Below are 67,242 nucleotides of genomic sequence, written 5' to 3'. Positions count from 1 at the left end.
CTCTTCCTCCCCCCTCTCCTCCTGAGTGGCGACACACCACTTTGCCTTCTGTCGCCTGCTGCAGCCTTTTTTCTCCTCACACAGCGTCCGAATGAACGAGAGCTGCTCGGCCGACGAGAGACAAAACAACTACAACAACAAAATAAAAAAAGCACATCGGCCTCGTCGCCTCGTCGTCGGCTTCTTGTTTCTGTGTCCGGAGGAGAAGAAGTCGGTTGTTTCTTTTTAGTTTCTCATTTCAAAGGAGCATGTGTGTGTCGTACTGAACTGAACTGGACTTCAGTGCCTCTGAACGAGTTACGCTGTTTTTGTTTTGTTTTGTCTCCAGCACATGTGAAGGTCTTGTTTTGTTTTGTTTTGTTTTGTTTGTTTTGTTTGTTTTACAAGTCATAGAAGATTATTTCCATGTTTCACTCCTTCTGTTGTTTTTACCACATGAATAATTCCTCGTTTCACTCTGTTTCTTTTGTTTGTTTGTTTGTTTTTGTTTTTTTTACCCGTTTGAGTCACGACTGAGCTGCTCAGAAAACTCTGCACATGTTCATCACCGCTGCTGTGAGCACACGGGACGTCAGAAGAGATGTTGAACACAATGTTTTTCTAATAAAGAGTATTCACAACAACTGTGTGGATCATGAACACCTCGTTATTTTAGATTATTTTCAAAGCACGTCATTTTTTTTTCCAGATGTCAACAGAACTATTAAAGAGGAACTATGCAGGATTTTTACTTTAACTATGCTATAAAACAGCTTTGGAGTCATTGTGATGGTTAAATAAACGACTTGTAACTTGTTACGGTAACACTTTATAATAAATACACACTATTATGCATTAGTTAAGCATTAATAAATACTGTATTCATTATTTATAACACATGAATAGTCATTATTATGTATTTTATAAACAGTTAACAAAGTTTTACTCATCATTGATAAGCACTAACTGTATTTATAAACTACATACTAATGAGTATTCATGCGTTGTCAATGAAGAATTCAGTATTTATTAATGCTTAATAGTGTGTACTTATTATAAAGTGTTAAACTTGTTACGTACCGAGTCCAGTCTGCTCTATTAATAATCATACACTTTATAGGCATTAAGAATAAGAGTTATTGATATAGATGATATAAATGGTCCATTAATCCATCAATGAAAACATAAAATCACAAAAATACAAACAAATCTCATTGAATAAACATGTATACATACATACATTTATTTATGTTGTAGTTTAATAATGAGAAATACCTAGACTCTATTTTAAAGAGTGTATAAATAAGCAGTTCATCTATCAATCAATTGATTTCTGTCTAACTTTGGCCTTCAGCGTTGATAAAATCTCATCTGCTCAGCTGTACAGGTGATAACAGCTTGATGCGCTGAGACAGTTTCGTCTTTAGGTTTTACCTGCAGAAAGTTTAAAACGAGAAGCTCAATAACAGATTGATTAGAAAAAAGGAAGAAGAAACTGAACTTTTAAGTTCTTTCATTTATTCATGAAGTAAAAATGTATTTATAAATGTTTCATTGAGGGTTTTAAGCATCTTTTCCATAACTATAACTATAAGTGATGAGTTTTATGCTGTTTGTGTCGATCCATTGTTAAAAAATAAGTTTTTCTCTTTTTAACTTCCATATTTTATCATTGTAAAACTCTTAATTCCTGCATCAGTCACCACAACATCCATAGATAACAGTTAATCCAATCACTGTTATCAGGAGGTAGACTACTTACATGTATCTTGACTGAAACAATTCCTATTTAAAGTCCCACTTCAAGTTAGAAATTAACTAAATATTTAATTACTTTTCCTCTGGTCGTCCATATTCTGACAGTGTGTAATGATCAGAGAGCGCTCGAACAGGCGGCTCGGCTCAGAGACGAGTGACTCAGCGTTTGTGCTGCATCACATCCTGCTGCTGGACGCCGTGTGTGTGTGTGTGTGTGTGTGTGTGTGTGTGTGTGTCAGCTGGTGCAGCGTAACACACTCTGCACTGCTCTGTCACGACATCATGACCCAACACTCCTCCTCCTGAGAGTCTGACAACTTTACACTGTGACCTTCAACCATGTCAGAGTGGAGAGTGTGTTAGATAGATAGATAGATAGATAGATAGATAGATAGATAGATAGATAGATAGATAGATAGATAGATAGATAGATAGATAGATAGATAGTAGATAGATAGATAGATAGATAGATAGATAGATAGATAGATAGATAGATAGATAGATAGATAGATAGATAGATAGTAGATAGATAGATAGATAGATAGATAGATAGATAGATAGATAGATAGATAGATAGATAGAGGTTACGCTCAGGGAAATTGATCTTATTCTGCTTCTGTTGTAGAAATGTGACCATGTCTGAAGCAGAAGCTGTAAAAGTCGGGAGTGTGATCTCAGTGGGAACTCATCAGGACGCACAAACTGAGAAAGTTTTTCATTTTCAGCTTCTTTTTTTTACTGCAGCTTTTTTGGCAACAGATAAAAAGATTTGAAACGTTTGAAAGCTGGAAACGACCCGCCGCCTCAGATCTATGGAGAGCAGAGATTAAATATAAATACACTGCTGCTGCTGCTGCTGCTGCTGCTGCTGCTGCTGCTGCTGCTCGTGTGTTAAAGCGACTTCTTGGACCAGGAATCTAAACCACAAGACTCTGTGTTATATTAAATATCTATTAGAGTAAAACAAAGACGTCTCTCTCTCTCTGTCAGGATGAGCAGGGGGCATCAGAGCGCTGCTGACCTCCATTCATTCAGCTCTGTGGTTTAATAAGAGGAAGATAACAGCGATGCCAACGTCTCCCTCCCTCCCTTCCTCCCTCCTTTCTTCCTTCTTCTTTCCTTCCTTCCGTCTTTCTTCCTTTCCAGCGGCTGGATGGCAACATCATATAAAAATACCAGCGGGCTGCGGTGATTGGCTGCAGGAGCAGATCAGGTGTGAAGTCATGGACGACAGGAGAGAGAGAGAGAGAAATGTTTCACTGTAAGACTGTTAATCTCATTTATTTCTGGTGTTTATTGATAAACTATCACTATTCTCCATATCACGTATCTTATTGTTTATTATTCTATACACATAATTCTTTATTTTATTTTATTTTTCTTACGTTTTATCCCAGTTTATTGTTGTTTTGTTTCATTGAGTCTTTATGCTCTGCCATCATAGTCTGTGACATTCATGCCAATAAAGCAAATTTGAATTTGAGAGAAAGAAAAAGAGATAAGAGACAGAGAAATAAATAAAGAGAAAGAGAGAAATGAAGAGATAGAGAGAAAGAGAGAGTAAATAAATGTATATACTTTCTGGGATTAAAATTTCATGTAAAACCGCTGATGCGTGTTCCTGTCAGGGGCAGTTTTTCAGCAAGCAGTCTCTGTATTTACCTCTAAAACAACTCTGTCTGGTAACGTTCTGTTATTATCTCATAGCGTGGTGAATGTGCAGGTCACAACTTGTCCACCAGAGCGTTTTGGAGTTGTTGGATTGTGTATTTGATGAGTTTGATGAGGGAAACCAAGAAATCCCATTAGCCTCCGTAGCGTAGCTCTGAGCAGCTCATGGCTCTGCTCCGCCGCTCTAAAAATAGCTTGCACCTTTAAATAAAGGTAACGAACCTACTGCTGTGACTATAGGGATTATGGCAATGGGCCGATTTGCCAAAATGTTGAACTATCCCTTTAAATGTATGTATGCCAACAGAGCAAATTTGAATTTGAGAGAGAGAGAGAAAGAAACGGAGAAAGAGGGAAGGAGAGACATAGAGAAACCAAGAGTCGAGCAGCGTTGACAGAAACAAATAGTTTTATTTTAAAAATATTTCACTGCTGATACATACAATACACTCATCATACTCATATATATTTGCATAAAGTATACTCTTAACATGATAATATTTAAAGATTTGATACATTATTGTCAGGTGGGAGGGGGGAGGAGGGAGGGAGGGGCAAGAGAGAGGGAGGGGGAGGGGAGAGGGGGAGAGAGACACTTTATTGTAGTGTGTAGCGTAAAAACATTGAAACAGAAAAACCACTAGAACAGATACACAGGGAGGAGGAGGAGGAGGGGGAGGAGAGGGGGGAGGGGGGGGGGGGGTCGCCAGCTGCTGCCTCATGAGGAAGAGGAGGAGGAGGAAGAGGAAGAGGAGGGGGGAGGGGGGGTTTATGTTAACAGACCGACTGTGTGTGTGTGTGTGAGGGGGGAGAGGGAAGAGGAGGGAGGGGGATTCTGCCCTTATGGAGGAAGAGTGAGTGTTGGAGCTGCGTTAACCCCGTCTGTGCCTCGCGTCTGCTGTTACACCATCATCATCATCACCATCATCATCATCATACAGGAAGTCGCTCAACAACATGTTTTCCTTCAAGTCGTCCAAACAAAAGGTGTAAAAGACGCAAAACAACGACGACAACCAACCGTCTCAGTTTTTTTAGCCCCTGTGTTGTAATAACAGTCACAACTGAAACGTTTAACAGTCAATTCAGTTTTTTATTTTTTTTTTATTCTTATGTATCAATCTGTTTTATCAGGGCTGGGAGGATGTGTATCGTAGCGATCAGATTTGACTGACAGACGACAAATAATCTGATCAACTGTCGCCAGATTCAGAAATACAAAACATTTTTTTCATCTTTTCTTTTACAGTTTCTGTGTTGAACAACACGAATGAACAACGTAGCCTACAATTAAGAAAAATCGTTGCAACTTAGAGGGGGAAAAAAAAGAAAAAAAAAAACAAATATTAAAAGTAAAGTTTCAATATCAGCAGCCAATCAGAAACCTGTAACTCGATCAGTGTTTCAGTTTGATCAGGGGCTGAAAACCAAAACACAGTGAATGAACTCGTCTCTGTGACTCAAACGTAACGATAAAAACAGACGAGGCACAAACCGGGGTTCATTTAAAACAACTATAACTGCAGGAGTGTGTGTGTGTGTGACACATAAACACACGGGGAATTAATTTTGAGTATAATTAAAGAAATCTAATTAAGTATTCTTTGTTTCCGAGTACGTTTCAACACTTCTGTACATCTCACTTCACTTTTTTTCTTTTCCTGCTTTTATTATTTCAATATTTATTGTTTTTTTTAATAATATAAGTTTCCAATTAATTAACCTTCACATCATCAACGAACGCTGTGAAAATCTAGACAAAATGATCATTTCCAATATGTTCTTAAATATTTCACACAATATTAAAAAAAAAAAAAAAAAAGGTCTAAATTTCTCAGGTTGTATTACTTTTATACTTTTTTTTGTTGTTGTTGCTATCAGCTGTGGGAAAAAATAAAACATTTTGTTATAGGAACGTTTTGTTTTTCGCCACATTAAATTTTCTTCGGGATGAAGAGTTTGTGTCCAGGATATTCTTCATCATTATTATCATTATTATAATAATATCAGAAAAAAAATGAGGAGTGAAATGCAGGTTTTCATTCAGACGCTCGACAGTTTCATCACATCTGTTTCATTAAGTGCTGATTCAAATTTAACATTGTAGGATTTTTAAAAACCTACATGAAGTCAGTTTTTCACTCAGGTTTTTTTAAATTTTTTTTTTAACCTCTCATCAAGTTAGAGGGACTCAACACTTTTTCATTTATAATTTGTTCCATTTTATTTAATTCTGGGGATTAAATTTAAGCCCAGAAACTGACATCAGGCTTCTGCCACTTATGTATTTAGTTATTTATTTTTTAAATATTCATATATTTGCAAAAAAAAAAGGCGAAGAAGAACTGCGAGCTCAGAGAACTGATCCAGAGTCAGTTTAGTGACAGTTTAACTGTGTCTTTAAGTGCTTTGAAGTGTGCAGCTTGGAAGATGAGCAGGTTTTCAACCACCAGGTGGTTTATGGGTAACGTGATGCTGTTGTAGGCCTGTCAGAGTGTGTGTGTGTGTGTGTGTGTGTGTGTGTGTGTGTGTGTAGCTGTAGAGAGCAGTGTGAGGAGTCCACCTCGGTCAAATGGCAGTGAAAACATCGGTTCCTCCTGGAGGAGCAGCAGTCACCGACACCGAGCTGCTGCTGCTGCTGCCGCCGCCGCCACTAGATCCTCGTTAACCTCCTTTCCTCCATTAATGTAATAATTCATATAATCTGCTGCAGCCGTGTGACGACCATCGGGTTCAAACCGGCTTCAACCGGCAGAACGGACAGTGGAGAACAAAGAAGATCACAGGACCAGAGCCGAGCCGCTCTCTGCTGTGGTAGTGATACACAGGATTAAACAGTATAAACTTTAGTAAACAGTCTATACTGACAGGAAATGTTGTTGTACATCAATTAAAACTGATTCCAGATCAGTTTTTTTCTGTTTCCATCAGCTCTGAGCTGTGGATGTTTGGTTTCCTCCACACAAACAACCGTTAGAAAAGCAACGGTTACCGATAGATCATTGTTTATCCACATGTGGCTCTTCTTATCATCAGAATTTAAACTGTTTGGTCAAATAGAGATTTAGAAAAATCCGGAAAAGTTGAATAAAGTTGAATTATTTCTCCTGAGAGCAGGAAGTCGGTCAGCTCAGTCTGGACCTGTGAACGTCTCTGTGTCGTGAATCGCTCGGCTGCAACGAGCAGAGCTTTTTACTTATTTGATCAGTTTTGGTTGAAATCAATAAATTATTGTGTTTTCAACTCAGGAAAGACACTGAATCTGTTCTTCTGGGAGAACAGAATGATAATATGATGATAATAATAATAATATTTCAGTCAATATGAACTTCAGAGCGGTTTGGAGAAAAGGTTGTTAACGTCCATGTGAGTTGAGGAAAACAGCAGCTTGGTGACTTCTCCAAAAGAGGACGTTGTGATTATTCAAATGAACTAAAATACACCTGCATGTGGGATTTCTGAGAGTCCAGACGACCTCCTCCTCCTCCTCCTCCTCCTCTTCTTCCTCCTCCTGCTGCTGCTGCTGCGTCTTCATCTCCCGTCGTTGGAGATGAGTGTTTTTTTAAAAAACAACGAACAGCCGGAGACTCAAACGCACAGTTTTGCACAGAGCTGTGGAGCGGAGCGGAGCGGCTGCTTCCGTCCGTCCGTCCGTCCGCGCTCCACCTGCGCCGCACTTCAACTTCAAGTGTCCTGCGGGAGTTTTTGTCCTGCTGTGTCGTCGTGGCGGCGGCGGTCGGTCGGTCGGTCGGTCGGTCGACGGCGGCTCTGGGTCGTCTGTCTGTGACTGGGCCCAGAACCACTGTTAGACAGAGATCAGTCCCTGTGAGCAGAACAACGTTAGCACCGCAGACCTACGTACAAAACAAAAAAAATAATAATACCAACAACTAACGACTCCGTTTGCTGGACTGTTTTTTCTTTTTTTTTCCTTAAAAGAGTAAATGGTCTGTCACCGTGGCAATGTTAGAGAAGCCCTCGTCTACAGAACAACCGACGCTGCAAACACACGATCATCTCAACTCGATTTCTGTTTCGTTAGTTTGTGTTTTTTAAATAATAAAAGGATCGTCCTTCCTTCCTTCCTTCCTTCCTTCCTGCCCCGATGAGACACAGGTCCACCTACAGGGAATGATGAGTCAAAGCAGTAGGAGTGAGATCTGAGCCATCCGGACTGAACCGCACTGAACAACATGAAGAAGATGAAGAAGATGATGAAGTAGTAGATGAAGTAGAAGAAGCAGCAGCGTCTCCTCCTGTGTGAGTGTCAGTTCCAAGCGGGTTCAGATGAGCGTCGTTTGCAGCGTCGTCGTCGTCGTCGTGTGCAGAGGGGCAGGAAACATGGCAGCCAGAGTCCGGCCGCAGACTGAACTCTCTCCGTCAGTGGCTCTGGTGCTAAGAGGAAGTCTCTCTCTCTCTCTCTCTCTGTCTGTTTTCTCTCTGTCCTTCTCTCTGTCCTTTTCTCTATGTGTCTCTCTCTCTCTCTCTCTCTCTCTGTGTGTGTGTTCGGAGCCTCCTCACAAAGGCCAGGGCAGGTCGCTGAAGTCCACGGGGCCGCCCAGGCCGGCGTCCGCCTCCAGCAGCGACATGATGACGGCCATGGCCGCCTCGTCGTTGCTGGGGCTGCTGGAGCCGGGCTCGTCCATGATGTCGATGCTCAGGTGGGAGTTGTCGCCTGAGCGGAGGAAAGAAGGAGAAGACGGTCAGAAAAACAACGAATACTGTAACACCAGGGTAAATACAGGAATCTTGAAGTTAATTCTAATACCTTTTTAAGACTTTTTCAATACCTTCTCAATATTTAGTTTGTGATAAAGACTATAGACCACTATGATACAACAGAATTCAAAATAGGCTAGGATAATAAATCAAAGGCCAAGTTTATCCAAAAAAAACCCCCAAAAAACATTGCTCCACTCTCAAAAAACAAAAACATGTACCAGTTCATCCTTGTTTTTTAATAAAATGAATAAATTCACACACTTTTACAATGTTTTTTTAGGACTCAAACTCTTGGACAGCTAATTCAGAAAAAATACCTTAAAAATGTAAGACTTTATAAAGCCGTGAAAAGACTTTTTAATACTTTTGAAGGGTCTTAATTTTCCCAAAATTGATTGATCACCTTTTAATACTTTTCAAGAACACAACAAACAAATAAACAAACAAAAACAAAAAGCAAATAGAAAATCTAATAACAAAGTGTGTTTGGTGTTTGGACTCACTCATGATGGACTGGTTGGAGTACGGGTAGCCGACAGAATCGGGGCCGGGGATGATCCCTGTGCTCGGCAGATCAGGTGTCCCTCCGTTCTGAATCTACCAGGTCACACACACACACACACACACACACACACACACACACAAAAACACACACATATATATCAGTTTACTGTGACAACAGATCAGTTTCAACCTGAACTGAAAATGTCAGTCTTTGATCATCTTTGTTTGTTGGACACAAAGGATCATGGGGGGGAAAAAAAACATCACAAACATATCCTCAACATCATTATTTTAATATTAATACTAATAAATACTTTATATATGTTATGTTATATATAATGTTGTTATGGATATTGATTTACAATTATTTCAATTATTATTATTATTATTATCTATTTTAAATTATAAACATAAATAAGACGGTATACGTTAATTGGTAAAAATATATACAGTATATATGTGTGAATTTGGGAAACAACAACAGTTGTTAATTGAAAGAAGATCTAAAATGCGATATTCAAATTGCAAGAGTTGCAATTTTTAATAAAGATAAAATAAATGTGTGATTGATGAGGCCAAAAAAACATATTCACCACACAATAAAGGGAACGTGCAGATCACATCATTGTTTTTATTTTTGTTTTTTTCTGAGAAATAGTGATTAAAACTTTTTAAAACACTAAAATCCTGAGTTATTTGATTTTATCTGTCAAAATAATGACAACATGATTGATTTATTTTTTGCAGTGTAATTAGAAAAATGGTTCAACTGAGGCTGCGAGGCCTTAAACCACTGATGCACTGAAGAAGAGACGAGTCACTGTTGTTGACCCAGTTTAAGACACAGATCAGTTTTATACGAAGATTCACGTCCTCAGACAAAGAAAATAAACTTTCAAAGCGTTGATTCTTTTCTTTTTTTTTATTTTACTGATAAAGAGAAACGTACAAATCCTCCGTTTCCTCTGAGACTTAATGATCATCCTGTTAACAAAGAGACTCTTTCACCGGTTTCATTCTTCACTCATGTGACCTGAATCGTCCTGTTTAGACTTTCTGTCTATTTTCCATCTGAAACTACAACTGCAGCAGAAACGTATTAACCTACTTATTAATGTAACACTTTGTAGAAGAAGCTTCGAGTCCATTTAATGATCTAAGTCTAAGAGTTTAAAATGACAAACCATCATCACTAATAACGTTTTACAGTGTTGAGTCATGTCCATTATGTTATGTTAAAATCTTCCCATTAATTATGTAGCATGTTTAAGCAACATTTAAAACTGAATTAGAGCTTTTGAAGTACAAATTCAGTTCTGGGACAAATGCAGGTGCAGCATGTAGCAAGTAAATGTACTGAGAAATGAGTCATTTTATAAGTTTATTCATCGTTTCCCCTTTAAATCTGGTCACGTCTGACACTGGCTCATCAGAAACTTAATTAAAAACGATAAAAGAGCTCAAACTGAACAGAATCTGAGGTAGAAGCAGAACTTTTTTTACCCACAATATGATCCAGACACGTCTTAAAAGTGCATAAAAATGTGCACTGTTTTAATGATAATATACGATTCTCTTTTGTCAATAAAATAAACATTTTTGGTAGTTTGGCACATAACTATAACCTTACTCTATTTAAAAACATGGGTTTGGCCATAAAATAAACAAATATTTGGTAGTATTACGTGTGTGTTGCATTCACCAGGCCATTGCCTTAATAAGAATGTATTCTTAGCAATTCTTGCCTAGTAAAATAAAGGTTTACTACTACATGGTCTGCTCTACGGTAGGAATTTCTTAATTATGGTTTGTGTATGGTGCTTTTTCTCATTATTTCCCTGCGCGTGTGTGTGTGTGTTACCTTTTTGCCCCCTGGGGAGCAGGTGTCAGGCGGAGGGGTGCTGGTGATGTTCAGAGGGCTGGAGCCACAGCTGGAGGGGGAGGAGCCTCGAATCCTGACGGAAACAGAGAAACAGATGGTTGTGATGACGACGTTATGTAAAAAAAAAAAAAAAATCCTCTTCATATTCAGATTCAACGTTTCAGACCTGAAACCTGAAACCTGAAACCTGAAAGCTGCTCTGAGTCACAGAGTTTCTACATCCAGACCCGAGGAGGACGAGTGACCTACATGCGTCACACGTTTTTTTTGCACATCGGTTTCTAAAAATTTGTCAGCGTTGCCATGACAATAGGAAGATATTATAATGTATTCGTGGACAGACACACAACCGGTGTAAATGTTTTGGCAGCACGGCGGCGATGTGAGTCACCAGTTTAGCCTGGATTCAGAAACTGTGAACACATCGTCCTACTTCACACTGCTCTTCTGCACCGTGTTGCCTTCACTGACCAGAATAAAGCATTGAACATGTTTGAAATACAGATGTTTTGGTCTCTTCTCACCTCTGGATCTCCATCACTTCTTCTGCGATCATGCGTCCGATCTTGCCGGCTCCTGCTCTCGTGCCGCCGGGAATGCCGGGCACCGTCTGCAGCGCCCGCCGCCCGCCACCTAAAACACATCACACAGCAGCCAATCAGGAGGAGAAGCAGGTTTTCATTCACGGTGAAGAATAAAAACTGATTCACAGCAGGAGACAGACGGACGGACGGACGGACGACTAGTGTGGTACTCGAGAGCGATTTCAAGGTCTCGGTCTCGGTCGAGCTGGATTCGGGGGTTTTCTCAAGACCGCAGCTGCAGTGACATCTAGTTTTTTACTTTATTTTTACCGCAAATGTCTCATATAATTAAATAGTTTTACAAACGTATCTGCTCGGTGTTATAAAATAACAACGCTACTTTTTTTCAGTAACGAATAATCAAAAAAGTTACTGTTTCCCCCGTTACAACGCCGTAACCGTTACTGACAATAAAATGCACCGTTACTTTATTCAAGAAGTCCCGTCACAAAATCATAATGAAGTCCTGTCACAAAATCATAATACACCCGTTAAAGGGTAGTACGCTATATAGACTTTTTTTTTTCAGTACATTAACTAGTCGGAAAAAAGCTGTTTATCTGGAACTAACCGACTTACTCAGTATTCCTCCACGCAGAGCCTTTTTGAGCATTTAGTTTTTTAAAAAGTAACGCAATAGCTCCTTTTCCTGGTAATTAGTTACTTTTATAATATAGTAATTCAGTTACTGCCTCACTTACTTTTGGGGGAAAGTAACTAGTAACTAAAACTAATCACTTTTTTAAAGTAACGAGCCCAACACTAGTTGCACCAGTGTCAACAGACGGAGGAGACTTCAGCAGGTTCTGTGCTGTTGTGTTATTCTGTTCAATCCAAACTTTGTTTCTATTAAATATGGTTTAGATTTTATATAAAATTATCTTTTATTAGACTTTTTAGCTGAGGAATAATGCAAATATCAAGCCACATTCATCTGCAGCACTGAGAGTTTGGTCTTGACTCGGTCTCGATCCCCTCAAAGTCTTAATCTTGACTCTGTCTCTCGGGTTAAGTGGTCTCGAGTCTCTCGACTACAACACTATGAACAACGGCGGCTGTCTCTTTCTTATTCCTGACATAAATCATCTAAACTTGAAGCGGGATGAAGACGATTTACCCTCTGAGGTGAGAACGCTGTCCATACTCTGTGGTGAGACGGCAGATTGAGGGTAGTCTGATCCTTCCATCATAGGACACCTGGGAAATAGAACGACACATTCCCAAGATTAAACGTCAATCAAAATAAATCACTCTCACAGGTGTGTGTGTGTATTGTGTGTGTGTGTTTGTGTTACTTACGAAACAACCGTGTTGGTGGAGACGATGTACTCCACCTCCTTGGTCCAGGGGTTCATGAAGCTAAACCATCGGCTCCTCAGCGTGATGAAGGAGCCGTCTTTGATCTTGAATTTGTAACAGTTGGTGTTGATCTTCTCTCTCATCTGCAGCACTGAGCACGAGAACGAAGAAAAGGGACACAATCGATAAGTAAAAAGAAAAAAAACACAACTCTGTGTTTCTTCCTGCAGGTGTGTGTGTGTGTGTGTGTGTGGACAGGTACCTTGTCTGTGACACTCTGCCAGGTGGTTGATGTCGTCCTGGTGGAAATACTCGTAGAAGGAGGTTCCCAGCAGCTCCTGGGGCAGGTAGGCGAGGATGGCTGTGGCTCTGCACACACACACAGACACACACACACAGGTTGTGTTTAGCTGCAATAAGTGGTCAATGTAATGATCCGCAGCAAAAACAAGTGCTGTTTCCTAAAGCCAGTTCTTATTAGACATTGTTTAATATCAATGAGTAACATTAGACATATAAACAGAATAACAAAAACACTTCAATATTTACATCACAATATCTATATGCACATATCCTTGTCTACTTATTTTTGCTGCAAAGGAAGTTCAACAAATATTCACTCTTTGGTAAAAACAGAACATATTTCTCATCACAGTAAACATGTGGAGCCATTAAAGCTCTGTATATAATGTCAGGACTCATTACTGGACTTTTTATTGCTTTGTATTTATTATTTAGTGTTCCTTATGCTTTTTTTTTTATTATTGCTGCAGTTCTGGACATTTCGCCATCATGGGACTAATAAAGTATTATCATCAGACAAACACCGGCCATTCAAAGTGTATTTGCTTTATATAAATAACATGCGATACACAAAATACTGTAGTAAAAAATACCAGAGTGTTATATTAATAAATTAATAATCATGAGATCTAAAACTAAAACTGGATCTGATCTGTTATTAGTTTCTGGTTCTCGGCAGAAACCCTACGCCGGCAGGCACAGATTAAAGTCATCGGTTAACTGAAGTGTCACAGATCTGAGCTGCTGCCTGGAAACACCTCGTCTCTTAGAAACTTAAATTAAGTCTGTGAGAATTAAAAGCAGAGACTGTGAAGCTATAAAATAAAACATTACAAATATACATCTGAGTAAAGAAAGAAAATTGAATCAATTCCTCAACACAGAAGAGATTATAAAATTACACTGAAGGTGTGAAATCTAAAAAAAAAACTAAAAAAAACTGTGAAGGAAGTTTTCTATGTTGAGATTAGATAGATAGATAGATAGATAGATAGATAGATAGATAGATAGATAGATAGATAGATAGATAGATAGATAGATAGATAGATAGATAGATAGATAGATAGATAGATAGATAGATAGATAGATAGATAGATAGATAGATAGATAGATAGATAGATAGATAGATAGATAGATAGATGATTTATTCGTCACATACAACAACACAAGATCACTGCAGTGAAATTACATGTGCAACACTCCGGTGACACACACTGTTACATACTGTTACATAATGTAACTAAATACACGCACTTAACAACAACAACAACAACATTAAGTTAAAGTTAAAGAAGCAGCTTGTTAAACACACACAGACACACAGAGTGCTGCGCCTCACCTCTGGTCGACGAAGACGAACTTGCCATCGATGGCGTGTCTGGAGACGTACTCGGTGGGCTTCACCCGGATGTCTGCCAGGCTGGGCTGGGGGAAGATGTGCGGGTGGAGGCGGCCGATGGCCACCAGGCAGCTCAGGTTGCAGCCCTCGTTGTCGGGCTCGTTGTCCTCGTCCAGGCCCATCTTGGTGGGAGGCCAGCTCTTCAGGTAGCCCGTGCTGTGGATGGTGCAGAAGCTCTTACGGTCCGCTGTGACGAGGGAAGGAGAGAGAGAGAGAGAGAGAGGAAGGGAGGGGGGAGTTAGAAATGATGATTGGCAGCAACTCAGCGGGTCGGCGGAAACGGCGTTACAGCTCAGCGGACTGAATCTGACAGGGATTGATTTATGTCATAACATGACATGACACATTTTTCTATTTTTGGGCAAAAACGAATTCATACATAATCTTTATATAACGTGTACAGTCACGGCCCAAAAATACCGGCACCTCTGCACTTCTTTTTTTACAGATAACGCCCCGATTTCTCGCCGGAAAATCACTTCAGCTACAAATGTTTTGGTTTTTAAAAGTGTATTTCTTTGGTTTGCAACGGAACGACACATGAAAACTGTGGGAAAAATAGTTGGCACCTTTTTAAAACTGAGAGAAATCACTGGATTTCAAGCATGTGATGCTCCTTTAACTCACCTGTGACAATTGACAGGGGCTGGCAATGTAGCAATCACATACATTGTTTGAGTTCTGTGTGTAAAATGTAAGATTTTTAATTTTTTTCCACAGTTTTTGTGTGTGTGGTTTCACTGCAAACCAAAGAAATACACTTCTGAACACCAAAACATTTGTAGTTGCAGTGTTATTCAGGGAAAAATTGGGGCACCATCTGAAAAAAAAGTGCATGGTCATGATTAAATAACCTCCTCTTCTCATCAACAGAAACAGGAAGTCAGGGCTAAATCAGCTAAATAACAATTAATTATTCAGTTATTGAACTGAATTTCATTTGGACGAAGGAGCTTTCAGTAGTTTTAGTGTCATTTCAACACCTGCAGACGTAGAGTTTAAAGGCTTCTCCGCACCGTGACCCTGAATGACGGCGCCTGAACACGTCACTGTAGCTGCCTTAAAAAAAAAAGAAAAAACTCTCTGAGAACCTGATGTAATCTGCAACAAAGAGCGAGTAAGAGTTCAGAAAGACATCCCAGCTGGCTTTTGTCGGCCATATTCAGGACAGAAGGGAGCGGAGAGGGGAGAGGGGAGAGGGGAGGGTGGGGGGCTCACTGGTCCTTAAAACTGGGGCTCTTTTATAACCGTGTCCACAGGGAAACATGTTGTGTGACTACAAACTGCTGCTTCTGCTGCCGTCGAGGACCTGAATATTTAATCTGCTGAATCCATCACTGCTGCTGCTGCTGCACATTCTGGCTCCAACGCTCTCACACTTGACCCGTTTTTTTGCTTTTGGTAAAAATGAAGTCCGACACCTTGTTTTTTTTGCACAGTGAGGAGTTTGTTGAACAGATGTGGACCACAGAAGTGAAACCTAATGAGACCTGGTTGTCGTAGTGTTAATATCAAACGCACCAACCAACCAACCCAACATCAGAGTACTGTAGATGTTTTGGTTTTCATCGTCAGTTCGATGCTAAGCTGCATCATGAACTGTGTTAGAGAAAAGGCAGCAAACTCAACAAGCAATCAGCGTAAGCGGATTAGATATGAATGCAAAAAACATGTGGTAACCATGGTAACGCCGCCCGGTGCACATCATCAGCACCTGAGCGTTGGGGATTTTATTTTCCCCAACCCCGTCTCTTATCAATCTGAGAAGAATCCTCCAACAACACCATGTGTTATAGCAAAAGCTTTTTATTTCCAGTTGTCTGCACCTTTATCTTCATTAGTATTATCAATAAGTCATCAATTATCAGATGTTTGAGACCAACGTCACACACAGTTGTCTTAAAACACACCTTTTGTTCTTAACCTTTGAGATGCTGACTTTTTCCTTTTGTTTTATTTGGTTTTACTGATCTCTTTTCTGTTTATGTTACTCATGTCTTTATTTATTCCTTTGCACAGCTTTTTGTCGTTTTTAAGTGCTTTATAAATAAAGTTGGTGCGGTACAATGTTATGCATTAAAATTTTACCGCATGCACTGATCATGAAGTGCTGTGTGATCTGTTACTCTCTCTATAATCCTTGCTTCAGCATCACAGATCATTGAGGCATCCGGCAGCTAAAAGGTTAACAGCATCGTCCCGACATCTTCCATTAATCTCTGGTATAAAGATGCCGCTCAAGTGTGAAGGTTCATTCAACATCTCTGTGTGCTGCGTTACTACTGTGTGTGAGAATTTGTGTGTCGACCTGGTTGGAACAACAAAGGTTACTGTAGGTAAAATCATTGACTTAAAGAGGCCAACTTCCTCGCTTGTGTAACTCAGGCACTCTCATGCTAACTCAGCTGTGATTCCTCCTTCTAATACGGATGTGCCTCTGTAAGAGGAACACCAGGAAACCAGGGCTTGTGCTTTTATGATAAAAGACTGAACAGAGTGAAAAAAAAAGTTAAAGTGGGAGTAAAAAGAGCTCAAAGAGGAAAAACTGATGGGGAGCTGCTTTGAACGGCACAGAGCTGCTTCTTCAGCGGTCGCTCTGGGAAACAAAGCTTTGCATTTTTCAGTGGGAGAGGATTTGACTGACATTTATTATTTGAGGGCGATCCCATTAGTTGAGAGGAAGAAGAAAGAGGTGGAGGAAAGAGAAAAAGAGAGAAAGAGAGAGAAAATGTGTGTTATTGCTGCACCTTTTTTCTTGGAGCAGGTGGAGGGAAAGTCTTTATCTTCTACTTTGACAGACGGCCGGTTGCACTTCATTCGGCAGAAGAACGACCGTCTGGCTCCAGAACAGAGTCTGGATGGACCGGGGGTGATGTCTGTCTTCACAGGAAGACCAGCTGCAAAACACACACACACACACCAGACACAAACACAACACAGTCATTACATTTCATTTCCAGCGCAGAAGCTTTTAAACCATTATTTCTTCTGTCTGGGAGAAAAACATTTGGGAGCTACAGTCTAATAATCCCCACATCAGTCAGACACTCCCGTGGTGAAATTCAATTCTGCTCCGTCTCCGTGTCTCAGGCTTTTGATTTGCTTTTAGTAATATTCAATACTTGCAGATTTCCATCTCCACTTTGTTCAACTCGTTTTGCACAAATCACTAAACGAAAGCCGAGTGATGTAACTCGGAGGAAACACACGTCAGGTTTAAAGGGATAGTTCAACATTTTGGCAAATTGGCCCATTGCCATAATTGCTATAGTCATGGCAGTAGGTTCGTTACCTTTAATTGTAGGTGTAAGCTATTTTTAGTACAGCGGAGCGCAGCAGCAGGCTGCTCAGAGCTACGCTATGGAGGCTAAGGGAATTTCTTGGTTTCCCTCATTAAACTCATCAAATACAAAATCCCAAAACTCCACAGCGCTTTTGTAGACAAGTTGTGAGCTGCACAACCACCACGCTATGAGATAATGACGGAACGATACGAAACGGAGCCGTTTTCGAGGTAAATACATACAAAACCGCTGATGCGCGTTGCGTTCAGGGACAGTTTTTCAGCAAGCAGTCTCCGTATTTACCCTGTATTTACCTCGAAAACGGCTCCGTTTCGTATCGTTCCATCATTATCTCATAGCGTGGTGGTTGTGCAGGTCACAACTTGTCTACAAAAGCGCTGTGGAGTTTTGGGATGTTGAATTTGATGAGTTTAATGAGGGAAACCAAGAAATTCCCTTAGCCTCCATAGCGTAGCTCTGAGCAGCCAGCTGCTGCGCTCCGTCGTACTGAAAGTAGCTTACACCTACAATTAAAGGTAATGAACCTACTGCTATGACTATAGCGATTATGGCAATGGGCCAATTTGCCAAAATGTTGAACTATCCCTTTAATAATATTCTGTGATGCGTTTAATAACGTCTCAGTTACTGGATCTTTACCTTCCGCAGACGTAAAGCTGCAGCAGCGGCTGAGCTAAAGAGGTTTGATCGGTTTTAAAGCGACTCAGCGGAAACAACAGACAGATAAAGAGAGAGAGAGACGACCTTGTGCTGAAATTGACACTTTGCGAGGCCTCGAGGAGGAAAAAAAACAACAAACAAGAGATAAAGATTCTGCAGAAACAGAGTGACAGCAGCTTGTGTGTTTGGGTTTTCTCACTTTTAGCATCGATGAGCCGCTCCCGTGGGGCCGTGTCGGAGGAGGACAGCTGCTCTTTGACCTTGGCGATGTCCTTTGGGTGAAGGTAGTCGAACAGGCTCTGGCCTATCAGGTCGTTCTAGACGCACAGAGAGTGAGAGGGGAGGGAGAAGTGAGGAAAACGCTGCAGACGGTTATAAACAGTAAAGTAAACAGCTGACTAAGTTTTACCTCCGCACACAAATTCGAGCAACATTTAATTCTTCAAATCTGCACTGAGGTGAGTTTTATTTAAATCATTTTCTGTGGAGGTGTTTCTGGGGAAGTAGGAGGCAATTTAAAACTTTAAATCTGCGACTGAACAGCTGAGACAGGCAGAAGCTCCAGCTCAGGTAGAAAAAAAAAGAGAAAAAGTTGAATTAAATAGTTTTTTTGCAGAAACACAAAGTCGACACTGTGAGCTACTGTACAACTGTGATACAACACAGGAAGTATGTCAAAATACGTCTTTAACTGATCTTGAATTCATCAAATACATTAAATCATAAAAGCAGGTGTCTGTCGTGTACCTGGCTGTAGTTGAGGATTTTGTAGACGGATTCAGAAACAAAGAGAATTTTCCCACGATCACACCCAACCACAAACAGGAAACCATCAGCAGCCTGCACCAGAAAAACACAGGAATTAAAATGAGGATTTTCAAAATAAAATAATGGCTCACTAATATCAATAAAAACACAAAACAATTCAACTCTATGATATTTAGTTTGAACAGAAAAGACGTCCAGCGTCGACCACTCACCCTTAGTATCAAGTGCTTCAGTTCATCGTCTGAGAGGAAGGAGGGTTTATAGTTGGCCTCTGTGTACGGGTTGGCTGCACCTGCAACAACAGTAAACACACCACTCAGATCTGCAGGCAGCAGCTGGATGCAAGTGACCAAAACTCAGTATTGCTGTGTCATTCTTCATGTAATTGAACCTCTTATTATCCATATATGGCCATTAGGTTTGGTGATCAATACCAAATAAATCACTGAAATCTCCTCTTTTCATTATTAGTACTCTTCAACGCTTTTTAACTCTGCAAACATGGTGCACACTCTCTGTTCTCCATCAAGACACAACTAAAATATATTCTGCTGCATTATTGCAGATCCCCTGTTAACTGGCATCGCCTCATGGTTATTTGAATTAATAATTAATCCACTAGCTATTTTCCTAATCAGTCATTTTGCCAATAAAATCCCATTGCATACGAGACAAAATGTGTTATTAAAAATACATATATATTCAGTTTAGACACAGAAACGCAGGCAACTGAAGCTAGAGCCAAACTAATCATATACTAACAAACTGATGAAGCTTTTTTTCAGATCAAATCTGTGAAAATCTGAGTTTTATTTGTCCATTTATCATCTAACACACCTCCTAAAACACTTATGGCTCTGTTGCGTATTAACTTCAACCAATCACTATCTATGTTTGTTATGTATTAAACCCAAATGATCCTTTACTAGTATTTTCTAACGCCACCAAACATTCAGTATGTTCTGTACTGATCCCCACCTCTGAGTGTCTTCATGTGCTGGACAGCCATGCGCAGCACCGTCAGCTTGTCCAGCTTGCGGGACATGGCGTTACAGGTGGGCACCAGTGACGCCAGCTCGTCGATGAAGCTGTTCATCTTGTCCCTGCGACGCTTCTCGATCTGGCTGTGAGCCTCTCTGTGTGGCAGCAAAAACAAAACAAAACAAAACAAAAACACACATGAGCAGACAGCAGATGTTTTTTTTTTTCTTCCTCAGTCTCCACAGAGCTGGCGTTAATCCAGAGTAAATATCTACAACAGTCACTTTAGCTGTGTTTTTACCTGCTCTAGAAGAAACTGGATCCTAAAAATGCGGAAATGCAAAGAACTTGGATTCTTTCAGGTAGATAATCCAGCATCTCCTGGTTTTATCTGACATGATATAATAAATCTAATGCTGAGAAAAAACTGCATCCTTCAGGACGGTAAAAATCACATCTATCCAACTCTCAACCTGGCTGCAGCTGCACACAGGAAGTGGATATTCTTTCCATGCTAAATAAAAGGGAGCCTGTCGTGAGCCATTAGATGAACTTTAACAGCTGCTCAGTTCCACATAATGCTCGAATCTATACACTTCAATGTATAAAGTTTCTTATTATCGACATACACAAAGCTCCCTCTGTCCCCAATCAGACAGAGTGACATTTAATTCATGTAAGGGAGATTAGAAAGCAGGGAGCAGGAGGAGGAGAGAGGAGAGGGGAGAGGGGAGAGGGGAGGAGGAGGGTGACACAGAAAGAGAGAGAGTGAGAGAAAGAGAATAAGAGGGAGAGGTGTTTTTATACCTGGCATTTTTAATCCGGCCCTGTTGGTCACTGTAAAGACAAACAGAGAAAACATTAGAGAGAGGGAAAACCGGCAAAAATGATTCAGAGAGGAAAATAAACGTCAGAGGTTGTGAGGTTGAAATGAATGTGGCTGCAGAGACGGAGGGAGGGAGAGAGGAAAGGAGGGAGTGAGGGAGGGAGGGAGGGAGGGAGGGAGTGGGGCCGCGGCCAACATTACAGGTTCTGTAACCAACCTCATTTATTGGTTTAACAGCATCAAAGCTTATGCAACGAGGCCTCGGCTCCGGGGGTTTGTATCTGACTGTACAATCTAATGACTGATGTAATACGAAATATGACGCGCTCACGATTAAAAAAAAAAGAAAAAAAGGATTCACATTCTTTCCCCATTTGGACACTTATGCAACATGTAACACTGAGCTGAATTCACACCTGACCCACTGGCACAGACTGATGAAATCTGGAGCAGTATGATTTTCCGATTAAAAGTAAGAATGATCTTACAGAGTATTTATGTATTTATAGCACTAGGGCTTGTGTTTGTGCTCCGTCTCCTCCATTTGTCCACTTTCTTTTAGATTCAGAAACTTAAATCTCTTCTAGTATTTGACCTAATTATATACAGCTTTAGTTTTATTCACTTCAGTTTATAGATATTAAAGTTTCACTCAGCAGCAGCAGCATCTTTTTTCTGATAACTCAGATGCATTCATGAACATTTCTGTATCTGGAAAATCAAACTTTACCAGTTCACTGTGATTTTTTTTTGCCTTTGGCTTCTTCAGGTTCACTCTGGGAGTTTTGTTCATTGTTTCTCTATTTGTATTATAAACACTGCTTGCTCTCTTTTCCATGAGGTTACTTCATACAAGCTTCACTGCTAACGTTCTTAAAACTCAAGTCATTTGATGTATTTTCAAAGCTTGAAGTGTTGTTTTAGAGCAGATGAAGTCATACATAGCAGCATCAGTGTTAATGAGACGCAGGAGACAGGAAATCTGACCACAGGTGTCAACATGTTGGTGTCAGACAGTCATGGCATGACATAAATTAAAAGGGAATTAAGTTAAACACAAAAACAAATAAAGAAGAAGAGGAAGATTTTTTTTCCCCCCATCATGCACTTTGAGATAAAAGAAAACGAGGAGGATTTCTATGTCAAGAATAAACTTGACATTTAGAGATTAAAGTCGACCTTTTGAGTTGATATCAAACGGTGTGTTCGAGTGCCTCTACAGACAGATATAGATGTAGAGATGAACAAGTGACACTGTAGCTACTTCAGTGGCGTCTTTTATCAGTAAAACAAACAAACAAACTAATTCTTCCCGTTCTGGCTCATAAACACACTGAGTCTGTTTAATAAACAAATAGGGAAGTGGCTGGATTTGTAGCAGGTAACGGACGCCTGCGAGGATACGGACGGTCACACCTGTGTGCAATTCACATGACACAATAAGGACTGATCAGGTTGTTTGATCTTGGTGTATTGTAACTGGTTTGAATGGACAGGAAGGAGTTAACTTTAGTCTCAACATTTAACTTTTTTTGGTCCTGATAGTCCTTCATAAAAACAAGTTTTTCATAGAAAACAAACTGCAAAATAACTATAACTATTACGAATTCATATATATACATAAATATGGAGTCAATGAAGTTTATTTTCCTCCACTACTGGTGCACCACATGGGTTTCGCTCCTCATCTCTCTGGAGATTTAATTTGTTTGACAAATAAAACTGAAACTGTCTGCTCTCCAACAACTGTGTTTATTCTGAATTGGGGTAAAAAAAGAAAAACAACCCCCGACTATTTACTCTGAGTTCAGTGATTTCAAACAGTGGGGGAAACTGGTTCATTTCAGCCACAGGGGGAGAAAAAAAGAAAAGAAAAAAAATGCACAATAAAGATTTAAGCTCCAGCTTTGTTGCCATAGTAATGATGGGCTCTTACCTTCCCATTTTATCTTTGTCTGGGTCCATGTCGCTGTGGAGGAGGAGCAGACGAGGGAGATATTAGTTTCAGGAGAGGGTTCACTGCGCTCAGCTGCTTTTCTCTTTCATTCAACTCATTAGTTCATGTGTGAAATCAATTGTGCGTCGTTGGCATTTCGCATTGATTCATTTTAATCAAGAAGTCTGAACTTACTCGAACGAGAAGCCATCGATTCTGCGAAGAAACATAAAACAAAATATTAGATTAGAGATGTGAAAATGTGCAACGTGTGGGCTAATCATTACACCCGGTTGTAATTTCCAGTACGTTGTAAATTCTGCTTCTCCATAATCACTCATGAGGTCAATAAGGCCAAACAGGCAGCATGAGTTGTGTTCACTCTGATAATCATCTTTCTTAACTTCATTATTCCTCCTTTTTCTTCCTTTTCTTTTGCTTCCTTTGTCCCATTTTCTGCCTTTAAACCAGCTCTGTCTTTTATCCTCACTGTCATTATTTCACTTCCTCCTTCCTCCTCTCTTTCTTTCTTTTCCCCCCACTTTTGTCTCTTACTGGTAGTCGGTGGTGCTGCCCTTCCTCTTGCGGGTGTAGTCCATGCCGGGCGTGCTGATGGAGCTGGAGATGAGGTCGGTCGACCCGGGGGACATGAAGTCAGTCATTGTAGACGAAATGTCCATCCTTTGGTCTGCCATCAGGTCATCTGCAGAGAGAGAAAAACAAACACCTCCATTATTCACTCTGACACTTCCCAGCAGCCTTTGCAAACAAGAAATGGGCGGAGTTACAGGTGTTTGTAATAATAATAATAATGTCACGATTACTTGTTTTCTTAGACGCCACAACTAATTAATCATAAAGATTCCTAAATACCGTCACTTTCCAAAAAAGATTATGTCGGAACCGTATCGGCAGATACTCGCACGAACGAAAACAAAGTTGCACAACAACCACGTGTGTGAAACTCTTTGGCCACAAAGGTTAATGCACAGTAACTAGGTCAAATTATGTTGATGTCAATTTACATATTGTAACGATGGATTGGTAGGAATTTAAATGTTATTGTGTCATTTATAATAAAAAAACATTTGGTATAGATGACAATGAATGACTTAAATATTTCAAACATTTCCCCTGGGAGATTGATAATTGGTCCTATATTAGTATCTCATACAATTAGTAATATAATCATATTTTGACAATTTGATTGTGAAATTAATTAATGCATAATAATCGTGATAATCGCAATACCGTGATTATTTCTCCAGCAATAATCGTACCAAGAAAATTTATAATGATAACATCCTTAGTTGTATCATTTCTGTACCACAGCACGGACCGTTTCCATGGATATTAACTAAAATCACTGGAGGAAAGGAAAATGTTAATAAGCCAGAAAAGGACAGTCGCTCTAAACACAGCATGCATACGTGAGTTAGACTGAAAAGCAGCTCTAAATGTAATGGATGTGCATTTAAATATGCAAATAATCCTCTAATAGCCAAGGTATGTGCAGGATTAGTCAATGTTACTGACTGCAGGATGCTGCGACTTGAAATATTTGCAAGAATTAAAAGGGCAATAATATTGGAATATCATCAGTTTGGAGTTTCAGTCAGATTTCTGGAGCAAGATGTAAAAAAAAAAAAAGATTTACAGGTCTTTGAGAAAACTGATACATGCACAGAAGGAAATAAAAGCTTGGTCACACTCACCACAGATGTTCATCACGGCCTCTGTGTTAAAATCATCTCCTTCCATCCACACTCGAGCCCTCAACTGTGAACAAACAAACACACAAAGGTGACGACCGTGAACTTGTCGTGAGCTCTGGCAGCAACGACGACGACATGACGAGTCATTCTGAAACTCAGCAAAGACTGAAGAAGAGAAAAAAAAAAATTTCAAAACACCAGACACACACAGTTACAGTTGCCTGGACACACGCCGGCAAACATCATACCATCTAGGTCAGACGTGGAGGCAGAATAAACAGGAAGCCACTATTGTGTGTGAGTGAGTGCACGCAGAGAAGTCACAGTTATCATTCCTCCAGCAGCCGCATCATCAGTCACATGAGAGATATGAATCTCATGTCTTTATTTGTTTGTTATTTATTTAAATGGACTAAACAGATAAACATCCAGTGTGTATGTGTGTGTGTGTGTGTGTGTGTGTGTGTTGGGGGTGGCTAATATGAGCTATGTTAGGTTGATTTAAATGCTCATGGGAACTGGGGAAGCCAGATGCTGCACAATCCTGCAACACAAACCAGTTTCTAATGCCCCTGCTCCCTTTATAAAGTTGTTTACATTCAGAAAAGTATGTGTTTGAAGAGTTAAGACTGTTAGATATTGATTAAAAGATACAAAGGCCAATCAAAACAAACCAAAACCATGATTGATCTATAGTGCTCACATCGTTTTATCGACGTCCATATGTTGTGTGTGCACAGATTCCATAATTTCAACCCAAAGCAGCATTTAAATTTACAACTTCCAAGATCTTTTTAACCACTTTTCTGAGACATTTAAAAGTCTAAGAGCTCACAAAATTGGACTCAACACTTATTTTATATAATCAATCAATTGTTTAGTCCATTGAAGGTCAGAAAACAGAAACAGAACAATTAACGTCACTCATGTCTTGTTTTTTGTTGTTGTTTTTTAACTTTTGAGGAGCTGCAACAAATCAAATGTTTGGCATCTTTGTCATCACTCACACAGCTCCAGGTCAGGACGACTGTGAAGCAGCATGACCTCCCACTCCCAGAGAGCTGCGGGCATGTGGGCGTTCCCCGGGGCCGGGCACTGGGGGGGAAGAGGAACTAAATGCAGACCCATGTTCCTATAATAACCACTGGTGAGGCCCCCAGGAACCACTTCCTGCACCGGTTCAGAATTAGCTGCCTCACTGCAGCCTGATGGACGATGAGGAACGGCCATGACTGAGCACAAGTCGTAGTTGTTGTGGGTTATTTACCACTTTTTTTCTTTGTTTTGTTTGTTTCTTGTTTTTGATTTTTTTTTTTTGTCTGTTGTGGGGGGGGGGGTTATGTTTTTTTGAGGGAATATGTTTGGATATTATTTTAGTTCTCTGATTGCTGTGAATGGGACCAACCCCCATTTAGGAGACTGGGAATTTGTGATATGAAGTGTTTTGCTTTAATTTACAGGCTGCTACTTTACCGTACATGATAATGTCAAGAAATAACAAGTAATTGCGTAGTAATGTCAAGAAATAGCCTAGAAATAACAGTCAATTTCATAGTAATGTCATTTTTTTCATAAAGCCAAAAGATTACACATGCTTTTCATGCTTAGATTTTTTTCAAAAAGGCCAGAATTTTTCTCCACCAAGTCCTTTGCAATTGACCATTATTTCTGGGCAATTTCTTTGCAGGCAATCGTTATTTCTTGGCTATATTTATCAACATTACTATGAAATTGACCATTATTTCTAGGCTATTTCTTGACATTATCAAGCTGTTGATCAAAATATGAAAAAATATAATAACAAAAATAAAAAAAATCCTCCAATTCCAACTTTCGGTCACAATGCAACCACCTTAACAGGACATTGTGTGTTTTCAGGAAAGCCGGGCTTTGTGTAACCCAGAAAAGTTGTGTTCAACTCTGTGACAGTTCCTGCACAAGTCAGACTGATAAATATGAGTATGAGTGAGAAGTGAGAAGTTACCTGGATAGGAAACTGGAACAGGCCTCCTGCACGGACCTGGTATCTTCAGTCTGGATCAGTCTGGTTTTGGATCAATCTGGTCTCGTTCGGTTTAAATCTGGTCTAAGTTTTGACTGAGCCTGACCTAGTTTCATCCACTTTGATGCGATGTGTTGTCTTCGTCCGGTTACAATCTGATCCTTCAGCAGCTGGTGCAAAATGTCAACCTCTGGAGAGAGAGAGACATGAAGAGAAGAGAAGAGAAGAGAAGAGAAGAGAAGAGAAGAGAAGAGAAGAGAAGAGAAGAGAAGAGAAGAGAAGAGAAGAGAAGAGAAGAGAAGAGAAGAGAAGAGAAGAGAAGAGCGTCAGTCAAGTGCTCATCTAATCCTTTAACCTCATAAACAAAAATGGATCAGAAACTCTCAGCAAACCACTTGTACCAACCACTCTGTAAAGATGACAGAAATCGATTACGATCAAAGCACCTATTACAAAAATTAAAAAAAAATGTCATCAGATGCTCGTATCGTTTCCTGAAGCGTAATCTTCAAATGAAAGCTAAAAGCAGATTCAATCTCTAGTGTAACTTGCAACTAAACCTGAATTTGCAAACTGCTCTTTGATGTGCAGACTTCAGATCTCACTGCTTCCTTATTAGCCACTCATTAACACCATGAAACAACCAAAGACCTCAGAGACCCGCCAATAAGGTTGCGTGGCCTCTGCTGTGACCGGGTCGTCTGGGATTCTGGCTCAATCACGAAGACATAAAGACGTGTCCTTGTGGAAGAACCCAAAGTTCTTTCTACAGCAAATTAATTAATTACAGTGTCGACAGTTTGCACAGTCCCATTTCTTCTTTCCAGCCTGGCTGCTGTCAAAAGGTCTGTAATAACCTGCAGTTTCATATTACTGGACTCCAATATGCATCATATAGTCCATATAGTCCATATATGTATCATTATAGTAGGCTACCTGTTTTATTTATCTTAAACTGTTGTATAATGTTCGTCATTACACCTGTCATGTTCAATGTTTGGCAGAAAATAAATATTTAAATCACAAATAACCTTCTGATATCTTCAAATCTCACTTAGTATAAGGGAACATAGAAGCTTGCTGATTTGATGTTGTGATGTTGTGATATGAAATATCGATATATCGACTGTTATTTTTTCTCATACTGCCCAGCCTTAAATGAAGGTGATGTGAGATTTGTTTACATTTTGACACAATCAATCCTTGATTTCAGATGGAGGAGGCAAAAAGGCTTAGAATAGTAAATCAGGAGTAAATATTATGAACAGGAAAAATGTATAATCAGGTAGTTTGTTGTTTGGCTGCTCAGGTCCTTTGTGAATATGTTTCCTTTCGAATTTTGAAATATGTTTTTCACAACATCAAATAAACGCTTCAAGAGAAAACTGAAGTGAAAAATAAGGAAGAGGTCTGACAAACAATCATGACGTCTTGGGTAACGTTGTCTGAAGTGTTGACTATCTAATAAATCCCACAACAAGCACAACCACAACCACAACACACTCACTGTAAATGACCTTCAACTCTGCTGCCGTATTCATGAACAGAGCTCTTTTTAGTTCACCTGTCACCTGTGCTCACTCATGTTTGAATTAATGAACGGCATGTGAAAGTGTGTCAGTCAGGTTGTTTCTCTTTAGCGAAGAAGTAGTTAAGATAAGTGAGACGCAGCACAGGGCGTTCAGATCAGGGTAGTATAATAATGCTCAATAAAACAAACTTGCTCGGTCATGTTCAGGTCTCCCGGGGAGATAAAGGCGTGCGGACTCAGCGTCGGCTTTTAAATCACTTCTTAAAATCCATTTTTACAGACTTGATTTTATGTGACATCATCCTCTTCTTCCTATCATCTATTTTATCTCACAGTTTCACTCAGATGCTCTTCGTTTTACTTTATACCTTTTTCTGTTTTAACTCTCTCTTATCCCATCTTTTATCTAATTGTATTGTATATCATCTTATCTCGATAAACATGTATTTATACCCCTTTTTATTTATTTTATCTAATTAACGGCATCCTGCATTTTAATTTGACTCCTCCTGGTCTCAATTTGTTGTTGGGTTCACGTATTGCCTGTGTTACTGTATCGCTTGGGCGGTCCATCTCTTATGGTTTTATGGCACTTGTCTTTTTAAATGTGCTATATAAATAAAGTTGTTATTATTATTATTATGTTAAGGCAAAAAAACCCAGCAGAAAACAAATAAAAGCTGGTCTGAAACTGTGACCAGTTCCTGTTGAGGGTTCAGAGGAAACACTTTAGGTGGGCAACCTGAATGTTTCATGTGCATCGACTACAAAATGCAGAGCTCAAGAAGCAGCGCTGAAGTAGCAGGCAGCCGGCTACTAGGTCAGGACAGGCTCGCTGAGCTCTTTTACTGGGACAAAGCTCTAGGCTAGGAGGGGAAAACCACTATGTCATGATTGAACACTGAAAGGAACTGGTTGCTGGAGTGGAAAGTGGGTCAGCCGGTCTCTATGGTCTCAAACCAGCCAGCCTTAATTTCCATCCACCACCACCTACTTGTACTTCATCAGTGAGTCAGCATGCCATTCAGCTTAGTCTCCCTCCGCTCTACGCACTACACCTACTCAGACGGTCAGAGAGGAAGCAGGGAAACATCCCAGCAGCCCCCCGTTTCGTTTCCCTCGTCACAAAGGCGTCCGTCTTGACCAGCGGTGATGGAAACAGTGAAGGGTTAACTCACTGCACTAATGCTATGGGTGTCAAGTTATAGCAAAAGGGGACACTGGGGACTCGTACACCCTACATCTCTTAACCTTCAGTGGCATCCGGACCGAGCCGATCCCGTTACAAACTGTTTCGTCACCCAGTCTTAGGGCAGAACGATGTTTTTCTTGTTCATTCTTAAAGCGCAGTATCCGAGGGATCTGACAGGAGTCTGATATTGTTGTTGTTGTAAGGCCCACACGATATCAGCAAAATGTCCCGATGTATTTATTACTCATATTTTGTCTGGTGAAATTTTGTTAAGATTTCAAATCTTTTGATTTATGAAAATTTGTTTCCTTTTTCCATTTATTTCTCTTGAAATGGTTAGTTGTTGCATCACTGTCAATTGTAATAGACTGAGCACTCCTGTGCAGAGAGAGTGAGTTAGTAGTTTAGATCTTCACCTCATCGCTCGATGCTCCCCCATTTTACACACTGGCCCTTTAAGCAAATATTCAGGTGTGCATTTTAACCATACAGTTAATGTGTCTTACTGAAAATGACTGAATAAGCTGTAGTACATACACCTGGCCTGTAGTCGCGTTATAACACTGCCACACAAATACACCAAAAACAGAGATGAAGAGTGGAAAGCTTGTTGCCGTAAACAAACTCCAAACATTATAAGTCGACTAAACACGAGAAGTCGCATCAGAACATACAGTATTTGCTGATCAATATGTTTCAGGCGTGGTATCTGAGTGTTAGAGGTTACAGGTATGAGGTGTGAAGGTGTGAAGGTATAGCCGCCTGTAAATGAAAACATCCTCATCACATTTCAGGTCACTCTTTGTGATGTGTTTATCACAGATGTCGATAATAAGATTAATCGGTCAGCCCTAGCTGTTGCTGTTGTTATGTGGCGTCCAGCGGTGTGTCTCAGGTTACAGGTTAGACAGGTGGGGCTATGACATATCTGTTTTACAAAAGATGCCTTTTGGTTGTCTACATGTAAAGCCAAGGGTGGCGTTTTGATATGTATTCATTCTTGGAAACGTTTTCAAAAAATACTGTTTTAAAAATCCCAAAATGCCGTATTCTGAATGGACGAAATGATTCAGATGACAACAAAACAGAAAACTGCTCATTAGTAGTATGTTTAAAAAGAACAACTACACTTTAAAGCTGCCTCCATCAAGTTTTAAACTGAGTCCCTTCGACACCTTTACTAGGGTGCAATTATCAGAAAAGAAAAAATAACTCAGTGCAGTTTAAAGAGGTGTGCAGCAGAGCCATTCACTGCGCTGAACAGGATGTACGTAAATGCAGTCACGCTGGTTGAAGTGACGCACCCTTTTTGTGGTGGAGCAAGTTTCAAACACGGAGGCTGACCACACCAACACCACTTGTGAAGCCACTTCATTATTGACATCACTGCCGCTGAAAGAAATGAGTACGTAATCAATACAAAGATGAAAAGAGGAGTGTTTTCCATTACACAGGAAACCCTCCTGAGGAAACCTGCTTTTCTAGCCTTTATTGTGTGTATTGTTGTTATAACAATATAGGCTAATATTTAGTTTTAAATGTTTCATTCCTTTTGTAATACCACAAACACAAGCATGTGGATTTGACATTGGTAATTAAACTCCTGAACTCCTCGTTTAACCTTTGTTCCCGGGGGCAAAGAGCCTTCCAGCTCATTGATTGTTTTTTTTACAGCCACCAAATTCACTGTCGGGTTCAGTGTGTCACCAAACCGATCACCCTGGTTTCCAGTGGCAGAAAGGACGAGCCCGATGTAAATGACCCGAAATCAAACCCCCAAACAACCGGACCTGTGTTTGTCAGAGAGTTAGAAACACAAGTGTTAATATTGAGGCTGCACTCAATAAAACATGAGGCCATTAAGTTTGTTCTCTGCTCTACCAACACTATTAACTGAGCATTTCAGTTCAGTACATGGCCCAATGTCCCTGAGTGTCGTCTGGATTCATTCAAACCTTAGTTAGTCTCTCCCATACATCGATTTATTTATGGCGAACTGCAACGATATCAACATTGAAGGCCAAACATTGATTTTCTTTTTCTTTTTTTCCTCCTTTAACCATTTCAAATTGGTAAAATCTTATTTCACCGTGCAGCTGTGTGCAGCAGCGTATCGATCTGCTCAGTCCTTCGTTAACTTCTCTCTCCCTCCCTCGGTCTCTCACACTGACAACAGAACAAGCAGCAACCGGCTCAGAGGCTGAAAAATGAAGACATTAAAAACTGCATGAAGCCAACCTGGAAACACCAAAAACTGAATCTCTTAAAATTTCCCTTTCAAGTCTGGCTCGTTCCCTGAATCAATACCTAAGTCTCCAGCTCCACAGCAGAAATAAACACGTTTACAGCCTGGTACAAAAACATATTTGGTCTCTACGACTAATTTCCTCCTTCATAACGACGACTCCTTTCAAGTCACTCATTTGAATTTCATTAAAACTTGAAGCAAGAAAAAGAATAACTGCACTGAGGCTACGTTTACATGGAAACAATCTGAACAGAAAAAGCAAAGTGGCGTTGCATTCTCACTTTTTATTCTGTGTTTAGACAAGTGTTTTTTGGGGGAAATCTGCGTGTATACAGTGACGCAAATCCAACATGTTTGTTGTTATTTTCCTGTACGGGCACATGTCTATAAATGCATGAGCAAATCGGAGCAGACTTTTGCGTTTTTACCCATTAGACAGGAACGCGACAGTGGAGCATTATTACGCGTACATTATAAAGGGATACTGTACTTCACCCAAAATTTGATCTCTGTTTTTAGATTTGCACGCACAAACATCTTGCAGCAAATCTTGCGGGGGGAGCTACTTCTATAACAAGGCTAAAAACAGAGACCAAATTCACTTTTTCCAAACAACTTTTTCATGTGGCGGTTTCAGGACACTTGGGTCAGTACAGATGAGCAGTATGGAGGTATTTGGATGTTTCATAGTGTGTGTTTTGGATGATTCAAAAGTGAGCACAATCCACCGTCATATATATATATATTATATGAACATCCGTTGCCAGCCGGACCCCCCCTGGAACTCCAGAAGCGTTTTGATAACTCCAAAAGTTCTCCGAGCCCTTCCTTGTTATGACGGTGAGTAGAAAATTGGTGAATTATCGATTTTGGGTGAAGTATCCCTTTAAGATTTCCACTCTGGAGGGTGGTTTCACTTTTTTTGCATTTTTTAAGCCCCAAAAACAGCGACTCAACCTCCAGCAGTTGAGCTACATCATTTACACACATAAGCAACACTATTGTGTATCTGAGTTCCTTTACATTTAAAAACATACAGCAGCAATCGGGTATCAGCTTTTTCTCGCTCCAAACTTTAAAATCAGCCTTTAAAAACCCCACTATCAATCAATCAATCTTGACAAGTTCTCCACATTCCCTCTCTGAGTGCCTGTCAGTCAGGCTGCACACAATAGCCGCCAGAGCTGGGCTTATCTGGCCAATCACAACAACATGTAATCAACCCGCAGTGACCTGACCCAGAGCAGAAGGGCTTGGTATTTGTCTGACACAATGTAAAGCAGTGGAGATGTTTACACTACGGTCCAGCTATTTATGTATTACAAGGCAGCTGGCAGGAAGCAGTTAAAGTATTTGCAGTTAGGAGTGTGGAGAGCACCTCATATATGGTATTATTGAATACATGAATAAGTAAATAAATAATTAAATAACCAGCCATTCGCCTCAAATGGAGTCTAATTCTGTGGGAAACGTGTGAACAAACCCTGAGACTGACATTTAAAAACAACGAAGAGCAGCTCGACTCAGACTCGCACTTCAGACAAGATTAAATAGGATGAACCACAACAGAAATCACACTTTACATTACAACACCCACTCACATAGAGCTTACGTTAGTTAGTTTGCTTTGCTTCACACTGCAAGAATTACCAAAATGAACAGAGCTCAGTTCATTACAAAGTCAATCTGAGATGTGAAATGTAACTGCAATCAACATCTAGTGCGGCGGCGTCACAGAACAAGGAGGGATTTTGCAATCTGCTGTAAGATACTCAGCTCGACTTTGAAACATCCTGATAAATCTGAGGAAACCTTTTAAGTCCCTGCTCTTCCTCACAGGTGTTTTCCGCTAATCTTTCTGCTTATGCCTCTAACACAGAGACTGACAGGCTGAACTTGGCGGCTGAAGCCGTGCTGGGAATCACAGTGTGATGTCAGGTCAGCGAACCCTCACGGAGGAAAGGTCCAAGTACTGCTGCACCTGTTGAGCTGCATGTACAGGAGGACTGTGTACGTATATTGTTGTTGCTGTGTCATTTCATTTGCAGTTGTTAGATTTTTTATATATATTTTATACTTTCATCTATCTCTATTTGCTATATTATACTTAGCTACTTTTATTCTGATTATTGGGCTTACACCGAGACCAGGGAAACTAATTTCATTCCACCTCATGTTTTTAACATATGTTGAAATGACACTAAAGATCCCTTTGAATCCTTGAATGCAGCATGGATGCGTAAGGTGAAAATACACAAACAACCCTCCAGTCTCACAGCCATAGCAACAAGAAGTTAGCTTTACAAACACAATAATTCGTCACTCATCAAGCCTACCTTTCACGCATAAAAAATGCATTTTTAAACAATGACGAACACAAAAACTTGTTACAAATGGTTTTCAAAGGCAACACAAGTCACAGCGTCGTTAACTGGGGCTTAGGTTGTGTTTAATGTGGCCGACAACAACGCGGTGCCAATAATTGTAGGGATTATACATGTCTTATCAGGTATCAGATATCATGTCAGTATCCTGTCATTTATCTGGCAGCACTCTTCGGTTGTAATTATACACGTCGTTCCCGCTCATGTTGTATTCCTCGAGGGCATCTTCAGCTGGTTTTAACGTTTAAGCTGAATACGGCTGCTGTGAACTTAACTCAACTTTATCTAATATAGCACCGTTAAAAACAACCGTAGCTGAACCAAAGTTCTGTACATAGAGACGTAAAACAATTAGTGAAGCACACAGGAGTTTTCCCCCCATTTAGACTTGAGTTTGCATTAAATAAAAAAGATGTCTGGATATGGAGAAGATGAAAATAAGATTGGATAGCAGCCAATTAGTCTGTAGCTCGTAACCTACTTCACCAATTTTATGATGATTTATTGTTGTAATAATCAGTCAGTTGTCAGTATTCAATGTTCAAACTGTGACTGTCTGTGAACATTGTGAGAGTTGTAAATCAGGTCACCTTCACTAACACTTATTATAATAATCACAAACACTGACTATGAGGAGTAGTTGCTGTGACGATTAACTTAACATCTCAGTATTATTATTTTTTTGATCATAATATATATATCTTAAATGACTGTCAACTCAAAACATGAGTTGACCTATTTTCACTCAATTGCTAATTGCACTACCAATGCCAACATCGGAAATATTCAGTTGTCATAAATGCTACTTCTCAGTCTTATCATTCAAAATGTTCATAAACATAGACTTCTGTTCTGATAACTTATCATCATTGATTATCCCCTACAAAGAATATTCAATTATTCTAAAGACTCAGAAATCATTACACTGTTTGTTAGTTCCCACATGAGTTGTGTGTTTTTTTTACTATACATTCATAAAAGTATAATCAAATGACTAAGATGTACACAAACAAAAAAAACTTCCTCTCTCGTTTTGACTGACAGCTGCAAATCACCAAAATAATCGAGCTATAACCAGCTCCGACTCCAAGGCTGAACTAACAAGTGTATAAATAAACGTATGTCTTCTGTTTAAATTTATCCTCTGCTGCTCTGCAGCTCTTTGTCTCCATCAGGTCACAGCTGAATAAATATATTTGAAAATTTAATGCAACATACAGAACAATTCCCCCACTTTATTGTCCATTAAGGAAATTCAAGCCGGCTAAATAATGAATGAGTGGACTACGTTGAATGAATCCCATAATTGTTTTGATTTATTGTCTCTTTTCCTCACTTCGTCTCAGCCTCTATTACTGCTGCTGCTGACGCTGTTGTGTCTTTTGAAGATAAATGTGCTCCACCACCATTAATACATCTTCAGAAGAGAGGCTCTTATCTTCATTTACCCACTGCCACATTGTGTTGGAGCTCGACTGATGATAGACTTTTTTCTTTTACCACACACTTAACTCTGGGTCTGAATCTAAATGTCAACTTCACAGACTTTGCAGCCTTTTGTCACGCACCAGGTGAAACGAGGACTTAATAGATTTGATGTTCACGGGGAGATTAATTGAAATTTCTGGCGATGTGTTTTCTGAATGATTCTAATATTAGTAATTTATAGATGATATGTAAATCTACTGCTCACATAGTATCGCTCAATACTGAGTCTAATGCAGCAAAATGTTCTCTTTAAATGTGCTGCCAAACACAATATTATAACAACATTAAATCCTTGAATGATGATGACTTTCTGCTAAACTTTCAAACACTTCCACACTGCAGTAAACCGTGCCACAGTAACCATGATGACTCAGGCCCAGAGCCAGTAGTTTTCCATACGCCAAGACGGGCTCAGTTGAAGGTGTTATGAGCTCAAATTAGGGATAATACGTTTCTCAGGCGTGTAAAGAGAGATGAACACAAATAATACCAAAGTCTGCACTAGTAAAATCAACCTGTAAACTAAATCCCAAATGTGTCAGTGCTACTCATTCCTGGATGTGAGGCACTGAGATGAAACAAAAACCTCTCTGCTGCTTTGTGATTGGTCAAATTTAAATTTTAAGGGATTCCCTCATAAGGCATGTGAGATCAGACATTGGTTTTCAACTTTTGACCCTTAAAATCTAATCTGTTCATCTTTTAGTCCAAGTGAACCTTGACGCAATATTTGAAGAAATCCATTACAGAGTTATGGTGTTTAAATACAGATATTTGCTCACAAGAATGATACGGATGCATGACATTATTATGCGTCCATCCATGGCATAAAAATAAGTAAAGAAGTAAAAACATCAAGCTTTTCCTTTAAGGCGGTTTCCAGAAAGCTCATGTTTCTGTTTTGTAAAAAGCATTTCAAAGCATCAAGAGTTATTTACATAGGTTTGTTTTAGCAACTTGGTGAATAACAACATGCTCCAGCAAATCCTAAGTATGTCACCACAGACATTTTTCACCTGGCTGAACCTATAACGTACAACCAAACCTGAGCACTTGACACTTGGCTGGCTTTACTCGCAGGGCAGGGCTAACATAATTATGCATAATTACAACTCTTGACATAAAGTCACGCTAAAATTTCCCTTTCACTTTACTGAGGCAGCGATAAGATGTTAATACTTCCTGTTACTAGCTGATCCTGCCCTGCTCGTGTTAATTCGATCTAGTTGAAACGTTGTTGGACATAAAACCAGTCCAGTCCTCAAGTAAATTCCTCTTTACTGCAATTATTCAGTACTGCAGTCAAGTATTTTGACTTTAATTGCCTACAAGATGTTCAAGCTTCACAGCATTTGTAAGTAAATGACTCAGATTACTTGGCAAGTATTAATTTAATTAACATTAGTTGTTTAATTAATATTCTCATCTAAGAATAAACATGCCCTTTGTATTATGGAAACATCTGGAACAACCAATACTCACAAAAATTGCTCATATAAAAAAAAAAAAAGTTGTCATAATGAAACTGAGCAACACAGGGAGAAAGCACCAATGACAACATTTTAAAACAAATCAAGCTCATAGGTCATAATTTGCATAAAAATTACTTCCGGACATTATTAGACGTAAGAGGTTGGACTTCATTAAGTAATCAACTTTTAAATCTAACCAAACAGCCATAATTATCCATATACTCCTAAAAACTGCTACTAAAACCTGCTACTGGCAGCAATGCCAGGCAGCTCTGAATTTTCTGCATGACTCACTGAGTTTCCAAACTGGGAGGGAAAATCATATTATTATGATAATGATAATGCAGCAGACGAGCTGACCGACAGCACAGAAGTTGCTAAAAGAAAACAAATAGCCTAATCAAAAGTGACAAGTCAACATCCTTTTTCCTAATGTTTCCCCTTTTTTCAAGCTCATTGACCTTTGTACAATATTTCTTCACGGACAACGTTTCCTTACAGATATGAGTAGTTTGTTTGTCTTCGTGAAAAACAGTGTGGTTAATTGCAGCCCTGCTGATTCATCACAATGCACTTCCATTATCAACGTTGTGCCTTACTGTCGGCATAGCAGCACCGATAAGCCCTCATGTAGGTTGCTACCTGAATACCAGAAGAAAAATAACACTTGTCAGTTGAGGTCTGAAGTTCACATTGGGTGTTCTTTCCTTCTTCTTTTTTAAATGAAAACTACTGAAAACACTGCTGATGCTGATGTTACAAGATACACTACCAGTCGAAAGTTTGGGGACAGTGTTTTCATTACTTTCTACATTGTAGATTCAAACTATTAAAGGAACACATGCGATTACGTAGTAAACAAAAAAGCGTTGTTTTACATTTTAGATTCTTTGCAGTGGCCATATTTTTGCTTTGATGGCAGCTTTGACACTCTGTCATCAGCTTCATGAGGTTGGTTTTCCAACAGTCTTGATGGAATTCCGATTGGTGCTGAGCACTTGTTGGCTGTTTTGCCTTCAGCATCTCAGTTGGGTTGGTTTAGGTCAGGTGACAGATAACACTTTGGTTTTAATTGACAGTTTTGTGTTCACAACATAACTCCATATGTGTTCCTGCATAGCTTTGATGTCTCCATTATGAATCTACAATGTAGAAACATAGTGATAAAAAAAATAAAGGAAAAACCATTGAATGAGAAGGTATGTCCAAACATTTGACAAATAGTGTAGACCTTTAGCAGAAATGACAATAAAAACATTGGAAGACACAAGTTGCACAAAAATCCAATAAACATATTTCTAATCCTAAAAATAGCAGCCACTGCAAACTGATAATCAACTATTACTAGACTTTTCCACATCAAGGATCCCCACAACACACCCTGAATCCACTGGGAAATAAATAAATAAATACAAATCAGAGTGAGGAAGATTCATGCTGGTGGGAATGACTCAGAAGATTAAATGACAACAAAAGGGCAAGCAAGATCTACTCATGAAGAGATTTTTTTTTTTTTTTAAATCCTTGCTCCTTGAGTTGAAGTTCAGCTGCAAATCACCCACCAACAGGCAGCAGAGAGGTGTCTGGTGCTGATACACAACAACGAAACCACATCCGAGGGAAAAAAAACACACAAAAAAAACACAATATCATAAACATCTTTTAGGGAATCACTGCGGAAACTGCAGAAACCGAGCGGTCGCCACATTTCCACTGCCAGTGCCAACACTGTGTCACGGATATTTCATAATAACCCACCATGGGTCCATCCATCATCCATCCAACCAACCAACCAACCAACACTGCTGCGAAAGATAACAGCTAAGCTCGCAGCGGTGGTGGTGTCCGTTTCTGGGCTGCACCTACCACACACACATTACACACGTTCACTTGAGTCTTATTTTAAGAAATACGCGATGTGAGCTTTGAAGTTAGCGCAGCAGGTTGGATGCTGTCGAAGAAACCGTGTGCTACATTTAACCCCCCCGCAACCAAGGCCTGTTTACATAGCTAGCATGCGTGCTAGCACTTAGATAGCACTGATGGGTGACGTTTCCCCGAACGTTAAACGCCGAACGGCCGTTAAAACCTCCCGAACGTTGACGTCAACAGTCACAACGGAGGTCGCACGCGGGGCGGTTTCCTTACCTTTTTACTCTCTTTTATTCGTTTTTTTTCTTTACAACGTTTAGTCCCCGTAGCCTAATATTAGCATACAGCTGCTAACTGTCAAGACTTGGCCAGCAGCGAGCTAAATGTCCCTCCTCCTACTGCTGCTGCTCCAGAAAACCACACTGACATGACCACATCGCTGGGAAAACATCGACGATGATATCCATCATAGATTAAACCTCCCTCCCGACACCAAAGCCACTGAGATGCAATATCGATAACTCATAGGCTGCCGTTCACTGTGTACTTACATTGGGTCCACTGAGAGTAGTCTATCCATTGGAAGCCGCCGGGTAATATGTAATAGCAACCCACACAAGTGTGACATAAACGAATTTCAATCGGTGACCCAGTTTCTCTTCACCGTCATGCCTGTCGGACCACTAACCTAGTTTTTCAGCCAATGGCGTGCGCGCTACTGCCGTAGGTACCCCTCCAGCCAATCACAGGCAAGTTCACGCTAGGAGAACGTGATTGACGTGCCCATCGGCCAATCACAGCCGAGGTAGAACGGAATGCAGAGGCTACTTGTGGACGCTGCATTACGAGTCATTTAGAAGGTAAGCACACACCAGGAGACATGAGGTGGACCGGTGCTGAACTGCCTGTATTTTAATGTCGTTACGCTGTTGTACCAGGAGGATCTACCCACTTAGCCTACTTATACTGATTAGAAGTGATATAAGATCTTAAACGATGCATGTTATTATCATATGGTAAAATAGTTACGATTTTTCCTTGTTTGTATTATATCATCCTATAATGTGTTTTAATCCCTTTTATTCAGCTTTTTCCCACGGTTTTTCCAGCTCTCTACAGAGTATATATAGAAAAGTTGGTAACGTTTACTCAACATTGTAAAGAAGAAAAGATAAATAAACACTGCATGAAATATGAGGTGTCCTGGTGCTTAATTGCACACCACTTAAAAGAACACATACAGTAGGCCTAGCCTATATACCACTTGCAAAGATGCATTTAAGTGTCTCAACTCCTTTGATTATGGTTCTTCTCCCTATAATTTCCCCAACTGTCTGTGGCCTATAAAAGCAGGTGGTCGAGTATAAATTGCCTGTATTTTTCCTCACTTATACTTACAGTAGGTCAAAAAAGCACCTAAAGTTTACTTGTCAATAAAAAAAAGTGAAATTCAAATGTGTCTTTACAATCAACTTTGAAAACTTGAGATATTCGTGAGATAAGTAACATCCCTATTATCTGCATCAAATTACTTGCCCACACGGTATAGGCTACATTTATGCCACTTGCTGATCATATTTCTACCTCCTTTACAAATAGAAAAAATAGCCTTCACAATAAATATTGTAACCACATAGTTTTATTTAAAGGGACATGTACATATAATGTATTTGATTTCTTTTCCTTTATACTCTCACAGAAAACTGAGAAATGAAGTACAAAAGGAAAGGAACATTATACAGTACATACCGTCCCATTCACCCACTAGGAGACCATGAGAAGAAAAGTCAAGTTACTGCCCCCTGCTGTTTTATTTTTGTGGTGATTTGGTTTAACTTGGTTGATTTTGACAAGAGGCTCATCTGGGAACACAGACAGAAAAGATGTGTAACTTACCTTGAAGCTATTATCATTTGTTTTGATGTTACACTCCTATGTGTATTTTCCCATACTCAAGGGTGCACTTATAATATGTCTATTTTTATTAGTATTATTATCATTTTTTAGCACTTTGTCCTTATTGGATGGTTCACAGTGGGGAGTGACAGAGACTGATTTGGACAGTAATTGTTCAGTGCACAGCTGGATCCCCGACAATGAAAGAAGAGAATAAAAGTGTTGTGATGTTGTTCAAACACACACACATATACACACAAAAATACATTTTAAGGATCATTATCTCACTGATGCTTTTGTTTTTCTGATGAAAGCAGTTTGACAAAATTGTTTCTTGACCCGTTTTGAATCAAGTCATCAAGCCAATCAACTCTTTATACTGCTAATAAAGAAATAAACCATCATCATGTATGAACATTAAAATCAAAACAGTACCAGATGCACCATAACAAGAATTTGACTTTTCAAACAGTTTGGTGAAAGTGATTTATCAATTTTCAATCAGAGGCAATAGAAAATAAAGAACTGCAAAATATCAAAGTCCCTTTTCTCTGACAACATTTATATGATTTCAATGCTGTATGACTTTGGGTCAGTGCTTTGTATCATTCTTTCTCTTTCTTATAGCCTTCTGATATAATATCACAGGTAGAAACCAACTCATCTGGACGTCCACCTGAATCAGGTCCGACTCTATAGTGACTTCATACATGTCTGTCCTGGTCGCTGCAGAGAAAATCTTGTGTCAAGCTTGTTTGGGAAGAGCGGGTGACTCAGATTTGGCTCATGTAGCACTTTGTATCCCCCTTGATCCAATTTATTGACTGAATTAATGACTATAAATAAATATCAACATGAAGACAACTGCCTGGGTCTGGGACCTCAAACAGTGACTCAATAGCCTACCCTTCGTTTTCACTGGAGATAAAGACAGTAGTTGAGTGTATGGGAATAAAGTAAACTTTATTTGACCTCCAGGTAACTGTAATTAACAACAATTAGTAACAAAGTGACACTGCAATAACTTCTTCTCATTATTAGACAAATTATGTTCACTCATACTGGAAACAAATAGCTAGAAGGTCTGTGCTTGTTACAGGAGATGAATATGAGGTTTTATGGCTTTTATTGCAAACACACATTGCGCCACTAGATGTCAGTGTTAGGTCATAGGAAAAAAAAAAGATGCATGGCTGTAAAGCTAAACTTCACACGCTTTAACCACGTGTTGTGTGTTTGCTATTGTTGTTGTATTTTTATTGATCTTTCTTGTTTATATCTATTTTTCTGAAAGCATTGACAAAGATCCATTCATCTCATCTGGATAAACTGTCATTTAGTTGAAGGTTAGCCTATTAAATCAATAAATATCGCAGGTAGAGAATGTAAAATAACCATCTTTTATTTGGATTTTTTGTTTGTTTAAAGTCTTTAAACTCGTCATCCAACATCCAGATACCAGTTATTCTTACAGTATTACCTTCTGCTATTTTACTGCCTTCACATACTGACGGATATAATAACTTAAATCACACATTGAATTCATTCTTTACAAATTAGCCCACTTCCATTGCGCCTCATATATTTATTAGTCTCACACAACTTTATTACACTCTTTTCATCTTAATTATCTCAAATCATTTAGAAAAAAAAGCGCACAAAGTCCAGTAGGCTAATGATGAGCGGAGGAGACATGAAGTTGCCAGTTTCGAGGCGCTCGTGAACGCATCGCGCCTATCACATGGCAGGTGATCGCTGAGAGGAGCTCGCGCAGAGTGAGCGCGAGGACGCTGCTGGGTGCAACAGACGGAGGGGCAAGTGTTCAGTTCACGGCATCTCCCTGCCCGTGTGAATGTGTTACATGTGTGTGAGTGAGTGAGTGGTGAGTGAATGTGTGTGAGTGTGTTTGTGAGTGTTATGTATGTTATGAGGAAGTGTGTGTGTGTTTGTGGACTCACTTCATCACTTTAGGTGTCTCTCTCTCTCCCCGCACAGCAGAATCAAAGGATTTAGTTCCGGTAAAAGCTTCAGAGGAGTTTGCAGCGCCTGTCCTGTAAGTAAACTGTCAACATGACGCTCATTAACGTCAACACTGGTTGTTGTGGTTGTGGTTGTTGTTGTTACACCTTGAGATAAATGTCATTGGTTTTCCTTGAGAAGTTGAAGTGAATGAACACAGTGGATGTCAAGTTTATTACAACATTAGTTTTTAAACTCAGCAAAAATATGTTTTCTAAGCTAGCTGTGTTCGGTTCTTTCTTTCTTTCTTTCTTTCTGCTGTTTATATCATGGAGCCTCGTGTGTGTTGTCTGCAGACTTAATCATACCTTTAATCCTCTTGCCTAATACTGGGATACACTATACAGTACTTTTCTTATAGGGACTTATTGTTGCTTTTAATGTCAACTATGTACTGTATGGCTTTAATAGTAACTAGGCTATTTACAGTTAGTAGAATATAAGCTGTTTTTTCCCACATGACAGTAAATGTGGCTTGTGCACAGGCAACTATAGGGCTGCTGTGTATTGGTAAGAATATGGCGTTATGATAGATATCTGAAAGGGATGGAGGGGAAAAATCGTCTATTTTTAGAATAATTCTCAGTTGACAGTTTATTTTCACGAATACAGACTTGTATTTGTATTTTACAGCTCCTATAACATCTTATATATCAGTGTTTACTTGTTGTGCAATCTGTACAGAGCATTGAACAACACAAACCCACTGTCACCATGTAAACTACGGATAAAATATCAATCGATACACTATCATGTCATAAAATATCGTGATATTTCAGTGTATTGAATATTTTCTCCCACCCTTTTTACAAGCCACACACTCCAGGATAGAAGACAGGCGACTTTCCCCCTTGTTTCTCCGCCTGCTCAGTCATGTAGCACCACCACCACTGTCAGCTCGGAGATACAAAATGATGTTTAGTTGTACTGACACATGCTGTGTAATTGCAAATCATCAGCCTCTGACAGCGTGAGTAAAGGAGGGGAGGAGGGAAACAGAGAGAGAGAGAGGAGGGACAGAGGGGAAAAAAAGAGGGGATGCTGATATGCTAATGGCAGAATTACCAAGGCTGATGTGTGGCTCCCCTCTGCTAAAGCATCTGCTGCATCCAATGCCGGAGTTATACACACGAACGCAACACGACACACACACACACACACACACACACACACACACACACACACACAAGCAAAGCAGGAGATCACAGGCGGGCGGCTGGAGAGAGCTGAAGGAGCCTCCTGCCAGTGAATGCAGCAGGACGGTGCCTCTTTTCTATTGCAAATCCCATTAAAAAAAAAAAAAAAAATGGAGTGGGGGGGTGGGAGTTGAAAAGCATCATTTGCCACTGATGACAGTGAATTGATTAAAGCCGCTCCGGTCGGTTGGCAGTCGGGTGGCATTAGCAGCACTCATCAGAGACAACAGAGGAAATGAAAACACAAGAGGCTGAAGTGAAGTGGTGAGACGAGCACGTTGGAGCAAATTTATAGTTGTTCACTCCAGCAGTTTGTTTTAGCCCACTTGTTTTAAAGCCAAGCTTCTGCACCACACACATTAACACACACACACACACACTGGATCATCAGCAGATGATGGCACTCATCCCTGTGATCAAAGCGGCTCGTGTAATACCAAGAGCGGTGGTCTTTCTCTTGCAGTCAGATAGGTTCAGATGATTCGCCTGTCATCTTCACCGCCGCTGCTAATCACAGCGCTACACTGCAGTTCACTGGAGGTAATCCACTCTTCCCTAATGGGGAGGGGAAAAAACTGAGAGATGAATAAGAGAAGGAGAGAGATACAGTACAGTACAGGGTGGGGAGGTGGGGGTTGGGGGGGGGCAGATTAAGTCAGAGGAATAGCTGCACAAAGAGGGATGAGATAGAAAGAGCAAGAGAAGGAGAAGAAACCAAGAGGAGGAAAAAAAAAGTCATGCTGTTAATCTGCAGGGAGGGAAAGAAAAAAATCCTCAGAGAGGGTGGAAGAAAAGAAAGAGATAGAGAGGGGTGGGGTGTGGGGGGCTGAGGGGGGGGGCATAAACAAAATGAAATGAGTGAACTGTAGTTTATTAGAGGTTATCTTTAGTTTGCCGTCGAGCCGAGGGAAAGGAAATGAGAAAAAGGAGGTAGAGAAGAGCAACAGAGGACGGAGGGTGCACCGAGGCCGTGGACGGAAAACAGAGAAGGAAGAAAGTAAAATGGAAAGGTGGATGCACATTTCTTTGCATATTTAAAAGATTTAACAGGTGATAAAGAAAATATAAAGCACCATCGTGAAACTTCACGACTTTAAACTTTAATCCCCCTGTTTGAGAAGAGTCTTTAAAGCCTGCGGTTGTTTGAGGATGGAGGATTAAAGCTGATGCACTTCACTTAATTGATTAGTGAATCAAGAAAATAATCTGATGAGTCCGAGTTCAGAGTGGGTGGAGCAGCGTCCTCCATTTGCTTATTCTGTATTTACACTCAGAGTTATCGATTTTTCACTTGTGTGACTGAATCAACTCTTCCACTGCAGCCACTCCCTCTGTTTCCTCATGTGTCTCATACTCTCTCCTGGTTGGTATGGACATATTAAACTTATTTATATAGTAGTGGATCTCCATGATGTGACTCCAGGGATGTTGATGTTGAGAGAGGGATGTGATTGGACGAGGGCAGGAAGCGTTGAGATGGAAAATCAGGACGGAAAGAAGGGGAATCACTCAGCAGCTCGTTTGTTTCCGTCTCCATCAGCTCGACACGAGAAAAGACTGTGAGATGAGGAAGCAGCACTTTGTCATTTTGCACGTTTAAGACGCTTGTACATCAGTTTGTCTGTGATGTTATGCAATAGTTTAGGAAGTGACTGTTTCTGTGCATAAACAAACACAAACACATGCACTGACACGTTAAACAAACAGCAGAGTTGTTGTTGACTGCGTCCGCTGCTTTTTATCCCAGCGAGAAGAAAAACACATTTGCTTAAACGACGTATAAGAGTTGTCGCTACTTTATTACGCTGCATTTGAACCTTTCACTTCCCCTCTGCGAGTATGACTTCTCTTTTATCAGTGTGTCTTGTGCTGCAGGGACACGATCGTCAGCGTCGTCTTCACAAAGATAAAGAACCAATAATCACTGAAGGAGATATCACTGATTTGTCACTTGTCTTAAAGGGTTAGTTCAACATTTTGGCAAATTGGCCCATTGCCATAATCCCTATAGTCATAGCAGTAGGTTTGTTACCTTTAATTGTCGGTGCAAGCTATTTTTAGAGCGGCGGAGCAGAGCCGTGAGCTGCTCAGGGCTACGCTACGGAGGCTAATGGGATTTCTTGGTTTCCCTCATCAAACTCATCAAATACACAATCCAACAACTCCAAAACGCTCTGGTGGACAAGTTGTGACCTGCACATTCACCACGCTATGAGATAATAACAGAACGTTACGGAGACAGAGTTGTTTTAGAGGGAAATGCAGAGACTGCTTGATGAAAAACTGCCCCCGACGGGAACGCGCATCAGCGGTTTTGCATGAATTTATCTCTAAAACAACTCTGTCTGGTTGAACTATCCCTTTAACTCCGTCCTCTGGTGCATGAATTATAGATACACATATATTCATATATATTACCAGGCTGTCTATAGAGGAAGATATATCACTTTGCAGAGTTGCTGTTTAACTTTCTTATGCAAGAAGTCTGTGGTTTTCAATGAAGAGATAAAAATATGTGAATTAAGTGGAAAGAAAGAGCGAGATGCTGAATGAGGTCAGTGGATGTGGGTGGACAAATCCAAATTCTCCTTTTTACAGATAAAAAAATTGAACTGTCATTAGTTTGAGTGTAAAAAAAAAAAAAAAAGTCAGTTTTTCAGCCTGTTGCAGATCCTGCATGACGACGTTTACCTGAGACCCTCTGGAAGACAAACGCACACATAAAGTGCACATACAGCCTCTGCTTATGTGACTGCAACATCATCCTGTAATGTGATCTTGACTTGGTGAAACCTTATCTCCTCCTGTAGAAGGAGAGCTGCTGCTGCTGCTGCTGCTTTTCTGTTCTGTCCCTGCCCGGTCGGTCGGTCTGCATGCTTGGCTCGTCGTCATCGTGGAGATACAAGTCGTTACCACCCGGCGAGCTTCTTACACTCAGGAAGGAGGCGAATGAGACCGTTGCACAAAAAAACCTTTGAGCTCCGTCTGAATCAGCTGGCAGAGCACAAAAACACTTCAGCAGCTCAAGTTGGGTCTTTGCTCCAGCAGGAAGTGGCACTGGCTCCGTTTTATACCGTCATTGTTTCTTTTTCATGCAACTGAAAGTTTTTGTTTCTTGCTCTTGTCACCTGACCCACCGAGACGTTTCTTGGCTCTGTGTGTGTGTGTGTGTGTTGCACTTTCTCATAAATGGGAATGGGATGAGATCGGCCTGTGAGATAATGACAACAGTGGGTTTTATTCAGGAACATCTACACTGGGATTAAAAAAAAGCCGTTTCTGTTTTGACATTAAGTAGCTAGCATTCACACACAGATGGAAAGGTCAGTGGAGGAGTGATGTTCGTACTTGAATGTGAGGAAATTCAAGTTTGGAGATTACGAAAGAGCTTAAAACTGGAGGTGGCAGGAACGATCAAAGAAGCTTAGTTGTATATCAGGGTCAATATGGGAAATGTGTATGAGACATGTGTGTGTTTTTAGTTTTATGAATTAACCAACCAATAATTAAATTAATTTTAAAAAGTAGTTATAAGTTAATAAGATTATAGAATAAAGGGCAGGATCAAAACTTAGTAGTATAGGAGCATAAATAAGCCCCAGATTCAAACAAACTCTGTTTACATTTACAATATGTCAAAAGTCTCCGGCCTAAAACATGTCATTAACTTCTATTTAAACACTTAATTAGTCTTATTTAAATTGATAAACAAAAGTTGTGCTAATTTAAAGGTCAAAGTACTATGGTGAGAATATCACCAGCAAAAAACAAACCAAAATCCCTTCAAACAGCTGAAGATGAATTATTAATGGATTAACATGTAAAATGTATTGTTAACAGTTTTCAGTGGTAAATTAGGCTACATGCACAGTAACTTCATTGATAAAAAAAAACAAACAATCTTTGATATACAACAACTGAACCGTTGTTGCTCTGTGCTAAATCTGCTAAAGTCTTGCTACGCTAATGCTAAGCTAATACTTTAAAATGAGTTTAAATCACAAATTTAACAGCAATAAAACCAATAGTTGTGCTAATTATTTGTTTTCTTTGAACTTCGTCGACCAACAAAAGCTTCAACCGTCTCATTCAACACGACGTCTTTGTTTTAATTTGCATCACGATGTGTGTTTTTAAATGAGTCCATAAACAGGACGTGGGCGCTTCATCTGCCTCTATAGCCGCTATGTGGCTGTTGCTCCCATGATGCTTTGCTGTGTCATCTCATCAGCTTCAACACATGGCAGAATGAGTCCACTATCTAATTGTCCACTTCATTACTCACAGTAGCTCCCACTGTGTTTTCTTTCCCACCCCCCCAGTCAGTCCACAGCTCAGTGCTGATTGGTTATCTCCAGCTGTCACATGGGTCCGTGTTGGTCTTGAATGTGTGTGTGAGAGTGTGTATGTGTGTGTATTAAGTGGTGTTGACATGTTGTTTTTACAGCACTGGCTTGCTGACACTGGTCTTTGAGCTCTCTGCTGGTTTCTACGCTCGGGGCCGTGTTGTCGGGGCCTCGAAATGAGTAGGAGAAAAAAAGTTTTTACATCTGTTCTAGAAAGAAGGACAAGACAGAGGAGTGTGTCGTCTGCACAGCTGTACTTCCTAATCCAGGTGTTGCTTCAGAAAGAACCGGTTTCTTTTCCTGCTTTTTGTAGGTCGACAGTTAGAAGTTACGAGGAACAGTAAAAGTCCTGTTTTTATGAACCTCAGGACGTCCGACGGTTCGTTTCCTGCACATCTGAGGTTTTTGTCCCATCTCCTCTCTAAAGAATCATGTGCGATTGATAATGATTTATTCCCATCAGTGCTCATGTTGTGCATGTGAGCACTGGAGGCTGTTTCTTTACCAGAGAAAATCCATGAAGAAAAAAATCATTACACACCATTAATTGTAGTCACGATCCCCGGCTAGAGGAGCTTGTTTTTTGATGGACTTCAGTGAGTTCATGTCCAGGAAGTAGTCAGTTGTCGACTGAACTTCCTGTTTAATCAGGAATTCACTTAAAAGCTAATTACTTAATTGCAAGAGTGATATGATATGAAGTCTCATGCGTCATTAGTCGAACAGGCTGCACCCACACTGATCCATTGTAGTTTTAAAGGGAACATATTATGGAAATATCACTTTTTGAAGGCGCTTTAACATATATGTGGGTGTTTGTTTTGCCTTCCGGCCCCCAAAATGCGAGAATTGACAAAATAATCTGTAATGTTCAGGCTCCCTAGGTTGAAATCCATGTGGTTTTACGAGGTGTTCCCTCAGTTGTCATCCAGTGATGTAACTAGCTTTCGAATTTGCATAACCCCACCCCTACCTGGTACCGGTAGAAGGGGCGGGGCGGGGCAAGCAGTGGTTCATTTGCATTTAAAGGGACAGGCACTGAAACCAGCCGTTCTGAACAGGGCTGTTTTGAGCAGATGAAAAGAGCTGTGATGTTTGATCCTTGGGGTATTTTGACCACAGCATGTCACAGACATGTCTTTAAGACACCTGGGAACTATTTTAATTTGTGGAAAAGGGGCAGAATATGTCTCCTTTAAAACATATGACTTGTGCTGCGTTCACACACACCTGTCGCTGAGACATGGAAAACTGCAAAATGTTTTAGTTGTTTTACTCTTGGCGACCTTTGGAAACAGACATTTTATACTGAAAACCAACTTCCTGTGCATGTTTCAATATGTTGACGTTTTTTCCACCTTGTGCAGAAGCTCAAATGATATTGATGTATTGCACAAGGTATCGGCTGCCCAGATACAAATAGGTTTCTCTCTATTAGCCTGTGTCAACTTGTTGCTCCATTAGCAGTCTAACACATCACCTGTCTCATTGTTGGTGTCCTTGAAACTCATGCAAACAAACAGCAAACGAACCTCTGACTTTTTACATTAGAAATGTCTCAGATAACAATGTGCATCATAAATCTGGCTGCAGCTGAGATCCCTCCTGTGTTATTTGAGAAGTTGTTCCCCATGAGAACAAAATCTGTCTCATAAACAACATCCTGACTTCTCAGTTTTGTGTGAAGCTTCACACTTCGTCCACGTTGTCGAACACGATTGTGCTCTGTGCATTTAGCTGAGTGTTGTGTGACGAGGTCGTAGCCAAATATATATACGATACAGGGTTTAAAGTATCATCATCAGGGAGCTGTTGTACGCGAGGCTCTTGTTGTTGAGTTTCGCCTGACAAACCCGCTCTCACTGCCGCTCTGCAGGCTCTGCATCTGTGTGTGAATGTGTGTGACAGGGCCATGCAACATCGACTTGTCAGAAGTCATTTTACTATGGTCATCACACACACAAACACACACACACACACACACACACACACAGGTTGTGTTGTGCAGCTATCCTTGTTAGGACATTGCGTTGAATTCCATGACCCAGAGCGTGACCCCCGACCCGGTCCAGAACTTTAGAGGTGAGGTCGGTGTCCAGGTTTTGTCTCCCACGAGGACGACGGGTCCTGACAGGGTCGCTGTTTACACCAGAACGTGTAGGTAACACAAAAACACACACAGACACACACACACACGTACACACACAAACTGTGACCTAACCAGTGATCATTTAATCGTGAGCGAGGCTGTTGAGGTGGAAGAGCTAAATATAGACATGGAGATGTTTGTGTATAAGTCAACCACGGCTTCAGCTTCATCCACTGATTTACCAGTGTTGTGTAGAAACCAGATAAAAATCAACCAAGTCCTTCAAACACTGTGGAAAAAAGAAGTCAAAGTTATTATTTTCAAGTTTCAGAAATCAGCTCAAAGTCAGGAAATTGTGAATTTGTGAGTTAAAATTTTAATTAAAAAGACCCCGAGGAGTTTGCTTTTGGTTATAAAAGAGTCTCATATTAATGAGGATGAATCTACATTACCCACTTATTAAAGGGTCCATTTTCGATAAATATATCGTTTTGTCTTTATAGTTATTTTGATATTATTTAGTGGTTGACTCACCCAGCATTTCCTAGTTTCCTGGTTTAGGAATAACGCCGCTGGATCGCTAGTTAGCATCGTTGATGGTCAGAACTACGACGGTATCTGATCTGATCGTCTTTGTACCTCCGACTTTTTTTCCAAAAGTCCTTATAGTCCCTTTAAATTTCAATTTGACTGTGAGGACAGCGTGGTGGTAGGTCAGGATGAATCTGCAGCCTCTCTGTGTGGAGTTTCCATGTTCTCCCATGTTCTGCAGGTTCTCTCCCTCATTAATTGTTAATGGTTAATTAATTTGGCAACTCAACAGTTTGATAGCCTGAGATTGACCAGCAGCTGATATGTGATGCTGCAGTTCAACATCCTTTTACTGAACACACTTCTCCAATATCAAGTTTATTTATATTTTCAAAATTAAATTATTTAGCATGTCAATGCATGTTCATACTGTGGTTCACTCAAATAACCAAAATAAGAGAGAAAAAAAAATCATGAAAGGAAAAAGTGGGCAACCATAGAAATAGAGGTGACCGTTCTTGATCTGTGCATTTTTAATATATAAAGGTACAAATTCATTCATTATATTTCTTATGATTATTTTTTGTGACAGTGTAAAATGTTTCCACAGCATCAAAATCAGCCAAATATGTAAGACAAGCGCCAAGTGTCAGACTGTTATCTGTCGGTTGTGGTTGACTGACGTTCATTTGCATTAGTGAACCAGTGTTTTAGGCTAAAACCCAGTTGATGCTCTCCACACTTTGCAAGAGACGATGTAGATAGATAGATAATTGTAACACTGTGTTTATTTCTCTGACAATAATCGTACCAAGAAAATCTATAATTGTGACATCTCTACTATACTGTATGTATGTATTGCAGATAGTATGAATACAACGTCCACAGTCTGTGTCAGTCTGAGGCCGAGCACAAACCATGAACTGACCTGAACTCCACCAGTTCCTCGACGACCAAGAAGTCCAAGTGGTGGAAAATGTGAAAACACATTGCTTCAAAAACCACAACAGGGAGAGAGAGAGACACACACACACACACACACACACACACACACAGAAAGAGAGAGAGAGAGAGGGTGAGGAGGAGGTAGATTTTCTGGCTGAACTACAGACCAGCACAGGGAACATCCTCGTCTTAAATGTCAGTGGTCCTGTCGCATTGATGTCAATTGGTGAAGAATCTGGTGTTTCTTGTTGGCTCGGTGGCGGTGCTACACACACACACACACACACACACACACAAAGGTTTGTGTCATTATCCTTGTTAGGACACTGCACCCACTTCCTACCCCACAACACTGAACCGTAATAACTAGGGGTGGGAATCTTTTACTATCTCACGATTCGATTCGATTCTGATTTTTGGGGCTACGATTTGATTCAAAATCGATTTTCGATTCAAAACGATTTGATTCATAATGATTTCTGCTTCAGTCTATCGGTGTGCAAAGGATCCTCATGATCTACTCCAGTCTGCTTTGCAAGACAGAATGACTGAAGTGTCTTTTTCACATTTATTGAGTTTTAAACATTTATCCATACTTAGATGGAATTGTTGAAACTCTTGCATGAAAGTAATATCACATATTGCTTAGTGCCTCTTTATCAAAAAAAAAATTGTGCAGTTAAATATGCTGCCTTTTAAATTCTAAGGAGATGGAGGCCGACAGCCAGCAGATTTATTTCATTTTTTTATTTTTTAAAATCGATTTTGGGACATTTTATATCGATTCTGAATCGTATTAAATGAGAATTGCGATTCTTATGTGAATCGATTTTTTGGCACACCCCTAGTAATAACCACCACAACCACAGATCCATGCAGTAACTCGGCCTCACCTCACACCTCACCCCCCGACCTTCACCAGGACCTCACTAGTGACGTTTTCCTCGTTAAAACCTGGGCCGCGGTCCTCATGAGGACGACTGGTCCTGACAAGGTCGGTGTTTAAACACAGTTGTATTTACCCCGTGTGACAGGAGGGCCTCGGGGGCTTAGCCTGTTTGGATTAGTGTCACCAGCTAGAGGCCAGACCTCAGTGAAATGAGGAGGAACAGCAAACTCACACACACACCCCTCGCTGTGTGTGTTTATATATGTATGTGTATGTGTGTGTGTGTCTCTTCTTGCGTTTGTGTTTTCCTGTGTTAATGTTTAACCCTTCCTCTCGACCGTGCAGCTTCACATGCGTCCTTCTGGCATTTCCTCTCTCTCTTCTCTCAGGCTCATCCCAAACTAAAACCCCCCGTGTTGCATTTAAGGTTTCAGTCCAGTGATGCTGGAATTTCAAACGCTGCCGGTTTCACCACTTTTAGCGAAACAATGACAGGCCTGTGGATGTTTGACAGGTCGACTCGCTTAATGTTTAACATGCAGGGACCCCTGAGCTGAGCTGAGCTGAGCCGTGTCGTGACCTTTTATCAGTGAGTGAAAGGTGAATCCTGGTCATTTCACAGCCTGATACTGTTACATAACTGTAAATAAACTTTTTTTTTTTTTTTTCTGGAAGATGCATGATGCAGCCATTTGCATGTGTACAGTAATATATGCACATCCAAATGCCTTGGCTACATCGTGTGCGTGTATATATATATTTATATGTGAATACACTGGAATAATGTTTCCAACCTTCTGTTCCTGTCAGGCGAGTTAGAAAACAAAGTGCAGATGGAACATTTTCTTCTCATAGATCACAGCTGTTACTGCTCCACTGCCTCACGTCCCTAATATTTCCCCCTGTGTTATAATCAGCAAGGCAGCGATGGGTGAACCCACCTGTGTATTTATAAGAAAAAGTCAATTCATACTGCGTCATGTCTTTGTAACAGTAACATCACACATTTTTAAAGCAGATGTATTTTAGTGTTCATGGTGGTGCGTTCACTGTCTGTACAGGATTTCTTGTGCTAAATGTGTCAAATTCTGAATGAAATAGTGAAAACACTGTCAGGAATGAGCAGAAAAGTGTAATTAAAGGTGGACACGGCTTCTGTGATGTCGGTTGTTGAAGCTCAGAGCGAGCTGCTGAACTGTAGTCGACTTGGCATCGTCTGGCTCCGCCCACTCTCCTGGCTGTTCCATATATGGACAAAGAGGAGGAGCTGCCTGAGAATTAGCATTAGATGACCACGCCCACAATTATGCTAAAACTATAGGCCTTAATGAAACTGAAATAAGTCTCTTACATAAAAATGTGTCTGTTGTGCATTTTTAAGACGGAGGAAATGATCCGTAGGTGTTTTGAACCCTGTTTAAAGTTGAAGTTTTGGAGTTGAAACTTTTTGCTGCTGAAGTGTCGACTCGGCTTCATTTTTCAACTCTGGAAGTTGAGTGTTTGTTTTGATGCTACACAGCGTTTAGCATCTGCGCTAACTGTTCTCTTTAGGTTATGTTGTTTCGTGCTAATTTTTATTTTGAAAATCACGATGTCAGTTCATGTCGGTTCAGTCTCTATACTGAAAATCTCTGTTTATATTTTCTATTATATTTTACAGTAGCAGTTCCTGTTGCAGGGGGATTGATCGACATAAAATCAGTTAACAATAAAGTGTCTGACAATAGATCAATCGATTTGAATGTCGAAATGTCAAACACTTCCTGGTTGGAGGTTTCTGATTAACGAGGATTTCTTGCTTCTTGCTGTTTGATACCTGTGAAGGTCGTTTCTCCAACTATTCACTCTAATAAACGATTGATCAAACATTTCCCCCCCTGTATTGGTTATCTGTGAAGGTGCCCCTCCCCCAACCCCCCACCGGTAGATTACACTTTGTAACCCTAACCCTGTTTCTGCTGCTTTTATCTCTTCCTTCATTATCTCCAGCAGAGATGAACGGTGGCTGACATTGGAGAGAAATTAATGTGAAATGAGTTGTGTTTAGCTGACATACAGTTGTGTGTGTGTGTGTGTGTGTGTGTCTCCATCCTCCTCCTGATTACAGTAAGTCAGTTTGATGATTAGCAATAAGTAATATGCTTATGTTAATAGTCCAGCGGCTAAGTGTCATACATCAATCCGCTTAGTGTCGGCTCATATCAGCTCTGCTGTTTGCCTTTGTTGCAGCAGCTCTGCCTTGTGGGTGAAATCGGCCACTTTATAGCTTATCTCTGACTTCCTCTGGCTCCGCTTCTCTACCCTTGTACAGTACATCACTGTGTGTGTGTGTGTTTTCTCACAGTAAATTCAGTTGCATCATGTTGTAATATTTTAATGCTGGTACAGTATCACAAGCCAGAGCCAAAGAGCCAGAGCTAAATACCATTTAATGTCCTAATGGGTGAGTGGTTGTGATTCACTGCAGCGACTTCCTCACAGACGCTGTTACAGGTCTGTTTCTGTTACAGGTTTTTTATCTGTCCATCTCAGCTGTTGATGCCTCCGAGGGGCCGGAGCTGCTACAGGGGGTGATTAGCTCAGGCAAACTGCTCTGTAACCGACACGACAAAAAATGTGGTCGTACTGGACACCTGCCAGGTGTGTGAGCGTGTGAGAGTTTGTGTGTGATACTGCAACAATAGCTGCCCTGTGATCTCTCCTTCAGGCTGCAGCCTTGGGTTTAAATGTGTGTGTGTGTGTGTGTGTGTGTGTGCTTTATTCATAGTCCGGGGCAGCTGTTCCCTTTTTTATTTATATATATTTATGGAAACTTTCACCTGCAACATTACAGGAAGTTACTGTAAGAAGGAGACAAAGAACAAAGAGGCTGTAGATCAACATCACAGGCTCATTCATTCATTTAAATGGAAATCAGCTAAAGTCTGACTCTGCAGGTTTAATAGAAGTATTTAACTTGGTCAAGTGTCTTTTTGGTTGTTGATTTTGCTTATTATACCTTTTTAGGCAGTTTTTTTTAATCACTAGCACAGGGACGTCCCTCATGTAGACAGCAGGACTCTTTACAACAAATACATTTTTAATGTGTTTGTGTGTATTTCCTTCTAATATGGCACAAATCTCTCGTATTTCCATAAACTATAGAAGTGACTGGCGACATCCATCCCACACAGTCTCCACCATGTTCCACCATTTCCCTGATGTCTCTGCAGAAGAAGCATAATAATAGTGATAATAGAAAAAACAAACAAACCTTAAAACAGTTTTCCAGCTAAATTCTCACCATGTAGTTGAACTAGCAGGTGGTGAATTATTTCAAAAGTCTTAAAGCTGCTTCACTGTAATTAATAACCACATTAAATGATTAATTACTTCAAGTTACTTTTAAATTGGTAGAAAAAAGAATAAAATGCTCAGGAATCATTACAGGATAGTGAAGATTTCCTATACTGCGAGGTTAAACGAAGCACAACAAAGCTTCAGGTTCAACAGTCAAGTTGTTTTTGGCTGAAATCTGTATTTTTTAGGGGGGAGGGGTAAAGTTTCAGTGTCAGCTCATGTGTTTGGAGCAGAGTACGCTGCTGTCCTGTGGTGTGATATGACTCCTCTGACTCGCCCGTTGTTTCTCTCTTCTCCCTGTGACTCTTGTCAGTTGCACGTTAGTTCAGACTCAATGCACCGAGCTCCTCGTCGTCATCATCATCATCATCGTCATCGTTGTCTGTGCTGCAGTTATGTCTTATCTCAACAGGGTTGGATGATATGCAAACAAAAAAAACAGGTTATTATGATTAGCTTGGTGATAACTGACATGTTTGCACTTCACTTTCAAATATAAGAAATGCTGATGATGTGATTTAAGATAATGAAAAAACTATGATCAATGAAGAAATGATCTTTACTGATTGTAAAAAATAAAACCAGGCCTTTGTGGGTTTACATAATTCATCCATTTTCCACAGTATGATTTGAATTTTTCACATTTATGAATGAGAAAAACTTTTCAACTTTTCCTGGTTTTCTGGTTGTTATATAATCTCATTTTTTGAGATAGATGTCCAAAGTTTATAATTTTAATATCCAGAAGGATTTCATATTTTAAAAAATATGTGTGTCCTTGTGTGTCCTTCACCAGGAGTGTGTAGCAGTGCAGAAAACAAGGATGTGCTTTGCATTGGGACTCTTTTCCAGTATAAAGTGAGCCTGATACTCAGTTTGGGAATTTTTTTTAAGGTTTAAAGGGGATTGAATTATGGAAATATCACTTTTTGAAGGCTCTTTAACATATATTTAGATGTTTGTCTTGCCTTCCGGCCCCTAAAATGTGAGAATTGACAAAAAAATCTGTAATTAACAGGCTCCCTAGGTTGAAATCCACGTGGTTTTACGAGCTGTTCCCTCAGTTGTCTTCCAGTGATGTAACTAGCTTTTGAATTTGCATAACCCCACCCCTACCTGGGACAGGTAAAAGGGACGGGGCAAGCAGTGGCTCATTTGCATTTAAAGGGACAGGCACTGAAACCAGCCGTTCTGAACAGGGCTGTTTTGAACGGATGAAAAGAGCTGTGATGTTTGATCCTTGGGGTATTTTGACTGAAACATGTCACAGACATGTCTTTAAGACACCTAGGAACTATTTTGATTTGTGGAAAAGGGGCAGAATATGTCTCCTTTAATAAAATACCTGATCAGTTTCCTGTGATTTCTGTGACCTCCATTGTATTGTATTTGTGGCTTTATTCCATCACACAAATGGTTAAACTTATTGTCAACATGATAATAAATAATCAACAGCAACCTTTTATAAAAACCCTCAGACTAGTAGTGATATTTCACTACACTCATGTTGCTGTGTGTTGCCCTCATGATGATCATTGACTGGAGATCATGTGTTGTTTTGTGTTATGGTTCATTACTCTAACTCTGAGGGCAAAATAGATTACAGCAGCAACGAAGTCAGAAGTCAAACTGGACGGATGAGAGCGTAACGAGGAGGAGCACGGCCGACGAGAAAGGAAAAAAATAAAATCATATGAAGAGAGAGAGAGAGGAAATACAGAGCTGTGTTTCCTTGAGAGAAGAGAATCAAAAGTGCTTGAACAGCGACTAAATAGGACAATAAAGAGCAGGGCGGTTCAACACGGAGCAGAGCGGAGCAGCGCTGCGAGTCACATTAAAACTATATATTATTCCTGCACTCCCAGCAGCTATGCATCAGCCACGGTTCACAGATCACACGCACACACACACACACACACACACACACATGACCCACAGTCATACACCAGAGGAGATAATCTAACCACAGACTCAGCTCTAAGATGATACTTTATATATAGCTTTTTATCTGCCTCTCTCTCCTGTGTGGGGGTCTAAAGGAGAGAGTAGCTCCACTTATAGAGAAATAATCTCAGTAAATAAAAAAAGTAGAGCCACCATGCTTCTCATGGCCTGGACAAAGCAGATATAATACTGCAGTGTGTGTGTCCAGGTGTTGGAGTGTGGATTCTCTCGGTTGTGGACGTTTTAACTCACTTTTAACACTCCAGCGGAAAAGGAAAACACAAATTTGTGGTGCGTCGCTGTTCTCACAACATAAATCTGTGTCCAGAATCGTCATCATGTGGGCGACACACAGAGTCTTTCTCAGTGTTTCACGCTCCCACAGTCGGATGCCTCATCCACTAACACGCCGTAGCCTCGTCCCGTCACACTGTACTGTATGTGGGCTGGTCTCATATGTTATGTAGCCTCTAGCCCTAACCCCCTAACCCTAATCTTTACAGTGTGTCAGTGTGAAACCAAAAGGGGTTTTTTAAAGTTCATACTACAATTGATGATTATCTGCAAGCATGAGAAATATCTGCAGCCTAAAGCTTGATTTATGCTCCTGCATCAAGTCGACAGCGCCACTGCGAAGCCCTTCGCCGTGGCCTGACGTGCTCCTCCAAAAAATTCTAACACCACGTTGAGGTGAATGTTATTTGCAGCATTTAGTTTTTCCAGTGTTTCCTTCATGCAATACCGCCATTTTTTACACATTTGCAGTGGAGAGTTGTTTACCAACTGAAAACTATCGATCAAGTTGAGGAACGCGATCCCCCAGACAAACACACCCTAGTGTAATGACAGTGAATTGCACGTTAGGGCTGTCAGAACAAACTTCGCTATCCGAACAGAATTCGAATGGTTTTAAAAAACATTCGAAGGTGGAAACTGGCGTTCGAACGTGTGCCTTCTGCAACGACGCAAATTAACGTTGTGTGTTGCGATGTTCGGGGTAGTAAACATGTTGATAAAACAAATTTTGGTGTTGTGCGCGACATAGAGCTGCAGCTTCAAATACACAAGCAGACTACTTTTTTTAATTGCCCGTTTATTTGGCTGGGCCGGTGCACCACACACCTTTTTAATAGATCGATCCGCAGACCACCTGCATGCCGATCCGATCGGAACGGATCGACTGTGATCCATTTTACCACTAGCCTACTTATAATATTTCCATTTCCCTTGTTGAAGTTTTATATTGAGTTGGTAAAACTTGAGTGTGTTGCAAATGTTACATAACAGATTTGGTTGAAATGCCCTTTAGTGGACGGGGGACATAATAATAAGCTGGTAAAGGTATAATGAGCTAAAAAAAATAAAAATTGAAAATCCGAATACAATAATAATTGGTTTTATATCTAAAAGATCACATATTTAACATTTTAGTCGAGCTGGAAGATGAATCAATTTCATCAATTAAATCAAATTAAGTTGTTTCTTGTATTTGCAGCTTTAATTCATCATTGTTGGTTGATAGATTGATTGATGAGAGAACCAAACCGGTGCAGGTCCATGCAGCTGAAAAACAAAAACTGTTAAATCAGTGAGGAATCACATCAGAGCAGCAGAGTGTTATGAAAGAAGAGATGTACACAGTGATGTAGAGTATGGAGCCTTGTGACCGTCGTGATGTTGCACATAAACATTTCTCTATTTCTTATCTATGTCTCCATTTATTTCTGTGATAGAGGGATCTCTGTGTGGTGGGTCGGGGTTGGACAGAGACTTTATGAAGCTGCAGCAGCAGGAGGAGGAGGAGGAGGGAGGTTTTAGGTTATATGAAGCTGCAGCGAACAAACACACTCGTTTGGTTCCTGTTTCCATATGTTGTGCAGGTGCAAAACATGGAAAAGATCTCATGATATGATTGTGTGCATCATGACAGATGTTTTATCTCATCAGGATGTAATAACAGCTGGATCGGTGCCGCTACAGTTTGTTGAACCATTTTCCACTCTGGATTTTTAATCAGAAACTACTGTTTTATTATGGAGCAGCAGGTGTTTGTATAGTGTCTGTATGAAGTATGTGTGTGGACTCTGTGAAGTCGATAACCTGCTCTGTCAGATGGAAAACACCTTTCATCAGGTGATCACAGGATGACAGGTCCAACAAATTGTTGGTTTCAGATTGAGTCGACTTCATTTTTGAAGTTCTTGAAATTCTTGTGGCGATCGACTTTCCCAACAAACTCCCCCGACCTGAACGACCACACGTCATGTTATCCCCTTTTCTCTGATTGAACCTGCAGCAGCAGTTATCTTATCTTATCTAAACTTAACTTAATTTAGGCTATCTTAATTTATCTTAACTGAGTTTATTTTAATTTAAAGGGACAATGAGGAGTTTCTATTTGGTTATAAAAAAGTCTCATATTAATGTGGATGAATCTATGCTACCCACACTTGTTAATGGGCCCATTTTGGATAAATATATCGTTTTGTTTCTATCGTTATTTTGTTATTATTAGTGGTGGCGGAAACGCTGGTCGAGCCGACCAGCGTTTCTTTACTTTAGGTTTCGTGGCGAGTCATGAGAATAACGCTGCCGAATCGCCGTTTATGGTCGGAACTACGACGGTATGTGATCGTCTTTGAACCTCTGACTTTAATTCTTGATGAATGAAAACATGAGTCTGTCTTGCGCCGGTCAAAGAATTTCACGGTGCGCGCGGAGGCTCATAAATGTAGTGTGAAAACGCTTCGCTTTTCCAAAACTCCTCGTTGTCCCTTTAACTTATTTTAGCTTAACTTCGTTTAGCTTATCTTATTTTAGCTTATCTTAGCTTAGTTTTACTTTAGCTTAACTTAACTTAACTTGAGACACAAAACTTAAGATATTAAAGCAGATATCAGTGGAATGTTTTTGTTAATATAAGTCCTAAATAGTCCTATTTTCCGTCAGCAATCACTTACATGAAGTATTTCAGCCTAAACACGAGTCTCTCCGTCACTCTGCTCTGCTGTAACCCGAGGAGAAGATTTTCCTTGTGGGATACAAGTGTTATCCAATGAGGGGAGAGAACGGCATGAAGGGCTGTGTGTGCAGCCAAGGGATGCGCGTGAATGTGGTGACGTAGCACGAGGACCAATTGATGCCTGACAAGGGCGGGGGCTGCTAACTCATGGTGCGTTCATGGAAACTCGTACTTTGTGTTTTTCCTTCCTGTGAAGTCATACCAGTTCGATCTGGTACGAGTTCACGGGTCGGAAGTTACGAGTGGCCGTTATAGGGAACTTTCACAGACAACAGGACGGTAAAAACACGAGCTACGGGTTACCTGGAACGCTACCAAGTCGTAGTTGTGACTTGAAGCTGTAACTTACGGTTTCAAAAGCCTGCCTTGAACGCAGCATTAGCCGAAACGGCCGTGCCGCTGTTATCTGCTTTAAGGTTTGGTTCAGGCTACAATAACAACTTAATTGAAGGAGCTATTTGTTTTGTTATTGCTATTTAAAGCAGATATCAGTGGAATGTTTTTGTTAATATAAGTCCTAAATAGTCCTATTTTCCGTCAGCAATCACTTACATGAAGTATTTCAGCCTAAACACGAGTCTCTCCGTCACTCTGCTCTGCTGTAACCCGAGGAGAAAATTTTCCTTGTGGGATACAAGTGTTATCCAATGAGGGGAGAGAACGGCATGAAGGGCTGTGTGTGCAGCCAAGGGATGCGCGTGAATGTGGTGACGTAGCACGAGGACCAATTGATGCCTGACAAGGGCGGGGGCTGCTAACTCATGGTGCGTTCAAGGAAACTCGTACTTTGTGTTTTTCCTTCCTGTGAAGTCATACCAGTTCGATCTGGTACGAGTTCACGGGTCGGAAGTTACGAGTGGCCGTTATAGGGAACTTTCACAGACAACAGGACGGTAAAAACACGAGCTACGGGTTACCTGGAACGCTACCAAGTCGTAGTTGTGACTTGAAGCTGTAACTTACGGTTTCAAAAGCCTGCCTTGAACACAGCATTAGCCGAAACGGCCGTGCCGCTGTTATCTGCTTTAAGCTGCCTTAAAATATAAGAAATCATTTCATTATTCATTAGCTTTTGCATGTAATATTTATTTCATGTGCATTATTTCAAAACACTTTATTTAATATATTGGGAGTAAATTGGAGTAAAGACATTTAATCTGCAGATATTCCTCTTGTTTAGCCTACATAAACTCGCATTTTGTTTTGCTTTTGCATTCATAACCCATAGAAATATATAATGGAGGCTCAACATTTTTCTGGTTTAACAGTCAATAACTTTATCCAAAATGGCCTATGGTAAACTCTTGGATAATGTAAATAAAATAAAGTCCTACAGTTGTATTGAGCAAACCTAGTATAAAAATGAGAATGAACACAGCATTAATACTATTTATTTTCAATGCAAGGACATTAAAGCCACTTTGCAGATATTGATACAGTATGTACAGATAAAGGCTCAAATCAGCTGATTAACCGTTGGGGATCTTAAATCTGCCTGATAATAATATCACCTCTCATGACTCTGCTGTGGTGTTTCCACCCTTCACACACACACAGACACACACACACACAGAGCTGTCAGCACTGAGGCGGGTGTAGCTGTGAAAAACAGGTCACAGATTCTCACGACAGACAAACTAGTTTTTCTGGAGTGTGTGACTCTTTCTGGGAAAAGGTGTGTCTCTACGAGTCTCTGTGTGTTTCAGTCGCACCAGAAAATGATCCCGCCGTTTACTTTAACAGGAACTCTTGATCAATACTTCAACCAGTACACAATGAGAACAAACTAATGCAACGTTAAGTGTTTTAAAATAAACTCTCAAGTGTGTTTTGTTTCTTTATTACTCTTGTACTCAGCGGTAACAACAGCAAAACACATTTTTTAATGCGCAACATAGTTGATAAACCTTGAGATGATACGAAAATACAACATTTGTATTATTGTGTTGCACAGTTTTTATTCTCAGCTAAAACATTTTGTGCGTTTTGTGTGTCAGTGTGTTACAGTAAAAGTGAAAGTGGCTCCTCGGTCAGTTTGTGAATCATTTTCATCATGAGGCGTTTCAGTAATATAATAATCCAGGATCACAAGGAGACACAGATCACACACTCATGCAGACACACCCTCGCTCTCTAACACACACACACATATACGTATACAAACTGTCTTTCCCTCAAGCACTAACACACACACTCATTTCCACACACAGCAGTCGTGCAGATTGTGCAACATGGGAGCGAGGGTGGACGGTGGGTTGTAGCTTGTTGCAGTTTGTCTCGTCAGCTCGGTGCCGGAGCTGCACAATAACCTCAGTATGAGCACCTTAACACACAACAGAGGGTCCTATACAACCCACTACTTCCTCTCCCACACACACACACACACACACACACACACACACACACAGATAGATAGATGGCCTTTGTTCTGTTGAGGTCAAGTGTTGTCACAGAGCTGCTGAACAGAGTCACTGTCATGTGTCTGAATGGTGCTGTCCCCCTTTGTCCCAACCAGACTAATACGGAGCCATTGGTGATTATTAACAATAAAATTGAACACGCACACTTCTCCATGCATGCACACACACACACACACACACACATACTGATGCATCATGGGGAAGGGGACACACACACACACACACACAACAACAACAGCGATGTCGTGTTACTGTAACTGCGCTCACTGTGTTTTTTTTAAATGACTTTCGTTATTGGAAACAATTTCACAGGTAGCAACATAACAGTACAACGTGACGGAGAAAACTTCCATTCTATCATTTTTTTCCCCAGTCGTCGCAATCAGGCAGAGATGTCAAAGATTCAAGATAATTTAAGAGAGGTCTCCAAGTCTTTTCAAAAGGACCTAAGGAACCATTGAGGGAAAATCTAAGCTTTTCAAGTTTAATGGCCAGTAGCACCTATTTCACCCACCTGCTGTGAGATGGAGGTTGAGGGTGTTTCCAATTAAGAAGTATGAGTCACCTGGCCAACAGGGTGGCGAAGGCAAGAACAGTTTGCATAACTTTAGAGGCAAGAGGCCGCAGGGGGGAACCAAATAGGGCCAAGAGAGGATCAGGAGAGATAGATACTAGTGTTATATGCTGTGCTAAGAGTATTAAAAGACCAAAATGTGGCAAGCCTGGGACAAAACCAAAACATATGGGAATGGTCGGCTGGAGATTGTTTGCACCTATTACATGAATCAGTTACATTGGGGTAAATCCGAGAAGCTCACTGTGTTTTTCATGCAGATTGTCGGTGTCAGCTGTCATGGCGGCTGTGAAAGTTGGTGCTAATGAAGACGAGCATTAGGGCTGCTCTGTGTGTGTGTGTGTGTGTGTGTGTGGGGAGGGGGTCTTTCTCTGGAGGCGTCAGTCGATTACATTGCTGTCATTCTGGGTGATTGCTGCACGTTGACGACGTCTGTTTGTCTGTTAAGTCGGCGTGACAGCCGAACAGAGGGACGAGAGCCTTGAGGGAGAGATGACAGGGAGGGAGGACGAGTGCCAGGGAAAGACGGGATGACAGCGGAGAGGGAGGGAGGGAGGGACGGAGGGAGGACGGGCAGCAGGCAGCAGCGTGAGACGAGGTAGACGGAGGGGCAACCACAGGCGGAGAGGATGGATGGAGGAAAGTCAGTCCTGCTCCAAGAAATAGTTTGAGGGACGTTACATATATATGAGTGTGTAGTAGCCTCTGGATCTCTGTATAGAAACTTCATGTTCGCTTACATGCTTGTTTTTTGATGGATATGTTATGAAATAAAAAAGAAATAAGCACTGTGAGCACTTCGTTGATGAAAGCAGAGCCAAACAAAAAGTTGCATCTGGAAATCTGTGAACTTTCTGGACCTCTGCTGGCGACCGAGAGGAACTGCAGCAACATCTGTAAAAATGTAACACTTGCTTTTACTTTTTAAAAAAAGTAAAAAAGCTGAGACAAGCAGAAAAAAGAGATTATTGGAAATTAGAGGCGGCCTCCTGCAGCTCTGCGCTAAAGGGCACATGGGGCATGTGATTTATACAACAAACAGCTGCAGTTAACAGAGAGATAACATGTTAACATTAATCCATGTTGCCCCTCCTCACCTGCTTTAATGCTAAATCTATACACAACAACTTGTACCACTGCTGTGTGCAACAATGACAGCCTGACTGCAGCTTTAAATAATCATTCGTCATCAATCCATCACCACATCGTCACTCTCAAATGTTTAATTGTCTTTCTATTGGTGACAGAATAAGAAAAAAAGAAGAGAACTCAAGGTTTTCAGGTGTTTGTGTTTTTGTTTCTGAGCGTTAGATGATTTTCGATGTCCATAGGAAGTTACTGAGCAAATGAGAAACATTATCCTGATTTGATTAGAGTTGTTTGGAGCATCCACAGCAGGATGGGAGGAGGAGGAGGAAGTAGCGCACAGCAAACACAGACTCTGAAACATGTACAATGTTTTTTAAAACACAAGTTATTGTCATGCTTCAAAATGCAGACGAGATTTTATAACATTTACGTCGGACCTGTCGCCTGTCGCAGACTAGATGAGACTAGTAACAAGTTTAACATTATTTTCTTTTCTGATTCTCTGCAGCTCATCAGAGTCGCTGAGATCTGATGCTTCCCGCCATCACCATGGAAACGGAGGCCAGTCACATGCTGGAGGCGGCGCTGGAGCAGATGGATGACATCATCGCAGGTACAGTAAGCACTACTACTACAGAGTCTGTGGAGAGAGAGAGAGAGAGAGAAGGGAGGGGAGAGGAAGCAACATCTGCTGCTGATGATTGCAGCACAGCTGGATCCTCTGTCTCTCTGCCTTAATGGACTCACTGCAGTGTTAAAGGAGTTAACGCCACCAGAGCAGCAGCGTTTGTGCGTTGTTTTTGTAGCCGTACTGCAGATTTCCTCAATAATGACAACCTGACAAACATAAATATATAAAAATTTGGATTTAAACTACAGGATCTGAATCAACAAAACAACTTCTAATCCCTCGTCATTTCTATTCTATCTTGCATTCTTCGTTTGGGCAAAAGGTTCAGTTGATATCACGCTCAAATATAAGGATGTACGTTGGTCTGCACACTTATTTCTACTCTGCTTCATCAAGGCCTTATTTTCTCTCATGATTATTATTTTTTTAAACTGTAACCAGTTTGATCTTCTCTAACAGCTGGTTCCCATGTGGTCAATACTGACACTCGCGGCATCATTTTGTATGATAATGTGCAGTATTTGTGTTTTAAACACTAGTTTTTCTCATAATTATCAGTATCAGTGTTCGTGTTGGCCGATAAGAACTGATGTCAACACTTTTTTTGTGCCTTCAAACTTTTCAGGTGAGCTGAAAAGTGTGAGTTTGAATGAGGACTTTGCATTGGTTCATCCAATACAGAAAAACAATGTGGTATATGTACGTAAGTTTGTAGTTTATGATGATTTATAAAGGTCTGGTCCAATGTGCAGTGGAGGCTTTTTCCCATTTTTATAGTTGTATATTTTCATTTTGTTTATGTTTTCCAACAGTTTACTGCACTGCTGCACTGAAGCCATTTTGGATAATAATGTTATTTATTGTTAAACAGTAAAATGTTGAACCTCTGCTATAGATTTGTTTGTAACAACATTTGAGAGATCATTGCAAAAAAAAAAGTGCTTGCATAAGGAATATGAGAATCAGAGTATCTTTACTGTCATTGCACAAGTAAAATGAAATTGAGGTAAAAACTCTCAGCTCAACAATATGCAGTAGTGCCCTTTAGATTAAAGGGATAGTTCAACAGTTTTGGCAAATTAGCCCATTACCATATTCCCTATAGTTTTAGGAGTAGGTCGTTACCTTTAATTGTCAGTGCAAGCTATTTTTAGAACGGTGGAGCAGAGCCGTGAGCTGCTCAGAGCTACGCTACGGAGGCTCATGGGATGTCTTGGTTTCCCTCATCAAACTCATAAAATACACAATCCAACAACTCCAAAACGCTCTGGTGGACAAGTTGTGAGCTGCACATTCACCACGCTATGAGATAATAACAGAACGTTACCAGACAGAGTTGTTTTAGAGGTAAATGCAGAGACTGCTTGATGAAAAACTGCCCCTGAAGGTAACGCGCTTCAGTGGTTTTGCATGAATTTACCTATTAAAGGTAACGAACCTACTCCTAAAGCTATAGGGATTATGGCAAGGGGTCAATTTGCCAAAATGTTGAACTATCCCTTTAATGTGCAGTGATGACAGGCAGCTCTGGGGTAAAAGCTGTTTTGTATCATCCAGTTAATCAGTTATATAAAGTTTTTGCTCCCTGACATCGGTGTCAGCTCCAATAATCCTGTATCAGTCGGTCGAGTCATGTTTGCTGCAGCCACTTCGGCCTTGTCCAACAACATGAACTAACAGTGAAGTAAATGTTTAATGTGGTGCAACAGTCTTTATGTGGGAAGAGACCGAGAGAGAGACAGAGAGAGGAGTGACACACTAACACTTTAGACGAAACATAATCACTGGATATTAAACTGCAGCTCCGTCAGGACTGTGTGTCACGTCTTCC

The 67,242-nt window shown here is 40.4% G+C and overlaps 2 protein-coding genes across 5 annotated transcripts in view; one reads left to right on the top strand and one right to left on the bottom strand.

The window, feature by feature from the left end:
* Positions 1 to 7,849: 7,849 nt before the first annotated feature.
* On the bottom strand, positions 7,850 to 39,190 carry bmal1a (basic helix-loop-helix ARNT like 1a). Its single transcript, XM_085780089.1, has 20 exons — positions 39,033 to 39,190; positions 26,277 to 26,484; positions 24,293 to 24,356; positions 23,133 to 23,280; positions 22,773 to 22,793; positions 22,578 to 22,610; positions 20,623 to 20,652; positions 19,813 to 19,970; positions 19,047 to 19,126; positions 18,814 to 18,906; positions 18,266 to 18,383; positions 16,849 to 16,998; positions 14,042 to 14,288; positions 12,662 to 12,768; positions 12,400 to 12,550; positions 12,218 to 12,297; positions 11,041 to 11,149; positions 10,496 to 10,589; positions 8,634 to 8,727; positions 7,850 to 8,083 (listed from the first exon to the last, which is right to left on the bottom strand). The coding sequence occupies exons 3-20, from the start codon at positions 24,336 to 24,338 to the stop codon at positions 7,926 to 7,928; spliced, it is 1,917 nt and encodes a 638-aa protein (XP_085636215.1). The 5' UTR covers positions 24,339 to 24,356; positions 26,277 to 26,484; positions 39,033 to 39,190; the 3' UTR covers positions 7,850 to 7,925.
* A 2,960-nt stretch (positions 39,191 to 42,150) lies between these two features.
* ppfibp2b (PPFIA binding protein 2b) overlaps positions 42,151 to 67,242 on the top strand; it is a 105,009-nt gene continuing 79,917 nt past the window's right edge. For 3 of the 4 annotated variants that reach the window (XM_085780099.1, XM_085780098.1, XM_085780100.1), the window contains exons 1-2: positions 42,158 to 42,430; positions 65,289 to 65,393. In XM_085780099.1, coding sequence (XP_085636225.1) covers positions 65,312 to 65,393 — 82 coding nt within the window. In that variant the 5' untranslated portion in view covers positions 42,158 to 42,430; positions 65,289 to 65,311. Of the gene's footprint in view, positions 42,431 to 65,288; positions 65,394 to 67,242 lie in introns of all 4 variants that reach the window. The other variant, XM_085780103.1, reaches the window with a different exon arrangement.

This window comes from Trachurus japonicus, chromosome 6, assembly GCF_045865225.1.
Source record: "Trachurus japonicus isolate A0001 chromosome 6, Traja_1.0".
Classification (NCBI taxonomy): Eukaryota; Metazoa; Chordata; class Actinopteri; order Carangiformes; family Carangidae; genus Trachurus; species Trachurus japonicus.
Note: the sequence above shows the minus strand (reverse complement) of the source record. Positions and strands in the feature narration are given on the sequence as shown.

What these genes read in the sequence shown, in the direction of transcription:
- bmal1a (XM_085780089.1), bottom strand. Translation starts at nt 24,338, where the DNA reads ATGGAAGGAGATGATTTTAACACAGAGGCCGTGATGAACATCTGTG. An exon ending in GGCCGGATTAAAAATGCCAG is followed by an intron (nt 19,971 to 20,622) that starts GTATAAAAACAC and finishes GCTGCCACACAG; the next exon opens with AGAGGCTCACAGCCAGATCG. An exon ending in GAAGTGATGGAGATCCAGAG is followed by an intron (nt 10,590 to 11,040) that starts GTGAGAAGAGAC and finishes TGTTTCCGTCAG; the next exon opens with GATTCGAGGCTCCTCCCCCT.